General features: G+C 37.4%; 1 protein-coding gene across 1 annotated transcript; it reads left to right on the forward strand.

The window, feature by feature from the left end:
• The first annotated feature begins 11,321 nt into the window (after nt 1-11,321).
• Nucleotides 11,322-53,715, forward strand: CDH19 (cadherin 19). Its single transcript, XM_086472630.1, has 11 exons — nt 11,322-11,519; nt 14,839-15,133; nt 21,985-22,104; nt 22,754-22,918; nt 23,650-23,834; nt 25,031-25,284; nt 28,331-28,467; nt 37,971-38,092; nt 46,264-46,381; nt 48,787-49,038; nt 53,225-53,715. The coding sequence occupies exons 1-11, from the start codon at nt 11,322-11,324 to the stop codon at nt 53,713-53,715; spliced, it is 2,337 nt and encodes a 778-aa protein (XP_086328756.1).
• Nucleotides 53,716-72,089: the final 18,374 nt, after the last annotated feature.

Below are 72,089 nucleotides of genomic sequence, written 5' to 3' on the forward strand. Positions count from 1 at the left end.
CATTCAAAAGAATTTCCTTCTAGTTTCCACAGCCCTGCTCTACAGCAATGTGTGCAGACCAGGAGGCAATTCATCTTGTGAACGTCTCCTGTGGACAGAAAGGTCCCTGGCCCAGCACACTTGGTGCTCCTTTCCAATGCAGGTCTGATTCCTTGTCTAGCTTCTTTCTTTCCTAATCATGGCATGAAAATTAAGTCTGGCATTTCAAATAGCGAGCTCTTCTAGTCTCTCACTTCTTGTCACTTACCACTCACCATGATCCCTACCATATTAAAGTCGTCCCAGCCAGGATTTTCTTTTAGTGTGAATTCTTCTATTTCTGCCTCTCTCCTCCACTTGCCTCTTGGCTTAAGGAGCTTCTTTGAATAAAAGAAAAAGTCAGTGATGAAGATTAAAAATGTTGAGTTTAATTGCGCATTTTAACACTCTAGTAATATGTAAAGTATCGAGAATACCTGCTCAGTTGGAGATATAAAAGCTAAGGCTACAAAGCACATAAGCGCTCTTGAAATAGGTGAAATTACCCTCTGAATGACTCACAGGGACTCTGGCTCAACAATATAATACAGCACAATTTCTTTTTTACAATAGGTTTCTATGATGTAAAATATCAAAAGTAATCTTTACAGAGAGGTTTGATTGAGAGGTAACATTGAACAGAGGAGCAACTGAGGCTCACACAAGTAATAAGGGGATAATGACACACAAAGATGAGAGGTAAAAAACTTGGATAAAGATGCAATAAATTGTTATTGCAGATGAGTTACGGTGGCGGAGGCAGAAGCTGCAGGTGAGTAGGTAGTTCATCAATACCAGGTGCAAACAGAAAAGTAGCTTTTAAATGAAGAATGAGAAAAAAGTGGGGAGAGACCCTCAGTGCCTCAGGTTCTCAGTGAGAAAGGAGAATTCAACGTAGGCTAGAAGGAGGAAGAAACATGTTGCAGTAAGGTAAAAACTGTTAGAAAAGGAAAGAAATGAATGAAACATTTAAAAGAAAAAAAAAAAGGAGAACAGAAAATATGAAGAAATAAAAAAATATTTTGCCAACTTCAAAGAGGATTGAATGTCTGGCTTTCTTCTATCAAGAATATTAGTCCACAAGATAAGTAATCTTCTCAACTAGCAACAACAGTTAGCTGAAATAATATTAGCTGAATTTGGGGGGTTACTTTGAAGTCTTTAGCCATATTGAAGTTTTAATCCAATTTTCCACTAGACTCACTACTTCTTTTTTTCCTTTTCCCCTCTAAAATAATGTAATACACTTGAAGAATGAGCAAAATATAAGAACCTGAGATAAAACTGTGTTAAAAAAGGCAGCATTTTAACAGAAGTATGTGCAGGTGTTCAAAGCACCAAATAACAGTTAGGAACTTTTCAAAGGCGCTTTCCTACATAGAAATAATACATTACAAAACCACCTAACAACACAGTATGACCTGAACAATGACTTTTAGAAAGGGAAGTTTCAACACAAATTTTAGCAGTGTTTTTGAATTTCTGATTTATGGATTTTAAGTCAAAAGGGAATTTATAATTAATAAGAAAGTCCCAAGGTACCTTAATTTCCATTTGAGGTAAGGACTACGTTGAATGATAATGGAAGTATAAACAGTATTACTCCCCTTCATTTTGCAGGAAAAGGTATGTTGCGTATACCAAGTAGCAAGATGATAAGAGAAAGTAGAATATTATTTTATGGATAAGCATGAAAGTAATGGGCAAAATTTTTGCTCTGAGATATCATAGGAAGAAATGGCAAATTGACTACTAAGAGTGTCACGACATAGGTCCCAGATACTATGCAACTTAGATTTTTTAATTATTTTTTTCTAACCTGAAACTGTTCTTCGATGTTATGGTAGAATACAAGAATGTCAGAGGAATCTAAAACAATTCATATCCTTTAAAAATAGCTTTAAAGTCAAGAATTTTTGGAGGATGCAATATCAATAGCTAGAAAAGCTATTCTCTTTTTTGGAATTTTTTTTTTTGTGACTCTCATAAAATGTAATTCTATTAAGAAAAAAAAAAAAAAAGCACAATTTGCAAAACTGATGGGTTTTTTTGGACTATACCTGGAATATTTTATTCCACACCTTGAAACAGAACAGAAAAGAAAAGAAAACATTTTCAAAAGTCTTTGACATGAAAGTAATTATGCAATACCCATTATTTGGCCTGGATGCTCTGTTCCTATAATATCCTGAATACATCAGTGCCTGGAAAGGGCTTACAAAGTTTAATGGAATCAAATAAGAACTGCATTGAATTAATATATCTTTGGTATATGAGACAGATAAAAAAAAAAAAAGTATTAGTCTTTAACACAATTGATAGAATGAGTGAAGAAAGAGGATAAGATATGTTCCTGGTAGTGGAAGAGAACAGTGAAATATGAAAAAAAGAAATGAAGGAGAGACAAGCCCCTGCACATTGAGACCTAAGCAAAACTAAAACTGAGGTTACTCTATTGCAGGAGAGAATGGAAGATTCATCAGCCAAGAAGTAGACTAAAACAATAAAAAGGCAAGAAACAGTATAATATTTTTAGCAGGTTTGTCAATTAAGTCTTTTTCATCTCTATTTCTCACTATTCTGAAAACTACAAATGCTCACAGAATCCCAGAATGGTTTGGGCTGGAAGGGACCTTAAAGACCATCCAGTTCTACCCCCCTGCCATGGGCAGGGACACCTTCCACCAGACCAGGTTGCTCCCAGCCCCATCCAGCCCGGCCTTGAGCACTGCCAGAGAGGAGGCAGCCACAGCTGCTCTGGGCAGCCTGTGCCAGTGTCAGTTACTCTTCAGTTTATTCCCTATCAAAAAGCAGGTAAATTCTACCCTTTCCTGTCTGATATTATTGCAGCCTTTCTGAGGGAGGTACACTCTTTTGGCATTTTTCTAAGTGACTTCCACTGTGGTGGTGCACAGACTGCATGTATGTAAGTATGTATGTATGTACGTACACATACAAGAGACGTTGTCTGTTCATGAATTTAAATTGTAACTTTAAACTGCATATATGAGAGCAAATTTTCTAACTTATCATGAAATCCCTTAATGCTGTTAAGAGTAATTGTTCCCTGCTTTATTGACCTTAATGTGTTTTATTAACAAACAGAGCACAAACTAAGCTAACAAAAATAAAAATTTTTTTTTTCTGTCCTTATTTTTTTGATGTGAAGATGTGGTTTCTTTAACTGCTTTAAAGGGACTGTTTTTATCATTATTTATTTTCTTTACAAGTGAGTCCCGGTAAGTTTCCTCAAATATAAGCATTTGAATCTGATTTCAGTCCAGTTTCCCATTGACATAGACTGGATTATTTCATTTCAGGATGTTTCTGATTTACCTCTTTTATGTGGAAAATTGACTCTAAAGCCAAAACCACCAGTTTAACAATAAGTCAAATAATAGCAAAAAGCATCCACTTAACTGAAATCTTGAAGCTTCTTTTTATCCTTGGGCATTTCATGTTTGGAGGAATCAAGTCTCCTCAAAAACCATTAGAAAGGTGAATTCATTGCAATATTAGTTTTAGTGTATTCCAAAAATAATTATGAATGAAAGCAAAAAAAGAACCTGAATCCTAAATGGAGTTTTGGAGCATTTCATGAAGTACCTTCCTGAAAATCGTTTGGCACATAGATTCAAATGTGAATCACAGAATGTTGTCCTTTACATCGTTATGCTGACAAGTGGTTCTTCAGTAGTGAGTGGTATCCTGCAGAGCCGAAAATGTTCTAGTAGGATTTACCCAGTGAATCAAACATCTTATAATTGGATTTGCTACTTCTCTACAACAAAAAGCAAATGCCAGAAGGCAAGAATTTCTGTTATTTCTATGTACATGTGTTAGTCTTTTTAATCAGCAAAATATTTATGCTAAAAGACATGGCTTTAGTCATATATATGCAAACTGTCTTAAAAATAAATAATAGTTATAGTTAAGGAAAGCTACAATTAAAACTAAACATTCACTTATTTTTAGTTTAGACAGTGCAGTGGCATAACTGAATCTTTTAGCATCGCACATCTGTTTACGAAATTGATTTTTTTGTCAGAATAAAGTTGCTGAAGCTATTGAGTGACTGCAGAAAATGAACATAATTTTTCATAAAGTTAAGTTCTAAGGTAAGCATTTCAATTTTTCTTTAGCTAGGAAGCATCTGGACTGAAGTAGGATGTAGCTGTCTGGCAGAATAATTTGTGAAAAAAAACTAAATATAATAATTAGTTTACCAGTGTTTAGGGAGGAGACACAGATATTCCTAGTTCATTTTTCCTTTCTTTTTCTTCCTTACAAGGAAGTGAAGTAGGAATGTCTGTGTCTCTTTTCTATGAAACAATTCACCAAATAACTTCTATTCTTCAGTTAATGACATGGAAAACCTATGCCTCTAAAAGAAAAGAAGGTTCCACACCAGCCAGGGAGAAATTCTAAAAGTTTATTTACCTCTGAGGAATCTGCTGGAGCTCTGTGCACGTTGTCAGTGTGACATTCTCAGTGACACCTGCTGGTCCCTTTGGGGGATTTCAGTAGACTCAAAAAAAACCTTTAATTTTTCTTTATTAGTTTCTGATGTTCCAGGTTTAATTGTAATATTGTCTCGGTTCCAGCTGAAAAGCAGTAACACAAACACTCACAGGCAAAGTTGACAGTAAGGTTGGATTGCCTTTGGCTCCATCCATACACACTGTTTACCTTAACCAGCACTCCAAAAGGTTGTCTCTGCAGAAAGCAGTCTGGCAGAGAGCTGCCCACTAACAGTTTCTCAGCCCCCACACACTCTATTCTGTTAGTGACAATGGTATGGGTAACTCGTTCTTTGTACCACAAGACTTTTAAGATGGGTTGGGTCATCTTTACCAGACTGTTTCTGAAGGAGCTCAAAGGGATAGAAACGAGAAGCCTTGGGCCTCCTGCTGCCTTGGGCATGACTGAAGTGTTTGAGTCTGCACTTCCAGTTTTGTGTAATACAGTTGATAACAGTGAGCAAAATACTGATTTAATGTTTCCAAAATCATGACAATTTTGTTCACAGAGTCACAGCAGTGGCAACAGCCACCTAAGGGAAGTTAAACATATGAATGCTGAACCAGACCCAAAAATAGTGAGCTGGTCCCAGCTACATATATCTCCAGCAACTGCAGATCAGCAACTTTTCAGTTCTAAAAATATGGGTAGAATAGGGCTGAAAAAGGCAAGAGACTGGCTATCTCATCTTGTATGCTCACATCCATTGGGAAATAGGTATTGTGCATCCAGTTTCATATGACAAAGTTCAAATTAATAGAATAGTACCAACAGTCATTGGCTTTAATTCAGAAAAAAGTCTATTTCTGCATGTTGGTTTCCTCATGTCTTTTGTGATTACAATAACTCTACTAAGGGAATGAGAAAAAACAAAGGTACTATGGCTTGAGATTGTAAGACATAGAATATGTCACTCCATCCTCTATGCTATTTCCTTTGGCTTGTGGGATGAAGAGGGAACAACTTTACAATTTGTTTTCTTCAGTTAATGCAAGAAATCTCATCCTTCATTTTTGACCCCTTTCCCCTCATTTGAAACAAATGTCACACCTTTCCCTACAGTTCCTATAGGTTTTAATGGAGGACATAGGATCTGAAGAAACAAATACCACGATTTGATTCTGCAAAAGATATTTTGAATCTCTAGTATGGACAGACTTCTGGCTACTGCTTGTTGTGCTTTAAGACTCAGGGTTTTGTCATCTGAAATGGCATTTGGGCTTTTTCTACAGTGCCGCAGATATTTTAGTAAAATACTCGGGTCAGATAATACGTGTTAATGTAATGCTTGGAAAGATAATCAATAAACCATTATAAAACAATAAGAACGACAGGAATTCTAGTCAGTCAACCCCACACTGATTAAAATCCACAGACTTAAAGGCACTAATCAGCTAACAATTTTTTTCTCTAAAGCTATTTTGTCCACGTATAACTGACAGATAATTATGCTGGCAATTCTGTATAATAGTTTGAAGGCCTTCCCTAATGGTACAATAGCATATTTACAAAATGAAGAAAATACTGTACCAATTAGAATGAAGTGAAATTTATATTACATTCATAACAGCTAAGTAATTGCTCTCCATTTAAGTGAAGTGCTGGGTGACTAGTGGAGACACATGCAGCTGTACTGTGTTAATATGCATCACCAGTCAATATAATTTGGTTAAATGTCACATCAAGACGTGTGTTAAAGAAGACACTTCTCAAGGTTAAGTAGTAGCTTTTAAAACAGCTAGTCGTGCAACAGAGTAACAAGACTGCTGTTGATATAGCTCTAATTAATTGACTGAAGACATTATTGCATTTTAGATGTTAGTTCTGATAGCCACAGTATAATTAAATTCAGCATACTTGTTTAATGTAGCAGTCCAAATTTATTAAAAGTGATGAAAGACCAGAAAGTCAAAACCAGCTAAATTAAAATATTTAGATTCAATGTAAATAATAACTAAAACTAAAATAATATTAAACACTAAACCAATCATAAAGAAATCAGGCAGATAAACATAAGCTGAGGGGCACTGTAGAAAAGGTGACCTAAGTTACAGCAGGACTGGGATCAAATTTGCCCATTCACAAAAATCTGTTCATCAATCAATCACACAACATGGCACATGACAACTGTGATATTCAGTAAAAAAAGAAGGTCAAATAGCAAAATAAATTCTTGCAAATTTTAGTCCTTTCTTCTCAATGTTGCCTTTTATCAACTCAGTTAAACATTACAGTCACAACGGTGACTTCTCTTGTGCCAGTCTGCAATGGTAGCTACCAATGGAACCAGAACGCAAATCCAGTATAGTTGGAGCTAAATATGTCATATTTATTCCTTAGGTGTTTAGTATGTCTTTTTCTAGTGTCTCCAAATAAATTCTTAAAGTACATAGAGCATGGAAAACTTACATAAAAAATATCTTGGCACTGATTGTAAAAGATCAAATCACAGCTAAAAATCCATTAAAATGGTAATGAAGAGTTTCTAAAGCACCAAACCTGTAAAAAATATTATCTGTCTCTATGTGAAATTCAGCAACAGTAAGAAGTAGCAAGAACAAGATTAAGTCCACTACTTTGCACAGTCTGGAATATTTTATCATTGTTCTATGCAGATTTAAAAAAAAAAAAAGCCACAAAATACGCATTAATTAAACTAGTTGAGATACATATGATTAATTCTTTGGAAATTCTAGAAGTAACATAGCCTAGGTCTCTACCATACTGTGTGAAACCTAAAATGGTCAATGAAAAGAGTCCATATATAGTCTATTCTGGAAGGAAAATAGAGCAGCAGCATTGTAATGCACTAGGATTATCAGTAATCGGCCATTTAAAATGCAACTAGGACAAATAGCCAACAGAAACAGCACAAACAAATAAATGTATAGTTGAAACTATGAAGGTTTCTACCCGTTCAAGCTTTTTTTAACACAGTAATCTGTCCGGGTCAGTTACAAACAATCTTTCTTCTTTATCTTATTAAGTGAACATTAAAGATAGCAATATACAAGGGAGATAATTTTCAATATAATCATAATAACACCGATGCACAAAACAGAACTTGCAACTGAAACATCATGTTAGGCCTCTGCTTTAGATAAGAAATTTGTTTCAGAAGCTGCATATTAATGAATCAGATTGGCTTACATGAATTTTTCCACTTTGTTGTTGTTTGCTTCATGTTATTAAAACAAGCAAAGACCACGCCAAATTCCACAAAAGGGATGCTTTTCAGTCTGGTATTTTTGGTTCTACTCAGTACTTTCAAGGACAGAGAGGTTTGTTTTTCTCAGAAGTCACTGTTTCAAAATCCTACTGCAAAGTAGAATCAAGTACATACACGAGATGGTTTTAATGGTCTCTACCACACCCCTTGTTATCATGTTCCAATGTTTTGTTACCTCCCAATTAAAAGGCTTTACTTATATCAAATTGTGGGGGCTTTGTTACAAAATTAAGCTGTTTTTTCCTTATTCTTCAGCTAACAGAACTGGAACAGAATTTATCCTCACTTTTAATGTAATCTTTTGTTTGGGAATTTGTTAATGCTTTAGAAGGTTGCTGTTTTGTCTGCCGTTAGTCTTTTATTTTTTCCACTAACAAATATATAACTTCTCTATATCCCAGAGGCTGCATTTTTTAAACCTCTTATTCTTCCTATTGTTATTCTTGCAATGCTAGGCAGTAACATGTATTATTTTGTAATGTAATGACATGGTCATAATTTAAAATTAATTACTATTATTAAAACAAAGGGAATTCAGAACAAAGCAAGACTACCAGCACACCTAAAACTAACATCCAGTTTCAAATGGTGACAGGATGTCACTTGGTGATGGTTCTAGAACAAATCTAACAAACGACTATGCAACTTTGTGCCAAGAAGGTAAATCTGTTCCTAGTCTACAGGAAATTCATGATTTTCATTGGGTATGAAAGGAAGATACTGCTTTAAAAGCCACAGTCTGCTTATTACAACTGTGGCTGATATTCTCATTACTCCATTCTAAGTATCAGTCTTCATTATTGCAATCCAATGCAAGTGAGAGAGAGTGGAGATGTACTTCCTGAAGAGCAGGACAGGAGCTGAACAATGGGCCCCATTTCTCTCATTCCCTTGGGAAATTATTAGTGATAGCTCATTTGCTCATCTCTGAAAATATATTTGCCTTTTTTTTACACTGAGAGATTATTCTATTAAAATTTTATCTATTTGTGCATATTACTATAGCACCTAAAAGCTCTGTGCTTTTACTAATCCTCCCTTTTGCTGCATATTATAACACAGAGTACAAGGTCATTTCGTTCACAAAGACTTTACAAATTGAGTGTAAAACAAGAGACAACTGATGGATAGGGCAAGACAGAAGAGTACAAGGGAGTAACGTGACAATATTAGTCACTGTGATAGGCAGCAGTCTCAGCACAGAATCACCTTCAACACCATTAACAGATTTTTTTCCTTTAAGTAGGCAACACTGAAATTTAGATTTTTTTAAGGAAAGACTAGAAATAGAGGAGGAAATAAGAAATATTTTAGAAGAGATACTTCTGAGAGTGAGTTACATCTGTGGAACAAAAAGAAGGTGATTGTTTCACAAGGGAACAATTTGACTTATGAAGAATGGCAACATGTGCTGGCCAGAGGCTGGACACGGTGTCTCAATGCCAAATGAGTAGGAAGATGTTGAAAGCAAATACACTTTGAAAGGTCCTGAAAGTAAAGGCAAATCGAGTGTGTCTTCTATAGCAGAGAAGAGAAAACCAGAAATACATATAACACTCAATTCCATTACACAGATTTATGGGTTTTTTACAGTAATTTGCCTATCATCTCTATTTTCAAGTTACAGTCTTTTTATATACATGACAATGTGCAACCTGTCAAAATCTAAAAATGTCTGAAATACTTTGTTGAACAAGGTGGGCAGTGTCAGAACAAGTGGCCAAAACACCAGCTAATGGGTAGCCAAAAGCATTTGCTATGGCCCAGACTGAACCCCTGTCTCCTCATTTAAATAGAGATTAAAATAAATTTCTTTATGATTCCTCAGAAAGGTCTCTTTAACTATTCAGATTTCATTGTTTGAGTTGTCTGTTCTTTAGTGTGTACTGCAATACAATTAATTTTCATTTTCACAGTTTCTGTGCAAATTACTGCTTGGTGTTAAAAGCATCCATTGTACAGAGAGACTCTCCAAGGCCTTTAGCCCTTTTAAACCTCACTCAAGCTTTATTTGAGAGGCAAGTTGAGCTTTGTTGGCCTTGTCTTCCATGTCACAAATATTATTCTTGCAACGTTAGAAAAATAAGCAATTTTCCACAGAAAATTGAAACAATAGTAACCACATCATGTCTTCCATTCAAGTCTCGTCTTGCACTGTTACAGCTTTACAGTTGAAAATCAGAAAAAGTTAAGAAGTCAGAACGTACATTTTAACACCTACAATTCTATAAGCCTTACTATTAGAAGTCCTTTATTATTTTATCAGTAAGTACATACACAGATAACATTGTAACAGAAAAATATTCAACACCATGTGAAATTGCTGAAAGGAAAGAAATAGTTGTCTATATGACCTGTCTGTCATTTTAAACTATTATTATGGCATTTCCCTTTGCATAAGGATGGTTATTTATAACATGATTATTTAAACAATTTTGTCTTAAAAATACATGAATTCATATTTTATCCTGGACAAGTAAAATGCTCGTGGATTTTTCAGGTCTAAAGTAAATACAGGCAAATATTTTTTCCAGTGTGTTGTACAAACTGGCTGGCATGTGATTCATAAACCAGATTGCTTCTGCATAAGAAATGTTATTCTTCAAGGTTAAAGCCTTGAAAAGAATGGCTAATGCCATTGCCAAGTAAGGTTTTAAGACTTGAAATATGTGTGGTAAGAATTTTAAAAATTTTCCTTTTTGCTTCATAGAAGCTGGCCATTCTTAACTGTGCATTGTATCTGATTTAAAACTCAGCTTCGTTTACTGTACCAAAAATCACTGAAAAGCCAATAGTAGCATATAGTTTGTGCAAAGCCTTCATTTTCTGAAAGCATACTTTGTGCTAATGAAACCACCTGCAGAAACCTACAGCTTTCAAGATACATTTGCCTTTTGTCTATTTAATTGAAAACAAGAATGTCAGAGGTGGTAAAATCAGATAAGACAATTTCTATTGACCAGAAAGGAGAAGGTTGTTGAATTTTGCTGCTTCTTCATGGTACCCTACCACCTTCTGCATTCTTGCAGGCTTTTTGCTGAGTTGGGAAAGAGGGAAAGAAAAAATTTTAAAAAGTATCTGCACTGCTCTGTTTCAGCTGTCAGTCATCAGGGCCACTAAGGCCAGACATTCACCCTTCAGGCAGTTCTGTGACTGCAGCTCAACTCAGCCTTGTCTAAGCAGAAACATACAATTATTCCAATTAAATTATTCCTAGGCTACACAATACTATTAACCAGCTTAATTTGGAAGATGAATTAATTGAAGGATGATTTTCCTTTTTTGCATAGGAAGTCCCTGTGTAGGATATTCATAAAGGAACGTTGAACACTTGACTTTCATGCCAAAAGTCTCTAAGAGAATCTGTAATCAGAAACAGACTTTGTTTCAGCTCTTTCCTTTTAGGGAGAGGAGGTGGTTTTAACACTGCAAATCAGCTCTCATATTAGCACAGAATCAGTATGTATAATTGGGAGAGACGAAAGTGATGACAAAGTTTTTTCTTTTTCTTTCCTCTTCCACAGATGAAAATTGATTGAAAGAAGGGTTCAGCATGAATTTCTCCACATTGCTATCTCTCTTGCTGATGCTGGTTCAACTTTGGCCTTGCTCTCCGAGCACACAGAACTGCAGCGGTCAAAACACAGAGCCGTCCTTCACAGCAGTTCGAAGAGTGAAGCGTGGCTGGGTATGGGAGCCACTTTTTGCAACTGAGGAACAGAATTCAGTGGTGCCTGTGTATGTTGGACAGGTATGATAAGTAACACTGAAGGACAGTACAAGGCTATATTTAATGTGCTGATTAGCAGCTTACTACCTTGACTTGGAAGACCAAGCATCTCCAGTGACCTGGAAGTATCAAGAAAGGTAGAAAGAGGAGCTCAGGGAGCTGTAATTAAGCAGCACAACTTCTCCCCTTTCCTGTGACCTGACTTAGTGTCAGAAAACTCGAAGAACTGTGGGTCATGACAGTACCAAGGACCTTCCTTCAACTAGGTCTGCTGTCAAGGAAACTCCACAATCACTCTGTTACTAAAATGGGCTCCATACGGAGTAGAGGAAGGTGTCAAGCTGAAAAATCCATGTTTATCTTCTGAATGAAAGTTAAGGACTCATTTATCAACATCTGGAAATTTACTTGTGCTATTTTTGGCACTACATCACAGCATCCATGCTGAGCGCAGTGTAGTTTACAAGCAGTATTTAGCATGATTTTCTATTACACTAAGTAGCAGCTGATTTACCCCTCATTAATTTTTAATGAAGCAGATTAATGATAAATCCTTTTACCACTGAGAAACTAGAGGAATCTGCATGGTTCATTAGATTAACGTAGGTTTAGCACAATGAGCAATTATTTTTCACCCTCCTTTAAAAATGTGCTTTAAGATAATTATCTTAATGAGGCTTTATCTGTCCCTTTGTTCTCTCTCTGCTTATTATTATTATTATTATTATTTATTATTATTATTTATTTTTGTATGGTAGAAGTAATTGTAATCTTGAGATCTAGTTTTCTTTTCTTTAAGGCACTTTCTAGATGAATGAGCCAAAATAAGTTTAACTGCTAATTAACTAGCACTAAAATTTAATTAGGCCCAAAGGGTGAAGTGCTCAAAATTCATTAATTACTTTTTCACAGCCCCTTTGAAATAACTACTATGGAAGTGTGATGTCTCACTTCTGAAAGAATAACTGTAGACATACTCATTTTTTTAATTATTATTACTTTTCCCATAGCTGGAAAACAGTTTCCTGTAAAGAAATTTCATAAATGTCAGGTATTTTCATACAGATTTAGAAAAATTTCATAATCTTGCATTTCTATTTCTCACAACTATAGGGAACTTTTATTGAAGAATACGGTTAATTTATTGCAGACTAATCATTATCTAATCAGACACGTTTACTTGTGTGTTTTTATTGAGCAGAATATGCTCTGCTTTCAGTAAATGAAGAGATAGTCTATGATCGACACACAAATTTTTAGTAAATAAGGCCTTGAAGGAAACTGCATCAATGAAAATGCAAAGGTAGACAGTCTCTGTTTTTAAATTACTATTCCATATAAGCTTCTTTTCGCAGTTAGATTCAGAGCTCAATCTTCAAATTTCGTTTAACATAGACTCATGAATCCTTTTCTATTGTTACATTTAAGAAAAAGAAATGTGTCCATCAGCATGGCAATGGCAGATGCATGAGGGCAAGTACATAAGTTCTTGTTCCCAGTTCTAATTTACGGTGGAAAGACTGTTTATTCTTTTGTGTCTAGCTTAATAAAACAGATAAACTGATAATCTTCAGTATGCTTTCTCAGTAAATGTCATCAACAAGAGACCTCTCTTTTAACACAGTCAAGGTCATGAAAAACTTTTGGGGATAAATGATTCTGAGTGAAGTGGTTCAACACAGATTGTGACTAAAGAGACAGTCCAAGGCATGCTTCCAGTCTCTAAGGGTTTGATGTACTCAGTGATCACATATGAACCCCATCTTAGGTTAAAGATCTAGATATTCATCACCTTCCCCATGCCGTGGTGGTCATGACAAGGAAACCAAGATTTATGGATCAAAAAGAATCTGTGGTGACCCTTAGCAGGTTGCCAAATTTGGGTGGTGTTAAAATGAGTTCGACCAGACCACTCATAAAGGGTTGAACCCGCCCCATGTTTACTTATGCTGAAAACATTTGACTTCAAGTTGTTAATATTTTAAATGGTTCTAAAGTCCTTAGCCTTGAAAATTCTCTCTCTTATGCTGGCAAGGGGAATTAACTCTGTATAATTTAGAGCTTAAATACTCTGACAGATCTTGGAGCAGGAACACAAAACTGTTCCTCATATCTCAGAGCAGTGTTCCAGCCATGCTCTGAATACACAAGCCATTTGATGCATTCAGAGAATCATGTGTTATGAAAATCTTTAAAAGGCATGGGATTGTTCCAAAGGAAACTTAAAATTATTTTTGCAACTTCAGAAGCTATTACAAAATATGTTGAGTAGATCTGATAGGGAAACATGCCCTTTACAGCCCATAGTTCCTTTTTTCCCACTCCGTGGCCTCATACCTTAAAATGAGCTGTGGGGCTAATAAGCGTGAATCAAAACAGTGAGATCATTGAAATCAACAGGTAGACATATTATTTGTGTTTTAAAACTGCTGCTTTGCAGAAGAAGCAGGCTGAATAAAAATCTTTCTTTTTTTTTTTTTTTTACATTGGATTTTTCAATGATCATCCAGGCTCTTAGAGATTTTGACGCCTTTCGTTCTAACCCCAAAATAAAGAAAAAATAGAAAATTAATGATACAATAGGAATCGCTGTTCCCATAAAATTCAGCTGTAGATGCTTGACATGTTAAGAAATTAAGTTATTGCTATTAAAAAAAATACTGTTACATATTGTTAACATTAACAGAACTGTTTTGTTGGCATGAACAAATGCAGCTGGACTGCAACGGGCTCCAGGGCTCAGCTTCATCAGAGGTATCATCATCATAAAGTTCATCTTGGCAAGACAACAGAGGATGCAGATCATCCTGGAAGGAAATGGAAAATGTCTATCAATTTATTTCAGAATAAATAATACAGGCTTATACCACAGAATGGCTTTTCATCTCTTTAATATTTCAACACAAATAGAACACCAGTCTCTCATACTCATACTTAGTACTGCTGAGTACAAAAAATATATAAAAATTAAAAAGTACACTTGTCATTCATAATAATAAAATATTTAGTTAATATTTAATGACCCTTGCATCATTTTCAGCAGAAGTTTACGGGACCTGATAAAGCGATGTACTTACATTCATTCCCTTCACTTCAAAGTGGCTGAAGCATCTTTTTTTCAGGTTTACCATACATTTATATGGCTGTTATAGCAATACTTTAAAATTGAGCCATGACTGGCTGAAAATGTGACAGTACTCTCTTTTAAATATTAGTATCAAAGAAGGCTTACTAGTGACAGGGTTCACTGTAGAACAAAAATAAACAAAAACTAAAATGAATATACTAGAACTTTATTCCTCCCAAAATGTGGCTTAATTTGTCTGTTTCATTCTTGCAGCTGAAATCAGATTTAGACAAGCAGGATGGCAACCTAAAGTACGTTTTGACTGGGGAGGGAGCTGGAGGAATTTTTACCATTGATGAAAATAACGGCAAAATTTACGTGACACAAAAGCTGGATCGAGAAAAGAAACCCTTCTACACTCTAAGAGCACAAGCAATTAACAGGAGCACTCAGCTTCCTGTTGAACCTGAATCAGAATTTATTATCAAGGTTCGAGATGTCAATGATCACGAACCACAGTTCTTGGACGGACCTTATGTGGCCACTGTTCCAGAGATGTCACCTGAAGGTATGACATGCTGTGAACCAAACTCTTTATTTCCTGATCTTTTTGCTAGATAGCTATGTTGATATAAAGTCTTAATAACATATTTTATAGACTGCCTTTCAGTGAGAAGGAAGCAAACTACTTTACAAGCTTGGAAATTGAAAAGTTATATTCTTAAACTGAAGGCTGTGCATACCTCTGCTTAATGTCCTTGCCTTTAAATATTTAGGTACCTACACGTATCCAAATCCTTTTACAGAATCTGGATACATGTTTGGATTGACTATAGAGTTATCTTTCCCATCAGTGGTTCAGCCTTGGAATTGGTACTTGTTTAAAAATATAACATTACCGTTCGAAATAGGCAGAGTACTACAGCCAGTTGTTGCTGCAAAGGAGATCTGGGGCTGACAGATGTCACTGCTATTTCAATCAGTATAGCACCCTAGTCTCCTGAAAATTGTTCAGTGTATGATTATTGTTACAACCTGTCAGCATCTCAGGCTTCTACCCATCTGAAAGAAAAGTAGCTTGCATGTAAACTTTAAAGTCCTCTGACCTCAGCTGACTCTTTTAAGGACATCAGCATAAGCTTGGTTGAACTGAAAAGTACTCAACAGCATCCTTTAGTCTACTCTGATTCTGCTTAATAATTAAACAATATGTGTTTATACCCTCTGTAGTATAAATCATATTGTACTGTAACTAGAAAAGAATCACATTCACATCACAGGCACTCAGATTTCCCTCCCACAGACAGAGATACTTTCCTTCCTACAAGCAATGGGTTCAGAACAAGAATGGTATGAAGCTGATGTGGGACTGATGTGATGACCAACCTTACACCATGTATGATGCCTCTGTACTTATGCTGCCAAACCTCTTGCCTATCAGTCGTCTTCTCTTTGTTTGGATTAGATGGTGAGGACTGCCTTTTGATTTCCTAAGCACATGAATTGGAGTTTTCCTGTCAAGAGGAACAACTTAATTTCTGCACGTCATCTTTCCCACCTCCACACCATCAAACAGACCTATACTAGGATCTGTCATGTATCTGGAAACCTAATGCAACAAATGCATACAAAGTCAACATCTGAAAAATATAGATATATATACACACATATGCATACATACACATACGCAAACATAACGTGTATACACATACATTTAAATCCTTAAAAACCACCAAAGTATAAGTACAACTGACATAAATAAGCATATTATAGATACAAGCATGTCTCCAAACAACTATCTTCAAAATCAAAGGAAAACTGGGTTGTTTAAATCTTACAGAAAGAATCCCAGTAACCTTTTAAGTATCTCTTTCGGTTATTTCTATTGCAAATAATATTGAAAAGGGATTCAAATATTATGCTACTTAAAACTATGAATTAATGATGTCATTAATGTAATAGCATCAGTGATCATAAAAGGTAATAAAAACTGTGTTTCATTCACCATTACCTGTTCAACTTTTAGGGCAGATTCAGTGAATCTTTCACAGCGAGCTGTAAACTTTATCTTCTTCTGCCAGCCTGGATAACAATTGCAAGAAAAGGATATTCATGCCTGGGGTTTAATCAAAATTGGAGTTAATATCCTAATCTCTGCCACGAAGCAGTAGCTCACCATCACTACCAGTAATAGCTACAAAAGACATTCATTCAGTCAATTTATTTCCTAGCCACTCTGCTTAATCCCACCTTCTATCAGCGAAATCACTTTGGGGTGTATGGTTGTTTCTTCACAGCCACTTTCTTCCCTGCAGACAGACTTAGTTTCCTCAAAATTTTCTAACATAATCAGATTCTTCTTCAGAGGGCACTTCTCACCTTTGCTTCTTGTTCATTCACCGAAGTTTGGAGATGAGAAGACAAAGGTGCCTTGTCAAGGACCTTTGCATATTTTGGGTCTGCTCACAGTAATAATGGGCACAGTTCAATGTCTAGAATTATCTGGATATTTTTGTCTGGGGTTAGGTTTAGGACTTTGACAATGCCCTTTGTAATTTTTTTTTTTCCTGTGGCAAAGAGTTGTATATGAGGCACCTATCTCTTATAAAAATGGATTTTAAATAGCTGATAATTCAGTATGGCTTGATTTATACTCACACAGACCTGTAACCATTCACAGAAAAGTATATCAAGAATTGACTTATGGTTTCCTTCTATTTTATCTTCCTTTCTTAATGATGGTTATATGAAAAAAAAAAAAATCAAGTAGGGTGGTACTTACAGCCAAAACCAACAGTAGTAATCTTTTCCTATATACCTGTGTTTCTCACCATCAACAAGCAGTTGACAGATGAGAAATTTCAATCTATATTGACTTGAATTGGCTATAAACTGATACCCTAAAAATGAAAGGCTCAGCAGTCTTTATCCAATCTCCTGTGTCATGTATTATATATTTAAATTCCTAAAATACCATATCACTTTAGCATAAGATTAATTAAACTGCAAAAAAACCCCTTAATTTATTTTGTAGTATTCCTGTAAGATTATTTAAAAAAAAAATCCCAGTAAAATATAGAAATATATGAAATAATAATTAAAAATATTAAAAACCAGAAGTAACACCACCTCCCATTTGTCAGAATGGGTGAAAAATAAAACAAGGTTCCTGTGTGACTCCTCTCTCAGACACAGACTACCTGAAATACTAAGTTCACAGATTTGCAATCATCCAGCATACGGTATGTGAATCTAAGTCAGTCTTACGGATCTTCTACATGTCACCTCTCTAGCATCAATACCACAGCTGTTTCAGAGATCATTCTTTCTCCTACTTCTTCCATGTAGACACTAGTACATTACTGCCATACTAATGTGTATGTCTGGCATGTAAGTGGAGTTGTATATAACAGTATATACCAGAACTGTGGTCAGTTCCAGTAGAACAGCTGAGCAATACCATGAGGACTTCTCTGGGCTCACTTACCCTGCTTCTCAAAGGGTAGGGACTGCGCTTCTGAGTTGAAACCTCTGTCAGTGTGCATCCTAAAGCATTAATCCTTACAAGGAACTTTCTAACCTCCCAGTAGATAGAAACAGTAGCCAACTAAAATTTGCAGCATTAATACCGTAAAAGTTCATTATATCCGTGTTTTCCTCCCAGAAAAACAGAAGATCCTCTTGCATAGTAAGGGACGTAGACCAGAATTAGTTTAAAGGATACAGTGCTTTTGCTCTGTTTCAGATCACTCTAGCAGTAGTTCAGCTCACAGATGCTACACCTGGGATCTCCTGGTAGTCGCGTTACAGAAAACAGGCTCAGAAAGCGTGGTCCATATGTGGGAAAGCAGTTCAATCTAAACATTTAGTCTGGAAATAAGAGAGCAAGGAGAGAATAATTCACAGCTGTCCACTTGCCTCAGAGAATCACAGAAAAACAGAAATTAGGCACAGATAATTTTGCCTAAAGCTAGGTACCAATATCCTATAGATACTAATGTGCCAACAAATTAGAATACATTTTACTTTTTTCTTAACTCTCTTTTATCTTCAGTACTAAATTTTATTAGGATATTATATGCAAGTGTCACAGTAAACGAAAAGTGTGTCAGCAAATGGACTCTCTTCTGAGAACACAGGACTGTGGTTTTCCCTCAGGCATTTGGTACAATTTTACAATAAGTGTCTTCCATATAGCTGTTAAACTTGTACAAATGCAGTGTATCTGATGGAATGGTTAAGAGTCAGATGCAATGGTGTATCAGCACTTAATGTTTTTATAGATTTCAAGCTCTAGTTAGAAAAATGAATAGCTATTTGCCATAATGAGGGCCCTATAGTTTACCTAATCGGCTGCAATATATAAGTGGCACTACAATATATGTATGTATGTATGTGTACTATTATGTATGCCTAAGGAAGTTGTGGATGCTCCATCCCTGGTAGTGTTCAAGGCAGGCTGGATGGAGCCTTGAGAAACCTGGTCTAGTGGGAGGTGTACCTGCCATGGCAGGAAGGAGGAACTGGATGGTCTTTGAGGTCACTTCCAACCCAAACCATTCTATGGTAATGATTCTATGATGATTTTTTTGCCCAAGAAGGGTAAAACCAAGGCTGCAGGAATACAAAGAAAAATCTTATACAGCAATCAGCAAGATGCAGTTTGCCTTAAATAAAGTTAATAAAAAGCAAAAAATGTGTAAGCATTTTTACCAGCCAACTTCAGACATTACTGTGTACATAAAACACATATTTGGGGCTAAACTTTATGTCAACATCACACAGACTTCCATATGCAAAAATGCATTTTTGGAAGCCCACAGATATATTCAGTTAATTTGTCTTTGCCATTATATCTACTTTCACATAAATGTTATGAAACTCTGTCATGGTTGGATTATCAATAGTATCATGTCATGGCTGAGCTGTCAAGAGGCGGGATTTGGTTGGGTTTTTTTGGGTTTGGGGATATTTTGGGGGAGGGATTATGTGTTAATTGAATGTTTTTAAAGATATTGTTTGTATTTGATCAATCATACTTCTCCCAACCATGCACAGAGTTACAAAAAAGTGATTTTTTTGAGTTTTGAGTATGTAATATTAACATTGTAATTTCTGTTACTCAGAATTAAATGTCTAGGTAAACATGTTTCTATTCAGCAAATGGTCTGTTTTGTTTGTTTCACGTTGAATGTCTAAAGAAATACAGGCTTCATGGCACTGAAAAATTAAAAACTGAGAAAGTATTCTAAACCCAGGATAACATTTTTCTTCTGCTTATTACATAGTTCATATTTAACGTAGAGGTTCGTATAGTGATCATGAAATCTTTGTGCTAAAAAAGTGTGAGAAATCATAGTCCTCTCTTCATGGTCTCCTGCCACCCCAGTTTAAAAATAGTCTTCCTCCTGAAAGTGCAGGAGATCTGTTATTGCTTCCCTCCAGGTTGACTCCCTCTTTACCAGATGCCCTTGCCTGCTCTCCTTTCTGTTACATCCACCAGCTGTATCTCACTGAGCCCAGCTGGGCAAATTCCATGTTTCTGCCTTCTGCTATGCTCTGGAAGAGTCAACAGTCAAGCAGAAATGTAGGCTGGGGCTTAGAGGAGCAGCAAATGTTATTTTAGATTCAACGTTCTTTCTAAATAGTTAGAAACTGTGTAGAAAATAAATCTACCTTTAAATGAGTGAGATGCACAAAAGCTGTAATGATAACTTTTCAATCCTATATATGTTGGATTTTATTTCTGATTTAAGTACTGTGCTGTAAACAAGTCCATTTCTAAATATAGTTGTGGGCACTGCAGTTTATTTAGTAGAAAATGGCACTTATAACAGACTGTACCTATTGGATTTTTGATAGTTCTTGATCCCTTCCTAACTAGAACTCCACTTTTTTTTTTGAAGCAATTGCATTCTAGTCATGCTAAATTGTCTCAGAGGTTGAATTTCCTGTGTTAGAACAGTTTCCATAGACTGCAGCTGATATGAAGCTAATGGTTGTGTAGCTGAAGATTGCCTTTACCCTTCAGTCTCATTAAAGAAAACTATTATTTCTGACACATATGTGTGCCCCGGTTAAATATTGATCTGTCATTTTATCTTTAACACTTCTCCAGAGCAGTAGGGAGCAGTGTATATATGTATACATCTATACACACACCCCTAAATGTCAGAAGTGTGGTATTGTATTTTGGTTTTTTTGAGGGACAAGTAACTCCAAAAGTTGGTGGCAATTAATAATATTTTAGTGTACCTCTACTCTAGAGGAGATAACATGAGTTACGGAAACACTTGAAGTTCTGCTGAATAAATTGAGAGAAAATACAAAGAATATTTTTTTAAATAATCAAAATATTTCATTCAGCTAATCCTTATACAAGAAAGCCTTCTTAATTTCTATTTAAAAATAAAACAACTGAACTGCTAGAAAACCCAGAAATTAATATATTTGTTTTATTGGGAATAAGTATCAACTTTGAATTTGTCATAAAAAAAGGTGTTTCTGGTCTAAGTCCTTACATTCCATCGTTGTTTCTTCTTTTCTCTTCCAGCATAACTATAGAGCTATATTGGTAAGCAGGTGTAATCATGTGAACGTATCCCAGAAAGTTTTAGAAAGTAGCTCAGTTTCTGCTGATCCTCACAAGAAGGGATATTTGTATTCTTATGCAGAACCTAGGTGAGGAAAAAAGACAAAAACAATGATTGCCTTACAAAATGATGCTACTGTGATTTTTTTTTTTTTAAAGGACAATCTCTTCACTGATGGTGCCATGAGATTGCTGTCCATCTTGTATCTAGGATATAACCAGCTTCCAGACAGAGATGAAAACAAGCTCTGCAGATTGATTCTGGTGTGCTTCTGCACTGGGAAAACTGCCGTCTCTCTTGCACTGGGACAGGCTCATTAAAGACTCAAGGATAAAAAATGTTATCAGAGCCTTGTTATACTTCTTGGCTGCTTTGCTTGCTAACAATTAATTTCTTTATCACCAGTGGGCATACTGGTGATAAACTGGCTGTGTTTACTTGTTCCCATGGGAAATATCCATTAAAAACTTTGAAGAATATACAAGGGGAGGATAAAGAACTTGCTGTACTCCATTCAGATATCAGAAATTAGGGGAAAAGGCATAAGATATATAGTACTTTAAGCAACATAAACGTAGTGCTGAAAAGTCATTCACTATTTATTTTTATTTTAATTGAAAATTTGAACGCAACAAGAATAGTTGCTGAGGAAATATTTTCCCTTTTTGATGATGAATTTTAGAAGGTGCCACTTGCTCCTTTGAATTTTCACTGTTTGCTAATATAACGATATGTTAAAAGGTTTTTAAAGAGTTTATGGTTTGTAATTATGAGATAATTTATACAAGAAGAAAATAACCATAATCTATTTTATTTTTTCTGAGAGGTACTTCTGTTACACAGGTAACAGCTACAGATGGTGATGATCCTTCTTATGGGAATAGTGCCCGTCTGCTTTACAGTCTTATTCAGGGACAGCCTTATTTCTCTGTGGAGCCGAAGACAGGTACTACAAATGATCCTGTAACTTGAAAGTATTCATAAACTAACATAAAATGGATGCACACAAAAATGTCTTTCTTCATTTCAACATAAAGATTGACTGATACCACCCTATACTTGTATATCTTTGCATAGTTCCTAGAACCAAAAAATACCGATTCTGCCTTTCCCATAGGAAGATGAAATTCTTTCTCTCTAGAGAATCAACAAATTATATAGCAAATTGTTTTGCTAAAGAAAATAGTTGGATTCTGAGTACCCTATCCAACAAACAGACCTAAGTACACTTCCGGCTTAACAGCTCTGACTTGCTATGTGACATTCTTAGCTCTATGTTGGAGAAACCAGAGATATGTGAATCAGATATGCTGCAGATAGCCAAAATTCTGATTTCTGGAGAAGAAAGGTGTTTATATACAGTAGAGGAGGGGTCTGCTCCCCAGAACTCTAAGTATGCAGAGTGGATGTGTCGTACAGTGTAGGTATTGCCACGAGTACCAATTCCCAGTATTAGGACAGTTGTGCTGTGCACAGTCTAAAGTGTAAATTCATTAACTGTGTCCAATGATGCATTTTATACCCGTATTATATGGTCAGATGCTGGGAAAAAGTGGGACTATTATATGTTATTATATTATACTTTTCACTTTTAGGGGTCATCAGAATGGCTTCCCAGATGGACAGAGAAACAAAAGATCAGTATTTGGTCATTATCCAAGCCAAAGATATGGTTGGGCAAGCAGGGGCATTTTCAGCAACAGCCACTGTTACCATTAACCTCTCTGACATCAACGACAATCCACCAAAATTTCAACAGGGTAAGTATAGGTTACTTACTGTAGTTGAAGTACTGAGGACATTTAGACCTCCTTTAGCTCTGTTAAGTTCACTGGTAGGTCTTTTCAGAACAGGTCTGTGCTTTGACTTCAGCATACAGATTTAAATAAAAATAAAATTTGAAAAAATCTCCCACAAAATCTCAAAAACTAAAAGGAAAAGAAAACCTATCATTACAAAAGACCTCAAGCTTGCTGTTTTTATCACTAGGCTTTGGAGATCACTGACTCACTAAACTGTTTTCCATATAGTTTTCTCTACATAAGCCTAAAATATGGGCAATGGGATATTTAGTGCCATTTGCACTCACCTTCTTTCTTTTTCTCCTCTCATCATTCTTTGCTGACACATAGTGTAAACTTTTTGGCAAATGACGTGACCTTCTCTGTTGAGGGAGTTTCCAGCAGACATGGGAGCTGCTAGCTGGGCTGTCGGCAGGAACGAGTGAAATGCAGTTGGGAAGTGCTGCCCTCCACTGTTTTTTTCATCCTGTTGGTTCTCCTTAGCTCTTTATTTACTGCCAGGTGGGGCTGAGAGAGGATGCAGGAGTGGAAAGCTTGTCATCTCCTAACCCAAGAACTATACATTGCTCAATTAGATCCATTGTTCTAATAAAAGCTGGGGGCTTTCCCCGACTTTCTGAGAGCCTCATAGCTACAGCAGCTATTAATCATGGCAGGTCACTAAATTGTGCCAGTATTTGTTTCTTTAGGACTCTACTATATGAGCGTGTCTGAAGAAGCTCCTGTGGGCACTACTATAGGCAAAGTCTTCGCAGAAGACAGTGACATAGGGGAGAATGCAGCCATGAACTATTTCATTGAAGGAGATAGCTCAAATGTTTTTGACATCATTACTCACAATGAGACTCAAGAAGGAATTATCTTATTAAAAAAGGTAAGATCTCAGAAACCTTTTAAAAAATCTCTAAATACTGGAATAAACCTCCTCAAGCAAGCTGGATGTTTAGAAAAAGCCTATTGCTTTGTACTCTACTATTTTTTCTTTCTTCAGGCTTTGTGATTTGATTGGGATATTAGGGAGATAAAAAGAAACATGCTTTTCTTTCTCTTTACTTTTTTTGACTCATTCCTATTACTGATGAATACAATGGTGGCAAAGTGTCTTAATGTTATTCCTAGCTGTGCAACACAGCGTATCCTATTGTAAGAAAGAATTGTATCTCTTCTGTGCGTCAGCTGCAAAACCTTTGTCAATAGATTGTACACAATATTTCCTCACTTCCAACACCTCATCTTAAACTTCACTGGAGACAAAATGTATTACAGCATTAGATAGACAGTGGAGTTTTTGTTGTGACATAGCTTTGAAAAGACACTAAATACACTAAAAAAGATACCAGTTTATGAATTAAAATATTTCAGAGGTTTTGATACTGTGTGATTGATTTTAGAACCACACAGGAAGATTTTTGGGTCACCTGGGTCATCATCTGAAATGACAGTAGATTTTGATAGTCTAGTGAAATCCAGGACCCTGAAGAATTGAATGATGTTGAGGTTTTTTTTCCTATTTGGATTTATTACAATTCAGGCAGGTGTTCATACAGTATTTCTCTCTTTAATTACAGAAGATAAGCACTATTAAAATAGTAATGTAACTATATGTTTATGGAACACTCATTGTTGCCTTCTGGAATTTATTTCTTTTAAAGACTAAATCTTAACATACTCATCTTAACCCCTACAGATTAACTGATGCATATTGTTTATGTAAGAGTAAAGAATAGTGTTCACTAAGGTTACACCTATGTTGGAAATCCAAGTACTAGAAGAATAAGTTTTTAGGACTGACATTCTACGGGAGGACTTCTTTTACAGCATTGTTTAATTGTAACATTAAAGCCAGACTACATGTGAAAGCAAACAATGGCATAGCACAGTTTAAGTTTAAAGTGTTTTTAACATAAAAAAAAAAAAAAAAAAAAAGAAATCTTAGAAGTAACTACCTTTGGCATATTCCCAAAAGAAGGGTAGCACTATTTTGTCTTTAATTGCACACTACTTACAGAACTGTATTTAATTCAAATGAGAAGAAAGAAATATTCCACATCTCACTTTCTTTCTTAACAGAGAGTGGATTACGAGAGCAAGAGGAGATACAGTATTCAAGCAAAAGTTGTAAACAGGTACATTGATGACCGTTTTCTGAAAGAAGGACCATTTGAAGACAAAACCATTGTCAAAATCAATGTGGAAGATGCTGATGAACCTCCAGTTTTCACCTTGGAGAACTATATGATGGAGATTACTGAAGGGGCTACAAGTGGCTCGCTGGTGGGAACTGTAACTGCTAGAGATCCAGATGATGATGACTGCCCAGTCAGGTACCTAACTTAAAGTGTGAGCAGGCTTCAAATTTAAATGTAGCTGGGATTTCCAAAGGCTATTTCTATACCTTACCTTAGGTCATGATTACAGTTAATCATGCTTTCATCATGATAGCCTAGATTATTCTAGGTGTCTTGATTTAACCCAGGTAGGCAGCTCAGCCCTACACAGCCTCTCGCTCACTCCCTCACCCATTGGGATGGGGGAGAAAATTGGAAGGGTAAAAGTGAGAAAACTCATGTGTTGAGATAAAAACAGTTTAACAATAATAATAAAAAAGAAGAAACAAAGAAATCAACAAAGGGAAAAAAAAGCATAACAAAACCCCAAGAAAAGCAAGTGATGTAAAAAAATCGGAAAACAACTGCTCAATACCAGCCAGCTGATACCCAGCCAGTCTCCGAGCAACGGCAGCACTTCCCAGGTTTTTATGCTAGGCATGACGTCATACGGTCTGGGATATCCCTTTCGTCGGTTGGGGTCAGCTGTCCCGGCTGTGTCCCCTCCCAGCTCCTTGCGCACCCCCAGCCCACTCGCTGGTGGGGTGGGGTGAGGAGCAGAACAGGCCTTGGCTCTGTGTCAGCGCTGCTCAGCAGTGACTAAACCATCCCTGAGTGACCAACGCTGTTCTCAGCACAAATCCAAAACAGGGCCCCACACCAGCTACTGTGAAGAAAATTAACTCTGTCCCGTCCAAAACCTGTACAGTAGGTTAAATCCTGACCCCAAGTGCAAAATCTAAATAAATGAGCTTTTTGTATCTTTGCAATCCCTTTTCCCTTTGAGATGCGGTAATATTTTAGACAGTGGCATGGAAGAGGCTGTGAATGGCAGCAGAGCTGGAGTAGCACAGCCGAATCTGTAAGTGCCTGGAGGTGTTCCAGTCTGTTCCCAATAGCTTCCGGAGATACAGAGAGATGGAGACATTGCTGGGAGGGAAACAGAGAGCAGCTCCACTGGCACCCGCCAGCTCAGCATGACCAAAAATTTACCAATTCCCTATATATATGCACAATTGCCCCACACAGATATTGTATAAAAAGAGTCCCCCAGGCTTTTAATTTTGCATAACAATTTTACTCTCTCTTAAGGGAGAAAACAGGTAATTAATCTTTAAAATGGGTTTATAATTAAAATACCTTCTTGAGTTACTTGACATCACTGTGTACTGTGCGATTTAGACAAGCTAGGATACAGGGACAAATGGATGAGACACAAAATAGATTATGGGGTATAGATTCTTAATAGCAGAAATATATATATATGTATATATATGAATGTATATATACTGCTACCTCCAATTACAGTTTCAGATGTTTAGTCAATGCAAGGCCATTTGTTATGATCATACATGCATTTACTGTTACTTAGTAAGCCAGTCATAGGTTAAACTAAATAAGAAAAAAAACACAAAACATATAAGGTTATTTCTAAAAAAAAAAAAAGGCCTTGTTTTTTGGTTTATTTAGATGACTGCAACATCCCATGTGAAACATTTTAACATAGTGCATATCTACAGCCTCTTAGTTTGAAATATTTTGGTGGAACTTTCTGCAAAGTGAGTATGTCTGCATAGTCCCAAAACAGTGACACATACATTGCATCACTGACTATGTAACTTCTAATGTAAAGATATGTTTATTGGGCTCAGTGCCATGCATATGAATCTGATTTTGAAGCCAGTGCTTTCATAAATGACAGCAGTTGCTTATAATATAGAAAACCAGCTGTGTTACCTTGTGGACCCCACTTTTCAAACAAACAAAGTAAAAAAAAGACAGTCAACAAAACCTCACTACATCAATAATAACAAATAACTAAAAATATTCAACATAGATTTTCTGAAAATTACCTATCAAGAATCAGATTGCCAAAAAAATCTCCAAAAACCCAAACCAAACAAAACACCAATGTTAGAAAAACTTAAACAAGCTTTGGATGCAGAGAATGAGGAATACTCACATGAAAAAAAAAAAAAAAAAAGAAATTGAGTGGTAAATCTCTAAAATAGAGGTTTATAAATGTTAAATCTTTGGCTTAAATGATAAGAACATGCACTGACTGTGTTGTGCTGGTTTCTTGATTTATCCTCTTACTCATTTTCAAAACAAAAAGTAACTATACTGCTGGCACATAATCTGAGCTGGACTCCTAAGGGCCAACAGGAGATAGAAAGACTTTGACAAGCACAATCAAAGGTGCAGTAAAAGAGGGAATAGTTGCATGTGGGAATTCCAAACTGGAGAGGTAAGAACCTTTCAACTCTTCAAACAGGTTTTATTTCCATGAAATAAACTCTACTAGGAACCATGACATGTGGTCTTTTTTTTATATGTCATGAAAAATACCAGTAAATATCTTTTCCTTTTGAACCAATATCTTTGGTGCCTTTTTCAGTCCATCTCTGGCCTGTGGCCAGTGGATAGGCTTTAACAATCTGAATGGTATGTGCGTATGTACGTGTGCATGTGCACGTCCGCATACAGACGTAGCATCCAGAGCCTTTTCAGTGAAGACTTGGGAACACTGGACTCATTTGCAATCATCTCCTGCGTTAGGATTTTGTCCCCTGTCTAGGTGTCATCTCATTACAGATAGTTGTCTGTCTTTCTGTATGATGCCCATTCCCTTGGCATCAGAGCGTGTCAGCGATGATAAAATAGATTTGCCATTATACCTCCACTTAGCTGTTAGTGTTATTCATTTCACAAGTGGCACTTTTGCTGTTTCTTTTCAACGAAGTCATTCACCTGCTGTGAGCCTGACTTAGAAGTAAGAATGAGTAATGTATTTCAGATTCAGTTCACATTAATACAGATCTGAGACATATTTAGTTTTATAAAAAGAAGAGCTTTGATCTTGGCAGCAGTGAATTTTAAATGTTTATAAGTGTACATTTTTCATGATTTCTGAGCTGTTGAAGCACACATTTATATGAATATATGCACAGCTCTGTTTTCTCAACTGACAATAGCTTTCTATGTCCTTGCCTCTGATGGAACATTTCAATATTATGGAATCTTTTTCCTTTTTTTGGTGCAGGTACACTATTGTCCAGGGCATGCATTTAAAGAGATTGTTCAGCATCAATGAGCACAATGGAACAATCATTGCAACTAAACCTCTGGACCGAGAGATAGCTTCTTGGCACAACATAACTGTTACAGCCACAGAAATAAGTGAGTAAGAAATTTAAGGAATGCTAGGTTTTATATACTGTGAACTGTAATTATCTGCTGAATATGCCTTCTTTTAAGTGGAGAATACATACTTCTTTCTCATTATATTACTGTTGCTTGCTACATTAAGGAGCATTATTAAAATGATTAGTTAAATAGAAGCAGAATGTATTTGAGCTCCAAGGTCCTATGCTCTTTCATAAAAGATGACCTTACAAAAAAAGAAAGGAAATTGTAATAAGATCGAGACTGTAACACTTTCAAGTTATGCTGAAGCATACGAATCGCTCCTGCGGTGCAAGATCTCATGTTAGATTAGACCCTGGTTAATTTCACAGCAGATTTTTGACTAGTGTGAAATTAGCCAGGGTCTAATTTAACACCAGTCAGAAACCTGTGGCTCATTAATTGTGAATGTAAGGCCTAAATCAGCTAGACTTCTCTTCAGTGACAATTAAATCTGTGAAGCATCCTTTATATAGATTTCACCTGTCAGTTTGGTTTGAAAGTCAAATGCAAATTGCCTCTGTTTGTGCTTTTTGTGATTGAGTTGCCCTAACCCTAGGACAACGTTCTAGAAAATTAACAGCTACTGATTTATAAGGGAGTTGAACAAGATTATTGGGATATGATTTTAAAACTAATCACATGCTTCCTCAGGAAGCAAAAAAAAACGTGTGAAACTAGAGTCCAATCAATAAATCAGACAGGTTTTGCTAAATACTATTAGCATGTTTTTTCAATCCTGAATTTCAGTTGAATGCTATTTATTGCTAAGACTACTTTAGGCACGTATTCATAAATTGAACTGTTCTCAAAAGGGAGCATTTCCCATATATATGCAGAATATTACTGCTAGAAGTTTAATATAGGATAGTCAGTACCCGTTTTCATTGAAGTCTTTATTTTCTGTTTGGGAATAGATAGTATTTTGTTCCTTTTCAGCTTCTCTGTGAGTTTTTAAGCATGAATGTATTTTACTTCTCATGTTGTTGGGCAGCTGGCAGGTGTTGGCAAAATTGATCTCTGGCATATTTTTGTCATGTCTTGAATAGTGCTATGGAAACACAGCAGGATGACTTTGGTCTGGACTTTTCTGTTTAGTTAAACAATAAAATAGAAAAGAACCAAATGTTACAAATGAATAAGTGTCTCCTGCAGCAAAAGAAAGAGTCTTTCAAGGTAATGAAAGTTATTGTGGAGAAACCCAGCCCTCATTATCTTCATATTCTTATTCCTTATTTCTTTAATGATGACAAGGTCACTGTCTATAACGCTGTATTCAAAAGCATTGAAGTTAGGTCACCTTGGTCTGGGCATACCTGAAATGATTTATATTATGAACTACTAGCATTTTATTCCTTGAAATATAGCCATAACATACACTGTGTGTATGAGACATTTGGTGGATGACATTGTGTCTCCACTGAAGCCGAATCAAAATGCCAGCCACGTAAGATATTCATTGCAGCTGAGCCAGATACTGAAACTGCATTACAACATCAACCTCCCTAGGGACCTATTGAGGTCCTGGCATTCATAAAGGACACAAGCCTTTTGCCTCCATTGCAATGACAGGGATCAGAGATTAGTAAGAGGAGCTTGCCTCTGTTATTGCAGACTTGTGGTGTGGATTATCCTACCCTCATGACATTGAAACAGCTGTTTTAAAGGTACCCAGAAGTAGCTCTTATACATTGGGCCCTAAACGCAAGCAGTAGAAATCTGCAATCTGTTGAGTCTTATTACACTTTATGCCTAAGCTGGTTTTAGCTCAAGAAAAATCAAGTTTCCTTTGATCAGTTTTTAGTTGTTTGTAATCAGCTTCCACCTAGTACGAGGCTGAAGCATAAACAAGTGTTTTAACCATGCATGACAGCAAGAAATCCTATTTAACGCTGATTTATTGAGTCAGATGAAGATTGATTGACAATTAATTAATTCAGAAAAGGAATATCTGCTTCATCTTTCTCTCATTGAACTATAGCTGACCAACAAAAATTCCCAATGATAACAACAACTTGAGCTTACATTAATCCTCATTTCTCGATATGCCCATTGGAAAAGTGCACTACCAGTCATAAGCAAACTTATCTGCGAAAAACAACAATCATTTTCCCACTGGATCTTGCAAGTATTCTTTCATAGTGGGTTCCAGACCTACTACATGATTACAGAACCTCTGTAAAGGTTTCAGTCATGGATCATATAATTAATTCAGTATTTAATTGTCACCCCACTTTGGTCACATAAGCTTTTCTTGACAGATTTCTAATTTAGACAAGTCCTTTTAAAAAAAAAAAAAGAAAAAAAAAAAAAGAAAAAATCACATCCATTTCCTTCACAAAGTAAAGAAATTTGCTTTAGCTTAAATTCTAATTATAACAGCAACTATTATTATTATTACTGTTGTTATTATTATTATTACAATTTTCCTTTTAGTGGCTGATGACAATGCCAAGCTTTCTTTAATCCCTTGCAAGTACTGAGTTCTACTTTGCCTCTAGAGATGGTCACTGCTTTTCTTTTCACATAGCTCCAAAATAAGCAAGTTACTAATTTTGATCCCTAGTAATAAAACATCAACTTCATTCTTCATACTGATCCAGCCTATTGCACTTCATATCCTGTTCTCTCAGACTTTATTTTTCAAGTTCTAATCTCTCTCATGGATATTATGACAAAGACATTTTCTGCTCATTGAAAGATCTTTGGCCTAATGTAGGATATGAGTACAATAACTGTATTCAAATTCTGAGAACTATTTTCCCCTTTGAGACATAAAAGACAAAATAAGTGTTGCCTAACATCTTCCCCAATTGCAACCAAAGGAGTCACTCTGTTTCACCCAAAATCTTCATTAAATATTTACCAGACACTAATTTCAAGAGTGGTTTTGTAATGTGTTGCTCCCTCCCAAAACAAAGCATCTGTGATTTCAGAAAAATTAAAAGCTTCCATATAGTGATCTTCCAACAGCAACATGAGAAATGCTATTCCTTGACAAGGAACGCTGAGGAAAAAAAAAAACACCACAAACCAACCACAACACAACCACTCAAACACAGTAAGGAAATAGAAACAAAACTAATACCAAAAATAAATTAAAAAAAAAAAAAAAAAAGAAGGGTTATTTAGTGAAAGAAACCAGATGTGAATGACAGCTGTAGGCTGAGAGGTGCTATCTAAATGTTTCTGCAAACGAAGGGCAGGCTTTAAAGCCAACATAGTATCTACAAATCTTATGAACAAGCAAGTTAGGAATCAGCCAAGGTAGCTGGATCCTTCCCGCGCCACTTTGTATATGACTGAAGCCACCAAAGGTATTCCCTGCCTCCTAATAAGTGTTACAAATTTTCCTTTCAATGGCAATTCAGGCAAATCTCTGCCCTATGCATCTAATTCTGACTTAAGTAAAAGAGGTTAAGTAAGTCCTACACTCGGTATTATTTCTAAAAAGGATGTGTGCTACATTTTATGTTTATTTTAAAAATAAGCCAAGCACTGTTTCATTGCCTTTTGTATTATTATGGGTATGGGATTCAACAAGAGAAATGTCATCCCACAAAGAAGGATTTTTGAGATGACTCTGACAGATCATAAGCTTTGGTGAATTAGCACAGCTCTAATGATTTCACAGAAGGAATGGCAATGTGAAACTGCTGAGTATCTACCCCTTTATCTCTGTGGTAGTTGGTTTTGCTGCCATTTCCTTTGGCAAAAGACTCAAAGCTATCAGCGCAGATTCTGTAAGATCCAAGAAAACAAATGTTTGCTTCAAGCAACTAGTGAATTATACATTAAAAAAAGCAATATAAGAACATATACATGTAAGAACGGTACAGTTTGAAGGGAGACAAAAAGGAGAACATTTTGTTTTTTTCTTAAAGGTCTGTTTCACTAATTTAAGAAAATGCCTTAAGGACTTCTGAACAGGTCAGAAGCAGTGACACTGTCACCCATCATGAGGCATATTTTAACTATAATGAATATTCTTGTGAGTGACATCTGATAGATATTAAGGTTGATAGACATTTAGTATTCCTGGAACGTCTTAAGATTATTTTATTCACTCGAAAAATGTCTTCATTATAGTCCTTACACAACAACATGTCCAAGTTGACGTGAATGTTACTGTTGCAGTGAAACTTCTTGCCTACTAGAGTAATAAATTATATTAAGGGGAAAGCAGACGTTTCTCAGAGCTATGCCATGTGAGGATTTGATGTGCTGATAGGCAAAGGCCTTCTCAGAGGTATTCAGTATAGAATCATAGAATTATTTAGGTTGGAAAAGACCCTTAAGATCATCAAGTCCAACCATAAACTTAGCACTGCCAAGTCCACCACTAAACCATGTCCCTAAGTGCCACATCTACACGTCTTTTAAATACCTCCAGAGGTGGTGACTCATCCCCTTCCCTGGACAGCCTCTTCCAGTGCTTGACAACGCTTTTGGTGAAGAAATTTTTCCTAATGTCCAATCCAAACGTTCCCTGGGGCAACCTGAGGGCATTTACTCTCATCACTTCTTACTTGGGAGAAGAGACTGACCCCCACCTTGCTAAAACCTCCTTTCAGGCAGTTGCAGAGAGCAATAAGATCTCCCCTCCGGGTCCTCTTCTCCAGACTAAACAACTCCAGTTCCCTCAGCCACTTCTCATCAGACCTGTTCTCAGACCCTTCACCAGCTTCGCTGCCCTTCTCTGGACACGCTCCAGCACCTCAGTGTCTGTCTTGCAGTGAGGGGCCCAAAACTGCACACAGCACTCGAGGTGCAGCCTCACCAGTGCTGAGTACAGGGGCACGATCACCTCCCTGCTCCTGCTGGCCACATCATTGCTGATACAGGCCAGGATGCTGTTGGCCTTCTTGCCCACCTGGGCACACTGCCGGCTTATGTTCAGCCGGCTGTCAACCACCACCCCCAGGTCCTTTTCTGTGGGCCATGTTTCCAGCCACTCATCCCCAGCCTGTAGCGCTGCATGGGGCTGTTGTGACCCAAGGGCAGGACCCGGCACTTGGCCTTGTTGAACCTCATAACATTGACCTCAGCCCATCGATCCAGCCTGTCCAGGTCCCTCTGCAGATCCTTCTTGCCCTTGAGCAGATCAACACTCTCACCCAATTTAGTGTCATCTGCAAACTTGCTGAGGAAGCACTCAATCCCCTTGTCCAGATCATTCATAAAGTTATTAAACAGAACTGGCCCCAACACTGAGCCCTGGGGAACACCACTTGTGACCAGCCGCCAGCTGGACTGAACTCCATTCACCAACACTCTTTGGGCCCCGCCATCCAGCCAGGTCTTTACCCAGTGAAGAATACACCCGACCAAGCCATGAGCAGCCAGTTTCTCCAGGAGAATGTTGTACCTGCAGATCTTCCTTCCCTTGGTTTCAGGTGACATTTTTATAAACATTTTTAATACATAAACAAATAGTTTTTTCTGCCTAGTCTACACACAGCTTTTGTTCCCTGAAACTCATATGGTTAGGCCTGGCTCTTCCTTGTTTGAGATAGTTATTACAATATAACCTTGTGTAAGTACAGTAAATGCAGGCAAAATAGTGCCTTATATTAACAGAGTTTATTTTCGTTTTCAGACAGGAATAAGCCATACTGACATACCTTTTATATCTAAAGCTGCGGTAATAAAGTGGCTTTAGATATATACAGTAATAAAGTATACTTGTACAACAGAAGCAGTCTAGCTTCTGTAGGTACAAAATGCCTAAGAATTAAATCTGTTGTGCAAATAATACTTGGAACAAAACTATAAGCTCAGTCTATGATGTCTGTCAACAGTAATGCCTTAGATATGCCTGGGCAAAATCAGACTTTGCAAATACATGTTTGGAGACCAGCAGATATAACAGTTCTGTTGTTCCAAATTTAAAATCTCAGCTTTCTGCCTTGGCTAGGGTTGAGTATGAGCATACACTGCAATTACTTCATGTCTAGCAGTGGCAGAAATATTTTTAAAACATGAATTTTGGTGAAATTTTCTCCCAATGCTTAAAAATTTCAAAACACTGAAGAATCATGGAATCACAGAATAGTTTGGGTTGGAAGGGACCTTAAAGACCATCTGGTTCCAACACCCCCGCCATGGGCAGGGACACCTTCCACTAGACCAAGTTGCTCCAAGCCCCATCCAACCTGGCCTTGAACACTGCCAGGGAGGGGGCAGCCACAGCTGCTCTGGGCAGCCTGTGCCAGTGCCTCACCACCCTCACAGTAAAGAATTTCTTCCCAATATCTAACATAAATCTCCCCTCTTTCAGTTTGAAACTCTTACCCCTCGTCCTATCACTACCTCCCTGATCAAGAGTCCCTCCCCACCTTTCCTGTAGCCCCCTTTCAGCACTGAAGTCCACTCTAAGGTCTCCCTGCAGCCTTCTCTTCTCCAGGCTGAACAACCCCAACTCTCTCAGCCTGTCCTCACGTGGGCGCTGCTCCAGCCCCCTGAGCATCTTCGTGGCCTTCTCTGGACTTGCTCCAACAGGTCCATGTCCTTCTTACACTGGGGACACCAGAGCTGGATGCAGTACTGCAGGTGGGGTCTCACCAGAGCAGAGTAGAGGAGGACAATCCCCTCCCTCAACCCCGTGGCCAGAAGAAGAGAAAGAGTAACAGAATTGCTTAAAGGATTGTGCCCAACTGCTGTGGTAAGCATGCTGTTAAGTGATGTGAGAAAGCACAGCCACCTCCTCCAGCTGCTGCAGCCCAGAATCCTCCTGTCCAGCCACTGGAGCCCAGCCTGGTGCCCAGGGACCTGAGGCCTCTGCCCAGGCTCAAGGGTGCGGCTGATGCTTTCCTTTTTGCAGGCTCAACCTGTAGCAAAGTTGAGCTCGTTTCGCAGATACATACACACACACACACAGAGGACCCTGACATGGCTGGTCATGCAGACTGCCACAGACAAGGCTCTGCCTTCAGCAGCACCTACTTACAGGACTTGCATAAACTACAAGGACAGCCAGCCAAGTCCCCTCCTCTTCGGTTGGGGAGGCAGAAGGTGACCAGTGCGGACACACACATACACACACACATGACACTCTCCAAGTTCACAAGGACATGCACACACTCACAGATCCCTCCTGTACCAGCACAGCCCCTCTGTCCCACTGGCACTCCTGCCCAGATCCGAGGTCTTCTTATCTGCTTCATGGATCCCCAGCTCACAACCTGGTCCAGCTCACTGGCAAACCTGCAGCACTCCCATACTCGTTCCTCATGCACCTCACATTCACAAATCCCATCTCCTGCATGTACCACCCTGACTCCAGTAGCTGGCACCAGTTTTCACTCACAGATATGCAGGTCTCACCAGTAGCTGGTACTTAGTCCCTGAGGCACACATAGGCACGCAATGATACAGAGTTAGATTAAGCAGAGACATAGGTAAGAAAAGATTTATTAAGAAAATATAAGATTATAGGACAGGCTGGTAATCAGGCACAGGGCTCAGCCAGACAAGCATACTGACCGGCCCCATTTTACATGCCACCGGCCTTTTTTATCCCCCTTTCTTTCTGACCCCTCTTTCTTCCTTCCTGCACCTCTCCCATGGGTCTCTACGGCTCCATCGATTCCCACATCCTTCTGGGTCTGGGGTGCCTCTGGTTTACAGTCTTATCAGTTGCAAAATCCAGGTTAGTCTACCTGGAATTGTTGCCATGTAGTTTCTGGATAGACCATCAATTATTGTGAGTTTTGTTTCTTGTCATTGTCTCCATGTTTGCTTTATCAGGTCTGTGTCTTGGTATATTTTGTTTCTGTTTTCCCTTTTTTCTCCCTCCGTTTCTCAATGGAAAAGGTCCCTGACCCGATAACCTCACAGGAATAAACTTTCTCATGCTTTCATGTGTCCCCATCGGTTAGTGTGTCTGACCAGGTTTGGTTCTCACCACCCCCTCCCTTACTATTTGTCCTTCAGGTTTGTGTCCCTGTGTATTCATAGAATCATAGAATCACAGTATGTTTTGTCTTGGAAGGGACCTCAAGAACCATCCAGTTCCCAACCCCCTGCCATGGGCAGGGACACCTCCCACTAGACCAGGTTGCTCAAGGCTCCATCCAACCTGGCCTTGAGCACTGCCAGGGAGGGGGCAGCCACAGCTTCCTTAGGCAACCTGTGCCAGTGTCTTGCCACCTTCAGGGTGAAGAACTTCTTCCTTGTATCTAGTCTAAACCTGTCCTCTCCCACCCTCCAATCTTGACCCCTTGTCCTGTCACTGCAGGCCCTTGTAAAAAGTCCCTCCCCAGACTTCTTGTAGGCCTCCTTCAGGGACTGGAAGGCTGCTAGAAGGTCTCCCCAGAGTCTTCACTTTTCCAAGTGAACAAGCCCAACTCTCTCGGCCTGTCCTCACATTAAAGGTGTTCCAACCCCCTGACAACCTTGGTAGCCCTCCTCTGGACTCTCTCCAGCAGCTTCACGTCTGTCTTGTGCTGGGAGCTCCAGAGCTGGATGCAGCCCTGCAGGGCGGGGGGCTGACCAGAGCAGAGCAGAGCAGAGCAGAGGGGCAGAATCCGCTCCCTCGACCTGCTGGCCACACTGCTCTGGATGCAGCCCAGTATGACATTGGCTTTCTGGGCTGCTAGTGCACGTTGCTGGATCATGTTCAGTTTTTCACCCACCAGCACCCCAAACCCTTCTCCCCAGGGCTGCTCTCCATCCACTCATCGCCCAGCCTGTGTCTGTGCCTGGAATTGCCACGACCCAGATGCAGGACCTTGCACTTGGCCTTGCTGAACTTCATGAGGTTTGCACAGACCCACCTCTCCAGCCTATCCAGGCCCCTCTGGATGTCCTCCCTTCCCTCTAGCGTGTTGACCGCACCACACAGCTTGGTGTTGTTGGTAAACTTGCTGAGAGTGCGCTCAATGCCACTGTCCATGTCACTGACAAAGATATTAAATAACACTGGCTCCATTAACGATCCCTGAGGAACAATATTCTTGTTTACAGCTTCCTCCTTTTCTTACTAACTCTTGTTGCATTGAATAAGGTCCTTGACCAGATGCCCTTGAAGGAGCAGACACTCTGCTTCCACAAGTAGTACAGTAAATTGTTCTGTGTGAATAAAACCTCATTCAATTTCTCCAGATCAGATTTTATATTTTTATATTTAGATCAGTTTCTGACTTGGTAAATGAAAGAGTGAACAAATCCAAAATATTTCATGAAATATCCTTATATATTTCAAGATATACTACTATAATTTAGCTTGATGGATTGGTGAAAAAACAAAAAAAAAACCAAAACCCCACCTGTTTTTATACCTTTTGTAGACAGAACCCAAACAAATAAAGGAAATGCCTTTTATATATATATAAGTTATATTTGAAGAGATTAGAAAGATTTAGCATAAAATGTGTCTGTAGGTCCCAGTGAGTATTTTCTTCTCTGCAGAATCTAAGTAAAATTTTGTAATGCCTACATTAGTTTAAAATGCATAGTAATTATACCTTTTGATTTCTGTCTTTTTTAACCATTAGGAAATCCTGAAAAAATTGCAGAAGCAAATGTGTATATCCAAGTTCTCGATGTTAATGATCATGCACCAGAATTCCCTAAATATTATGAAACATTTGTTTGTGAAAATGCAGTTTCTGGCCAGGTGAGTGTGAAGGAGTTAGCCATCAGCTTTCTCATCACAATGAAGATTTGATCTGACATGTTACTATTTCCTGTAATGTTGATTATTTCAGTACAGGCTGTATTTTGTCTGTTTCCTAAATTAGTTCTGTTGATATATGTATAGTTTGAAATTTAGATTTCAGAAGACTGATGTGTATTTTTCCCCGTTTAAAACAAAATCAATACATCTGCTTGTTTGTCTACCAAAATGGGTAATAGAGAAATACAGACAGAAACTTATGAAAAAAACCCCAGGATAAAACACAGATTTTATTCATGTTCATGTCAGAAGTTAAAACTAGGCCTGGTATTTGCAACAGCAGCATAACATAGTTGAGAAGAACGAGACTTAGACCAGACTCAAATCAGATTCATATGTTCTTTAGTCAGAAATCATTTATTGTCAACTGAATTCAAACCCTGTCTAGTTCAGCGGAAATCTGAAGATCTTTAAGTCACAACCCTTGCAACACCTTCCCTAGCTGGCAGCTTATGGGCTTGTTGTGTTAAGCAACCTTCCCTGGAGAGATTTTTACATTTCCTACTTGCTCCCCAGGCAAATGGCATCACTTCCGCCAGCTGCCCTAACCCACCAGGCACATTGCTGACCCCCCATTTTCCTCCACCACTTTTCTCTACAGCTTTATTTTTTTTTTTAAGTGATCCAGTTCTACAGCCTAAGCCCTAAGCTGTGGAATAAGCGTGCTGTCAGGGTCCACACATGAGTCTAAAAGAAAACTGTGAAAAGAAAAACAAGATACTCAAAGTTAAAAAAAAAAAAAAAAAAAAAAAAAAAAAAAAAAAAAAAAGGGTACAAAATGATCAACGAAAAAGCAACAACAAAAAGAAAAATCTATATTTTTTTTCACAACTTTAAAGCGTTCTTTGGACACACAAAAGAGACCTTTGGGATATTTGTGATGGTTCCTTTCAAACGTTTTGCTGTGTTTTGATTTCTGAATTGTAGAGCCTTTCTTTTTTATACCAGCTTGATTTACTTTGACCTTGATTAGTCTGCAGTTAAATAAAACTTTCCTTGTAGCAAAAGTAGTTTTATAGTAGTGTCTTTATAGGGTTTTTTGCATCCATTTTTATATTTCCGTATCAGCAGTTGGTTTGTTTGTTCTGCATCTGGTAATTTTCCACTCTTCAAAGGCTACGTCTGGTTCAGAGGTACTTGGAGCAAGCCATTTCCTTTGGTCTTCAGGTAACTCATTGACAGATGAAAGTACAGGCATTGCAGCAAATGGCACTTCATGTTCCTTGTGTTCAAGACACCATGAATTATATATGGAAGCTTATAAAATGAATATTTGTAATCCATGTTTTGGACTTGCCTACAATATAAAAACCCAGGTGATTTATTTCCCAAGGTTTTTATTATTCCATGGTGGCTTGCTGATAAATAACATCTGTATGCTAGCCCATTAATGGCTACTTTTCAATAACAAATTAAATGTGTGTATATATATATATATATATTTAAAGAATTTTAAAAATCACTGGAAAAAATGGCATTGTAAAGCATAGTAGTAGTAACAATAATAATAAACTCTTTGACCATAGGACACAGAATTATCCCTGTATAAGATTGTAATACCTGAATGAGGAATGAGTAGGATATTTTTCTCATTTTACAGACAGGCAAAATGTTACTCTAGATTTTTTTATTATTGCTATAGGTTTTTGAGAGTCACAGGAATCTTTAGTTTAGCCTTTGGAGATCATGACAGTAATGTTAAGTAATGTTACTGTTAACAAATGATCTTAGGAAGAACAACAGGAAATTGCTATTAAAGTGCATAATTATCACAAAATTTATGATATTTTATTCAATGTTTATGTTTAAACCAGAATTGATAGCTGATATATCTTCTTCAGTGCTATTATTCTCTTTCTTTCACTTTTTACTCACAGAAAAAATGGTTCTTTATTTTCACCAGCAAGAAGTTAAAAGGTTCAAAAATTATTTTATAGATGCTCTGATTGTCCACCAAATAACACAATTTACATTTCAGAAGAATCAGTTTAAGCAGTTGAAGGGCTTAATCAGGGCATTACCTACCTTTTTATCTTAGCCATGTTTCTGCAATCAATTCCAAACAGCTCAGGAATCTGCTTACATGTTATGAGTTGAGATCAAAGCTTGTATATATAGATATCCTATTGCATTCGAGTTTCTAAAATAGCTGTCTCTATCCATCTAGCTGGAAATGATACCCTGAGAGATACTCTCAGAGATGTTCTGAACCTCTGGAATTCACTTGCTTCCCTGATCTCAGCTGAGTTGTGTCTTCCTTCACGGGACACTCCGAAATACATTTGCATCCCCCAGCTTACAGTGTTTGGGTGAAAGGCAGGAAAAGCACTGCCAAGGGGAAGACACTGTCAAAAATGAAGTTTCTCATTTCGATTACTGTTTCTTGGTGTCTGCCTGGTTTACTATAAAAGCAACAGAGAGTTGTGTGCCAAATTTTTTTCTGCACAGCCTTGGAGTATACTAGGCTGTGAAACACATCATGAATAAAACTAATTGTTGTCTTATTTATCCAAACCTAGATGCAGTTAGCAGTAGCTTCAATCTAGAGAAGAATGCCTGTTTTGAAGTTTTCGATTTTCTGAAAGTTTATAAGAAATTCTTTCTCCACTTTTATTCTAGGAGTGTTGACCTTCATGTCCCTGTATGGTGGTTTTGTGAGAGCTACAGACATGTTTAGCTTAGCCTGTCTGAAAAAACATTCAAACAGAAGGATTACATTTTGGTCTGTGGGACTATAATTTGAAATTTGACAATAAAAGTGGAAGTAAAGAAGATAGATAGGTTTTTTTGGCATCATTCCAAAACCATTCATTGTGTTTATTAGACATTTGGAATGGATTTTTCACTATCCATTTCATGTTACAGTTCTGTTCTCTTCTATAATCCAAGTCAGCTATGTACTAACAACAAGTAAAGTTTTCTTTTGCACATTGAAAACATTGTTTCACTGCAACACCAGTATTAGTTACATTATTTTCAAAATAACTCAAAAGTTTCTATGTAAAATAGACTTCTATCCTGCTACAGCTATAGCTAGTATCAGATCAAATAGAACAATATTAATAATAATAATAATACATCCAAACCCAGGATTCCCTTTTGATTTGATCTGTTGACTTTATAACTGTATGCAGACATGGTAAATGGTGACCACAATGTGGTATTAATCCTTTATAGATACCCAGTATATGTGTGTACAGTAACTACAAAATGTTAAATTCTAAAGATAATATTCTATAAAAATTATCAGGATACAAATGGACCAAATCTGTCCCAAAGATAACACTAGAGACATCCCTGCAAGAATGGATTTGACCCAGAAAGCTTAATTCCCAAGGCATTAATAAATTAGCTGAGCCTGAAACTGAAGCTTGAAAGTTGAAAGTATATCAAATATCTTACATCATATGTAAGCAAACTGACCATCTAGCATGCATCTATTTTCATGCACGGTAATTTCAGTCCTTTTTGTGGATATTGATCTGCCTTCTTATCATGCAGAAAGCAGATTTCGGCCGCAGACAAACCGCATTGGAAACACCTACATTCTGAACTAATGCTGTGTTCTCTAATACATATTTATTCTCACTATTCTGAGTTCTGGTAATTTGGGGATCATATATGAAGTGACTTTGATGTTGCAGCTTGCTTAGTAATTTTTGTTAGATCCAAAGAAGTGGCTATGTATGCAGAGCACTTAGAGATAAGAAAAAAAAAAAAAATTTACTCAGTACTTAGTATATAATAAAATAATCATCAGTTTCAATGAAAGTGAAGAGTACTCATTTGATATTACTTCTCTACATAATGAAATGTTGACAGAAGAAAAGAGGCAAAATCTTCAATCAAATTCTAGAGATATACAATTAATGTTAACAATGAGCAGTTTGATAAAACAGGTCCTTTCTAACAAATCATGACGTAAAATAATTTTTGATAGCAGAGAAGCAAATTAATGGGTTAGTAAGCCAATGTTTATTATTTCATCTTACTATGTTCTCTTCATCATTTACAAAAAGCATCTGAGCCATAGTGATAAGAAAATAAAAACTTAAAAAGAAAAAAGCAGTGAGTGTTTCCCTTAGAGTACAAAAACATGGTGAAGCTGTGAAAGCACCATATATTCTAGCAGGCCCTTACTCTAAGCTACACCTGCAGATGCACGGAGTGTAAAGTGATATTTTGAAACACTGTGCTCAGTGGTCCATGGAAAATTCCATTTCTGTTTTATATGGACTGTGATTCAACAACATTATCTCATAGCAGAATGGAACAGGTAGGAAGAGTTTATCAGCATATACAAACAAACATAAAAAGGCACCTAAGTGTCATGACATGAGCTTTAGAATCATTATTCCTTTGCTGAGATACACACCATTTTATTTATAGCTAAGCAGAATCATCTTACAGTAGACCCAGAGAAATCAGATCAATATTGTGCCAATTTGCTTTTCAAAAAAGAAATAGAAGCAGTCAAAAGGAGAACCTTCATCTTGAGGTAGAAGTTCTACCTAGAAAACGCAGGTATTGATCATAGTAATGAACTTTTTAATCTTTCACCTGCACTAAACTTCGGTGGTCATCAAACATTATTAAGCAACGAGAAAAATCCTACCACTTTGAAGAAAACCAATTCTGTACTCCCAAAACAGCTGGGTGATCAGATCTCTTGCATCAGATTAAACAAAGCAGAGCTCCTATTTAAGGATGAAAAAGAAAGTATTGAATGCGAAGCAAAAGAAACTAAAGCAGAAAGAGAAAGGTGGCAAACTGTTGCTACTTCCTCCCATCTGTCTACTGGTAAGATTATAGTCGGGTATGGGAGCATGCACAAAGGACTCTGAATTATACACTCAGAGTACTCCAGCATAAAAATTAATGGTACTGATGGTTGTTCAGATGGACAGTCTATGCCTTAACCTGAACTTGGTAGAGAGAAAGCCCTTAGAAGCAGAGGACTGTTACAGAGAAGCTTTCTGCCTTCTTCTGCACATCTCCATAATTCCAATGCAGTGAGACTACTGCAGGTTGAGGAAATAAATTTTCAACTAATTTTCAAGACTACCAAGCAGTCAACTACTCCATAGTCCATAACCTGCTATTTGCAAGACAAACAACATTCAGCTAAACATGCAGCCCAAAATGGTTTATAGAAATTCCCTTCTATACAAAATAGTTAATCAATGAGAGATCAATGAGAGCTGTTACTGATGACTTAAGACTCCCCCACTGATGATATTTATTAGATGAAAGTGCCCACTAATCAGATGGATAGGGAAGTTGAATATAGCAGGACACATGTTTTTGTGACCGTTGATGAAAGGAACCCCTGCTGTTCCCACCAGCGATCTCGGTCTGTTTGGAAAGAAAGAGTAAATGAGGCCCACCCACCATGAACTTCAATCAGTTTAAAAAAAAAAAAAAATCAAGAAAATTAGTCTCAAAGAAATACACATTTTCAAATGAACTGCTGGATTATTAAAGTTTCTAGATTAATGAGACTTGATATAAGAAATTTTACAGCAATTAAATTTCAACCTAGTCAATACAGTAACTGTTATAACCTTGAAGAAGCAACACATCATTCACTCTATTTTCTTTGTTTGCACACTGAAATGTAGGGGGCTTTTAAAACCTCACTCAAAAAACAAGTGCAGACTTTCAGTCTGTGATGCTGGTTTCCCTGGTCAAAGGCTAGAGTCTTCTAGGTTAGATACACAATACCCTAAGAAACCAGAAAAAAAAAAAAAAGAAAAGAAAAAAAAAAAGAAAGAAACTGTTTCCTTCTCTGTGTGCTTTTTCCTTTAGAGTCAGCAAAATCAGAGCTCTGAATATTTTATAGACTCATCTGGGTTTTGCTGGATCTTAGTGGAAGTGATAAAGTTAGAAATAAACAATAAGGGCTTGCCCTGTCCTTATATTCCAAATACTCTCCTGCTTCTGGGGTGAATCCTCAAAGGCATGTGAATATACCTAGAATAACCATAGGAGTTTTAAGTTTGTGTAAAAGAGCACAGTACAGATCAAAACAAGAGAAGGTGGGGTTTTTTTCAGCTAGACATATACTCCTCAGAGTTATGTTGATAGGATCAGATATAGATAAAATTTATATGGGCAAATCATACATTCTGTATGAAAAGCAATGGAAGTTATAATGAAATAGCAAAGCAGTATCTAATTTACAACTGAAATTATTTTATTAATTTCGAACACGAAACATTTGTACAAATACACTTTCCAAAGACAATGCTAATATCTGGTTAAAAAACTATTAACCAGAATAAAACTGGAAGTATAAAAATCACATCTATAATTAATGTGAGGTTTTTATCTAGTTAGGTAGGTAATTCTCCTCTGCCAAGTAACTAAAGTAAAAAACAATAATAATTAAAAAAGAGGTGTAGCTAAGATGTCTTTATAGATTACTATATTACTCCACATATTCAGTCTAGCTTGATAGACCCTGAATTGTACAGAGGGACATACACCCATACAAAGTTTTTTTGCAAAGGCCAGCAGAGTCTTTTTCCATTTTTTCAGGTATATAGCAGGATATTATCACAAAAATGAGCCATTGTTCATGTTTCAGACTGTATATATAGTTTTGTTCTCTATTGCTGCTCATATTGAGCATATTTTCCCTTAAAAAATGAAGCCTGAGATTTATTATCAGGTAATATTAGAGGTCAGTTATTGCTCTTCACTGATTTCTTGACCTGCATGTCCATACCTGTATTTGCATCACCTTAGCTATTGTGTTTGCTCTGAGGAAAAGGAAGAAAATTTCCTCAAGAAGCTTCATCATTTGTACACTGTCACCACTGAACAATCACTCCTCTCATTAGTGGCAATAAAAAATTCTCGAGGGTCCTCATTTTTCCATAGAGTGAAAATTTATATTTGAAATAAGTTTCAGATATCAAAAGGGCAGAGTGCTAAGAATACAAAGCTTCTGGGTTATGAGCCACATTTTGCACTCTGCTGTGATGATTTCATCAAACTTAGCTTGCTTGAAAAGAAAAAGAATATGTGCTGAAGTCTTAGATCTTTGACTGAAAAATGGTTTAATCAGGAAAGAGTTTTCAAAGGCACAGATGGAAAGCTATAGTCACTTCCATTGGCTTACAATCTTGCTTTTAAAGCACTGCTTGTAGCATTCAGATGCTTTCTGGTTTGGGGAAAGTTGAAGCTTCAAGTGTCTTGGGTACAAATATCTACAAGGCATGAGACGACTGATATAATAGAAACCAAGTTCAAATCGGACACTTTTCCGAAAGTTGGTGGGCTTGCATCAGTTTGCTTTCCACCTGGTTGGCAAGAATACTCACTTACAATATATGCTGATGCCCAGGTCATTAAATATTTACTGATAAAGGTAACAAATATAAGCTCTTTTTAAACAGAAATATTGTTATTTTTTTTTTAACTGTAATGTGGTTGTTCATTTACAGGGAAGAAAGAATGATATCTTTTGAATAACTGCTATTTCGTATTTTATCTTGCAATGATTATCTGGTTTGACATATTTGTAAATGAAGGTTATTCTGCTTTCTTGAGAAAAAGCAGTCAAGAAGTTGCATAATCAATCTGTTATAATATCCAGAATCAGCAATTCAGCACACGGATTTGTCATCATATCTCACTTACAGGAGCTACAATATATCAATTGAATGATGTCAATGTGTCTGTGGCCAGAAGGAAATGGGTTTCTTATAAAGGGGTGTGTTCAATTGCAGAATGATATACTTTTCACCTGGAAAAAAAAAAAAAGGACAAAACACTATATATATGATTACTTTTTTTCATTTATGGAAAATTCATTTTCCCATTGTCTTTTGATCCAGAAAATCTTTTACATTTTCTCAAAATTTTAATGCCTGCCCCTCTCAGACAGGTGAAAAATCAAAGCAGTATTTGCAGAATATCACTCTTGATGAGATAGTTTGAGTATGGGAGGTGTATATTTGTGATCGTATAACACGCACTCAATACATATTCACAGATCACATCTCTAGCATCGACAGTTAACTTGCTTGATATGTCCTTTTATTGTTTTAGAGGATAACTAAATACATTTGTTCTTAAACAATACTGTTTATTTCTGTTTCCAGCTAATTCAAAGCATCAGTGCAGTGGATCAAGATGACTCAGCAGAAGGTCACCGTTTTTACTTCTCATTGGCTCAGGAGGCCACAAACAACTCACATTTTACTGTCAAAGATAATCAAGGTGGTGTCATTCATGCAGCTCTTTAAGACCTTCCTAATAAAAGATGCATGCTTCTAGTGGTCCTCACATCACCGATTTTTAAAATTTTTCACTTAAATAGATAGAAATTGTTGTTATAAGAAATGAACATGTCATGAGGTGCATTTCAAAATAATACTACACAGTTTATTTTCCTTTTTCATCCAAGTGACATAAACAGCAAAAGACAAGTTTCATTTCAAGGAAAGAAAAAATGCTAAGATGAAAAGTACACTGGTATTCCTTAAAATTCATTTTCTTATTGTAGGATACAGTGGGAAATATCAACTTTCTTCTTAAAATTATCTGTCTAAGAAACAGGATTGCCAGAAAGAGAAGATTGTTGTTAATACAAGTCTGTTATTTCACCCCTTAAGCAAGACCAAAATTATAAACATTGATAAATATGAATCTGATCTTATTTCCTAATATATTTTAAACTACATATGCTGATTAATGATGACATCATAAAATGTCTTCTACGTGTATTTTATTGTTGTTCAGAACTGATATTGATTGGGACTCTTACAAAGAGTGATATAGAAGGATATCAAGCAAAATCAGTCTAAGGTGAAAAATATAAGTGCAATATCTGATGGAATTGCAAGGAGGATGACTGCTGAGACTACAAAGAAGAGCTTCTTCAGACTCAAATAAAGTACACATTGCTTCTATTGACTTTGCTAATTATTTGAATGTTCTGCCTAGGTGAATAAATCAATGGAAATCAGTTTTGGAACGTTCAGACAATGTTAAACAGAGAACTACTCTCAATATCTCCAAAGTTACAGTTAATGCATTAATATGTGTTTCAATTCCCAGCTTCATTAACCTCTCAGTGCCAGGAAGAGATAACTTGTTACATTAAGGTCAAGCTGTGTACAAGTGCGAGACTTTCCCACCTTTGCTTACTCTGCACAAAGTCCAAGCAGAGCCATGAACAAGGCAATACCTCCAGTTCCTTTTGGTGGCTATTGATGGGGGAAAAAACGAACCCACCTTTTATAACATGGTAGGGTCAGCCCTTAATCTCTCTTTTCTGCTGCATTTCATAGAAATGTTTGTGTGAATTGGGATAGTCCTAGGCAAAAGGTATCTACAGGTCTGGAGCATTTAATCTCAGAGTTATCTTCCAAATTATAACAGAAACCTAGAACTTAAATGTGGAGGAGTTAACTTCAGTAGACTGTTTGGGTAGATATCTGGAGAAGAGAAGGCTGAGGGGAGACCTTATTGCTCTGTACAACTACCTGAGAGGAGGCTGTAGAAAGGCAGGACCAGTCTCTTCTCCCAAGTAACAAGCAATGGGACAAGAGGAAATGGCCCCAAGTTGCACCAGGGGAGGTTTAAATTGGACATGAGGAAAAATTTCTTTACTGAAAGAGTGGTCAAACATTGGAACAGGCTGCTCACGGCAGTGGTGGAGTCACCATCCCTGGAGGCGTTCAAAAACTTGTTGGTGCAGTGCTTCAGGACATGGTTTAGTGAGCATGGTGGTGGTGGGTTGATGGTTGGACTTGATCTTACAGGTCTCTTTCAACCTAATGATTCTATGACCATAGAAATAATGGTGGAAACACTTTATTTTTTCCTACATACAGGTATGCGCACATACAGTAATTCACCCTGCCACGATAAAAAATTCTGACATGTAAACATTATACACAGATTAGGACATGGCCAATATTTTTTGCAGCAAGCAAAGTTTCAGATTTGAATTAGTTGATATGCAGCAGGAGCTGAACTTAAGCTGCTCACTGGGTTTTGTACAGAACTGATTTCAAAACAGTAATAGTTAAATACAAAGCAAGGCATGAGCCTCTCACCTTTTCCCTAATTTAGATAGTAGGAGTTCAGCCAGCTCCAATTTTCAAGCCACGGAAAGAAACAAAAGACTGTTTTTGTGGACTTTTTTCTTGCTTTCTCTTCTTTCCCTTGACACCTGCTTTCTCTGTGTGCTGCCAAGCACACTTTTGAAGCCTTTTTATTGGTCATCTCTCTATATTTCATCTGCAAACTGCTGGATTGGTAGCAGCTGGTTACATGGAACTGTTTTAAGAACCAATTAGTCTGAGCAGGTGTCAGGTACTGAAAATGGTGGGATATTTTTTAGCTCTGAACACTAAAAACAGAGCTTCTAGGCCAAATTTTATTATTGCCCCTGAAATATATTTGTCAAAAATAAATGCGATTATTGATGATTGAGACAAAAACCCCACCACATGTCAGTGCCTGGTTTTACATTTTTAACTCCGTTAATATGAGAACCATAGAATCGTAGAAGCTTTGCACACTACAACTGTTTTTAAATAGGCCAGATTCCACTGAAGTTTTATTGTTGTTAAAAAGTGATAAACGCATATTATGCATAATAATTTATCTTCTAGATAACACAGCTGGAATTTTCACAGCAAGAAGTGGCTTCAGGAGGCAAGAACAGTTTTCTTTCTACTTGCCAATCTTAATTCTGGATAACGGAACCCCATCACTGACGAGCACAAATACTCTCACTATCACCGTCTGCGACTGTGACATCGAAGTTAACACCTTCTACTGTCGATACGGAGCTTTCATGTATGCCATGGGTCTCAGCACAGAAGCTTTAGTTGCTGTTTTAGCTTGCATACTAATACTCATAGGTAAGTATGAGTAACAGAAACGACTCTGTTTCCTTTTATAGTAGGCTTGATTAAGTGACACATATGTTTCCTTGACTTCCCTTTGAAGTAAAGTGCTATTGAGAAAAAATGCAATAAGGCAAAATTTTCATTTCTTTTCTGTTTTCTTAATTATAATTTCACCCCCTCACCCCAGCTTTCAGTAAAATTTGAATTTGAACGCAATATCCTGAAAGTTGGCTTTAGTTCAGTCATAGTCCTACTCGTCTGTATTGGTCCGAAGTCTGTATTGAGCCTGGGTAAAGCTGAAGACAGCATTACACAAGGAAATTGCTAGTGTAAGGATATATTAGAAGGAGTAATACCCTACTTATTCTGCCTTAGGTATGACAAATGTAAAGCTAAGATCAATACAAAACAATAAAAGAAAGAGAGGAATTGATACTCTTAGAAAGCAACTTCAGAAACAAACGGGAAGTTTCTCTGCCAGTTAACAAGGTTGCATCTCCAGCCAGCCTTTTCTCCAAATGTGGGCATCTCCTTTTTCTTCTTACGGGACACCAATTAACATCCATTACCTTCAGGGGACTGTGGATGTGAAAAGTGGGTTTGAGAGTGTTTTAAATGCACAGGAGTTGTGCTCATTCCTCTGCAAAGGGTCACGCATAGCTGGCATACGGCACTCAAACCCAGAACAACCACCCAAGCCTGGCGGTTCCTGCTGCACATGAGGCTATAGTTGCTGCAGGACACTGGAGTGACAGCACTCAGGGAAGCATCTTCTTCACCTGGTGAAGCATTCAGCTGTCGCTGCTAAAATGCATTTCCTTTTTTTCTGCAAAATGATATTTCTGCAGTGTCCAACTAATTATTTGGTGACACTGACCCATTATAACAGCAGACACACGGTGCTATTCATTCCCCAAAAGCTAAATATCCATCCTGAAACCCTGTACCTGGCTGAGTTAGTGAGGTTAAGGTATGGTAGCTTCTGAGGCCAGGAAAGAAAGAGAAGTGATAGACCTGTTTGGTCATTGGTGGTGGTCACGGGCCTCAAGACCAAATTCAAGCTGATGTCAACAAAGCAACAGGGAAAGACTTCCAAATCCCTGATGCCCCTGTACTAATATGGCATATCCATATTAAGCCATACAGCAGTGTATTTCATAAAGCATCATACCTAGAAATGCCATAAAACAACTGCTGAATTATGTTACAAAATCATTTGTCCACTAATGAAACTACAAACAACTCCAAAGTAAGAAAAGGAAGATAGAATTAGGATTTCACCAAGCAGTGTGACACCATATCACCATTATAAACTGTGCAAACCAAACATAAATTGTTTTTCAACAAAATTCTAAAAAAAAATAAAGAAAAATATAATCAGAATCAAAACAAGAAAACTGCAGCATAATATCTAGCTACACAAATATAATGTCCTGAAAGAAAGAAGCAATAATAACAGGAATTACATTGCCTTAAGAAACAAAAACTTTCACTGAAAATTATTCTCCCTATGTATTTGTTAATGAGAGCAAATACAATAGTAATATTTTTAAATTGCTATATCACTGAAAGAAATAAAAAACAATTTTAAGTAAATAGTTGGGGTTTTTTTTGGCCGTGTGAAGGATATCTAGGTAAAGAACATTCTTTTTTTCTACCCTCATTATACAATATGACCTCTACCAGTCCATAAATAACAGCATACAACACTAAACGTAGCATCATTAACTACAAGAAAGCTGAGGCTTGAAAATGAACGCTTGCAGCTGTACTATAATGCTGTGTTTTGATCTGCAATAGCAGCAACAGAAGACAAGAAAGTCCAATACAGTCCAATAAAGCAAATGGAATTATTTTGATTTTACACCAGTGAAAAAATAAATTTAACAATTTAAAAATCACCCATAGCCTGCATTCTGTCCACAAGAGTATGGCTTATTTTCCTTAGCATAAGGAGCACATGCGGGCTCTAATTCTTTCCTGTTGTACCTTTGACCTTCTGACTGAATCTCTTGGTGAGAACTCATTGAAATTTCACCTCAAATTTAGTCTGACGGTTAAATGAGTTCCCCAGAAGCAGCAAGTATACCTGTAAATTATGAGTCAGCATCTTCATATGGCTTTGGGCTCTCAAAATTATGTGACATGCAGGAAACTGCAGAAACAGCATGGTCTGTAAAAAAAAAAAAAAAAGTATGTTTTTATTTATCCCTATGAACACATTGAATAGATAGGGCAAGGATGAAAACAATGGAAGGGTACTTCATAATTATTATGTCTAGATGGGAGTATTCCTGGCCAGACACTAGCCATTTCTTGACACCATAGCAAAGTCCAGGGATGCACTACTTCCCCTACTTCCATCTCCTGGTTTTCAATAGACAAAACAGGAACAAATGATTGGATTTCTGGTTTCTAGACTTGCCTGCACTCCCAGAGTCACCTTATTTAAACCTGAACTCTCCCTGTCACAGGCAATCTTCAGTCACAGCACTGGAAAGCAGCGCCCCAATTGAAGCCCTTGCCTTAGATGTGGCAGTCAGTGTGAGCTTACAGGAAGGCCAGTGTGCATTTTCAGTCTTCTTTGGTTGTTATGGGTTATCTGAACCTGGTCACTCTGTGTTATGGACTGAGGATCAGGCAAACTGTATCACTGCATTATCATCCAGGCCGTCAGTGGAAATACTGATCAACGTCCTCTCTCCAGATGGAATAAACCCTTGGTGTCTGCTGGGCCTATGCATATCACAAAAGTCAAAGCAGGGATATAGATAAATATATTAATCAATCAGAAAGAAAAATAAACTAATCTGCCCCTCTCTTTACAGACACACATTTTAAATGCATTAAATCTTCGAATGTATTTTTGTGATTATTTAAAATGAAATAATAAAAGGTTCTATACATAATAAGTTTGCCGCTTACATCTGAAACCCAAAGTTTCATTTTCTTCCATTTTCCTGTATCATCATGTGTATCATTAGAAGACTTCACCATGCAAAGGGTTTGGAGAGTAGAAACTATATGGGTTTTGTAAATATTATAATAACACTGTAGAAATTCTTGTTTCCAATGCTTCCAAGTTTGGTCTTGGTATCTCCCAATCAAATGAAATAGTATATATTAAATATGTAGAAATAGCAAGCTACATCAGGTCCCTCATATCCCTAAGTGGAGTAAAATCCTGTCATTGTTGGTAGTTGTATCATGCTATGTCCTGAGTATATTACAGTCCACAAACTACCTATTAAATACAACTGCAGTAAGATTTAGCTAAAAACTTAAATTAGTCTCATTATCTCTGTGAAAGTCATAGACTGTTTCAAAGGAATCATTCAGCTAAAAATGAAATAAGGTAGGATTAAAGAGTAATGCTTTAAAATAAAATTTGAAAAAGCTTTCATATATGAGAGAAACAAGCTGCTCTGATTCATGGGCCTTGTAAGTAAGTACTGCTACAAATCACACAAAATTTAGTGGTAGTCCTCAAATTTCCAAACCAGCATAACAGAAATAATTGAACCACACCCTGCATAGTCTGTGGAACTGGATGATTCAACCAACTGAGGAGAATACTTTGCTCATTGCCTCCTTTTTCATCTGATCTTGATCCGAGAGAGAGTGAGAGATCAAGAATTTAAATTCTGAACGTGAAATTAATATATTATGTGATAAACCAAAGCAGTTTTGAAAAGCATAGCCTCTGTTTCCATCAGTTTCAAATGCATATCTACCAAAAGAACTGCTCCATTTCATTCACCTATTTTATAAGTCCCTTTGTAGCCATTTTCCCACCACATACCACGTCAAAACCATAAAATCCATAAAAATTACAGCTCTATAAAATCTGTTAAGATAGCTTCACTTTGCAACAGCATTGATATTAACATTTTTTTAAGTTTTTCCAACCACATTCAGAATCTCTGGTTCTGTTGTTTTTTTTTTTTCTCCTCTCCTCTCCTCTCCTCTCCTCTCCTCTCCTCTCCTCTCCTCTCCTCTCCTCTCCTCTCCTCTCCTCTCCTCTCCTCTCCTCTCCTCTCCTCTCCTCTCCTCTCCTCTCCTCTCCTCTCCTCTCCTCTCCTCTCCTCTCCTCTCCTCTCCTCTCCTCTCCTCTCCTCTCCTCTCCTCTCCTCTCCTCTCCTCTCCTCTCCTCTCCTCTCCTCTCCTCTCCTCTCCTCTCCTCTTCTCTTCTTGTCAGTGTTCTTTTTGGCAATTGTAGCGATAAGGCAGCAGAGGAAGAAGTCTCCCTTTTCAGAGAAAATGGAAGAATTCAGGGAGAACATTGTCAGGTACGATGATGAAGGAGGTGGCGAGGAGGACACAGAAGCCTTTGACATTTCAGCACTGAGGACCCGCACTGTGATGCGAACTCACAAACCTCGGAAGAAGGTCACTGCGGAGATCCACAGCCTCTACAGACAGTCTCTGCAGGTTGGCCCCGACAGCGCAATCTTCAGGCAATTCATTTCAGAAAAGCTTGAGGAAGCGAATACAGATCCTAGCGCTCCTCCGTATGACTCACTTCAGACCTACGCGTTTGAGGGGACTGGCTCTGTGGCAGGATCCCTCAGCTCTTTGGGTTCAAACACGTCAGACGCGGATCAGAGTTATGATTACCTTACAGACTGGGGGCCACCCTTTAAACAGCTTGCAGCCATGTACGCTTCCCACAGAAGTGTGGGGGATTAGTTACTCTTTGGTTTGCTGTTTTATTTTCCTCACTCTCAGCAACCAAAAGTAACTGTGGATTTTTAAAAAGACCATCCCACATTTAGGCATGAAAAATAAAACCCCAAGTTTGCTTTTTTTCTGGAAAGTCTTGGGTGTAGAGATCTTTTGAAAAATCATACCAGGCGTGTCATTATGCAAGGGGATGGAGACTCCCATTTGAAATTCTCATGGCTGTTTAGGTGCCCAAATGCAAACTGTGCTGCTTTGGAAATCCAGGCCCCTTCTGGATACTGAAAACCTGGGTCCTGCAAGTACAAAAGGAGTAGAAGCCATCAATGGATATTGTAAATATTCTGTTGTCCATAAGCTTTAAACAGTTTCCAAAGTTAAAACAGACTTTTACCGTTGCAGTTGAATATATTCATTAACCAAAGTTAAACATCATATTTGTATAATGCTCCATTATATAAATAGAGTTGTGTGACAAAGTAGACCCTAGATATTCTAATACAATTGTCAGAAGTGCTCACTCAATCATCTATTTATCGTTCTTAGGATGATAAAACTAAAATAAATGTCTTTTCCTATCAGTGTAAAAATAAAAACCTATTACAACATCAGCAAGTATTTGCTGCCATTTTAGTTTTAATGGAGCTATTGGAAAACAAATAAACCAATACTGAATTTAGCAAATAAGATAGCAAAAGAGAAATCAGTACAAGTTAGAATCAATATTCAACATAACTACTGCAATCGACCTCATTATATATTACTGTACTTAGAACAAACTGCTATCTAAATACAGGCATTTTTCCTTTTATTAAGAGCTTAAAGTATGACTGATTTACCAGCACAGATTTATTTTTTTATTATGGAATATAAAATTATCTGCAGTTGTCAGTTTTATTATAACAAAATTAAGAATCTTTAAAATGCTAAGCTGATGGTTATAAAACTTTATGTATAACATTAGATAATAAGATAATAAAATGTTTTAATGTTAATCCACTTCTGAAAATGATCCTGAATCATTCTGCGAGACTCAAGTCAGACTTCAGAATTAATTTCCCACTGTATTTTTCCCAAACATTCCATAAGGAATATAAAGATGTCTCAGAATATTTCTTTACTCTTACTTACACCACTATCCAGCAACCATTTTGGATCTGAGACATTAAATATGTTCAAAATGGTCTTTTTGGAAAAATCAGCCTTCCTGGTTTTAGTCACCTCTCTTCTATCATGTACTTATTTTACAGAAATTACATAATGTAATCAACCGATATGTTTCCACAGCTAAAAGATAGCATCAGGCTAAAGAAAATTATGCAACATGTTTGGGTTTGTTTTTTTCTCCCTTTTTTATTTTAAATAAGATTTTAGGTAAGAACTACTGAATTACAGAGAGCCAGGCAAAGCTTGTGCAAGGGAAAAAAGTAAGCAAACAAACAAAAACCCCAGCAAACACTAAAGGCATCTAATACACAAGCTCTGAAACGTTTGCTACAATTGCTGTTCACTGAAGAAAACCAAGGCATGTAGGCTTGTGGAAAGGTGCCAGTGCAGAGGTTAAATTCCTGTCAGCTAAAAATAAAACATGTGGAGGAGTTTGAAAATCATGAGAGATTTCCAGTGTGAGGTCTGGTAAGGGCAGAAACATTATTCGTGGTATTCATAGCTGGAAAAATACGAGGGGGGGGGTCATCTGCCCAGGTGCAGATGAAGCAGCATCTGCTTCATAAGGAAAAGCTGATTCTTGCCAGTCTCATGCCGGGATGCCAGTATGAATGAGCAGCTAGAAAACAGCTTTAAAAGATGCACAAGTAAAAACACTGTATTAATGACTCTCACATTTGGGCTCAATGGCTCTCAAACAGATGCGACAAAATAGCTTGTATTTGAGATAATATCATACATACAAGTAATTTACTCCATGGAGAGGAATACAGAGTGAACAACTATATATGGACTGGTTGTTGGAGATGGTGAAAAGTACATTTTAAAGATTACGTCTATAGATTTATATGGGTTATACCCTAAACAAATCCTTATTCCACAGATGGTCTCAATGGCATTAACAGAATTCCTCATGCTCTCAGGTTGTATTTAGTACAAAAAGGATAACAGTGTCTGATCCTTTCTCAATCCAGAGATTTTATCCATTTATGTGGGGAAATAGCCTTGAACACTCAGACATATTTGCACTTACAATTTCCTCTTTTTACCATAAGGAACTTCAACAATAACTATTTTTTGTAACCACTGCATACCACTGTCATGTAATTTTTTTAACCAATGTATGCCATTGTCAGTAACTTCTATATGAAAGGGAATAATGGCCTACAATGGGTCTTAAATAATCTTTAGCTAAAAAGCCATAAGACAGTGTTTGCATAGCAGAGAAAGGGAGTGTTTTGCTCCAAAGTAAGAAGTTATTCCTAGCTGTTGCTGAGCCACATCTTATTAGGTTCCTGGTATGCAATCTAAGTCAAACCTGTCAATTTATTTCCACATGTGAGAAAAGAATCACTGAACTAACCTAGTCACTTCACACACCTTTTAATATACTGTACTTAATTTAGCTGAACAATGTCTGCAAAAAGATTTTGTACATTTGTCTGCTTATTTGAAGGGAGTAAACATTCTGAGGAAGCCAAAATTAAACATATAAGAGATATCATATAACAATTAATCACATGAAATTAATGAAGGATAAGTTATAAGCCAGAGTTCCTGATTATGAGATCTATTGAACTACGAAATGGTTTTCCCAAGAGAATCCTCCATTATTTTTATCTTTTAAAATTCGTTAGTAGCTAGAATTAGCTATGCTATTGGCTGAAGCAAAGAGTGCAAGTGTGGTACCAGATGGTAAATACATATTCAGCTGTTCATGACCTGCCTGAGGGAATGTAAGGAAGACTTACTGACTGGTCAAAGGAAGTATGATCATACACACTGCTTTTCTGTCTGACTGCTTTGAAGAGATGTTCCTGTATACTTCTTTTTCTGAAACACGGTAATGAGTTAAGAACTGGTGAAATCCCTGACAAAAGACTGGCTTCCTGTTTCAGTCCTCTTTCATAGGGATTCAGAGTGTGGTGTTATTGGTTCCATTATTTAAAAGCCAAGGAAACGAAGATTATGCATATATTAATAAATGTTTAACATTCAGATGTTTGAAGTTAGACAACAAAAGAACAAAATCACTTGATAGCACATTACAGCTTCAGACTCATTGTTGTGACTGGAAAAAGGTATTTTGTTTATCGATTCACCCAAAATAAAATGTTTTCATTTGATTTTCATTTTCTACACCACAATGTAGGTTTTTTATTATCATAACACTGAGAAGAAACCCTGCTTGCCACTGAGGATAATCTTAGTCTTTAATTCACATAATTTTCCTACTGCATTTTCTCACAGATACTGTCATTACACTCCTAGCTTTACTTTCAAAATTTGCATTGGAGATGTGGTTGTTTTAACACTCCTTCTTAAGTGTATGGGGTAACCCTGTCAGATGAGAGTAAAATATTTTTTGAAAAGTCAGTGTGCATTTTATGTTTCAAAGTCAGATCTATTATATGCTTTCTGAGGAGCAGAAGTTGAAAGAGATTACATAATTTTACATTCTATCAAAGAATACATTTTACTCTTGATCCAGAATATGAACAAATATAATAGAAGTTATACGAAAAAAATCAGCAGCTATTAGTAAAGTCTAAGATTTCTCTACCAGAAAATAGGTAAACCTATATTTTATAAAGAAAAATAGAGTAGATTAATGTTTACAGAAAAAGTTGGCAAGTTCTACAACAGTAATTTGGGTGGTCTCATATTTATTCAGAAAAAAAAAAATTCTTCATATATGGGTCCATATCAGCCTTTTGTCTCATACACAGAGTCCAAGGAACAGTAAAATTTGACTACAGTGTACAGAAGGACAAACCATACACACAGAGAGACTGCTTAGATCAGTATTAAACACTTTATCCACAGCAACTATATAACAGCAATAGTCAGAAATATGCATAAGACTCAAAAGGATATCTGCCAGCAAAGACAGATATATGGCACCAAGAGCAAATATCAATAATTACAATTAGAAACCATCACTACTTCACAAAACTCGTCAGCAGCAGAAAGCAGAACAGGATATCAATGGCTCCAAACTTTTTAATTGTTGTTCAGGTAATGCTTTAATAATACTAAAGTTTATAATTTAAACAATACTCCACATGTGGATGTTCAAACAGGATTGGTTGGTAGAGAAATTATAACATCTGCATACATATGTGTGACCAAAAGGATACAACCGAAGTTATTGGATTAAAGCTTTAAAGGATGCAAACCTACCTGCAGATATATGATGCATCCCTTCTGACATTGTTATGAGTAAATTAATCTCTGTCATCACAAACTCCTCTGAAAGGGCATCTTGGACAACTGTTTTAGCAGATTAGGAGCTGGAACGAGTTTTTTTTATATACTGATTCTGTATATTGGATTTTAAAATGTCAAAAATATTCCCCATTATTAATAGTGAGGATACCTGAGGTATAAGCAAGAACTGGATGGCCTTGAAGACTGGACAATAGAAAAAGGATAAACTGTAACAGCAAAAATAAAGATCATCCTCTCTGGAAACAGTTCTTTTAAAAAAATCTGCTATTTTATTGGGCATTTACCCAGTTGAGTAATTAAACAGGACAAGGATATTCTAGCTGCTAAAATAACTGAACTGCCAACAAGATTTATCCCAGAAAAGCCAAAAAAAATGAACAAAAGTTTTACTAGATAATACAATAGAAAAAAGAGAATGTTGACTATGAAATTAGGTTGAGATTAGATTACTTAACTGTTTAATTACATGTCAGCTTACTCTCTTTTGTCAGATGCTGACCAGCCACAAAAGGCAGACATTCATTTAAGCTGTAATCCAAAGGTAGTTCCATTATTAATCATTATTTAAAATTTTCATAGGACAAAATCTTATTACTAATTTATTATTTATTCCATACATACAAACTCTTTGGCAAGGCCAGACAAGGTGTTCAACAGATGTAAAAGAAGCTATCCTTAAACATCCTCTTTTTATAATTTCAACAGTCTAATTCAAGAGCACACATTTCATTATATACTTAGTAAACCTCATTTCATTGATTGCAAATGTCAATTTACTTACATCACTTATGATTTCCAAATATCATTACAATGACTTTACAAATATTTTATGAGAATTCCTAAAGATTACAGTGACTTTAGTAATTCTTTATCCAGGTTCTTCTTGTCAAAGCAGCTTGCTCTCACAAAAATCTTACCCTGCTTTTGCTATCACTGAATATAAAAACATCCTAGTTAGCTTCTAAAAGCTTTTGCATCCATTGCAGTTCATCTCACCCAACTTTAGCCACCTAAAAATCGGTTCAACTTCCTCCCCATCCTGTGTAACCACTCCCTCAGACATCCCAGAAGTTCAGGGCAGGCTGGACACTCTTCAGAACTGCAAAATGAGAGAGGCATCCTTCCCTCTGTGACCAACTTAGACACAGTAACCTTCCACAGCGAAGAACTCCTGCTAATACACCTCCTTCATGTCACTGAGGACTCTAACCCACTGATGAATCGCACCCAAAGCTTCATCTGTTTTACTCAACCAGACAGGGGTATAAGGATTCTATGTTGTCTTCTTACCTTCACGTACATTTGGGCTTCTTTTTAAAGAACTAATAAATATTTTTCTTTGACAATAGTTCCTGTAAATCTTGAACGATTGTTGTTGATTTATAGTATTCTACTACAAGCTAAAGGTTTCCAAGTCAGCTCCTTGTGGAGATAGCTCTTTTGCAATCACAGATTTCAGAAAATGCAGAGAAAGAGACATGAAATCAGAGAGGTCAAACGATTCATGTAGCTGGTCAGCTTCTGAGCTGGAAATAAGTTGTAGATCCTGAAATATTCAGTCCACTGCCCAGCTCCAGGAACTACAGTTGATTTTTTGCAGCTCTGTTTTTTCTTTCTTGGTGAATAATAAAGTCATTTAAAACAAAATTACTATGTTCACCTGAATCGGCCTGTTCCGGTTTTGTAGGTCACTCTGAACAACTTTTTGCATCTGACCGTTGTCAAACCAGGTGAAAGTAATGCAACCGCTAGTTTCTTTATTTATGATGCTTCTTCCCAATGTAAACTAGACCATAACTGCATGAGTGGAAAATAAAGTTAAGGGTACCGCTCAGAGAAACACTTTGTCTTGTCCTCTCCCTGATATATAACTTGCTTAGATCCACCTTTGCCCTGTTACATCTTAAAAGAAACAGAAAGGCTTAGCAAGTGTAGGACTCTTGCAATATTCCTTTTTTTTTTTTTTAGGAACTTTGGAAATTACAGTCTACGACTACAATTCACAGTTATTTGTGGAGAAGTAAAAGGAAATGAGATAAAAGAGAGTGGAAATGTTTAAGGAAATCTCCATTGACTCATCACCAATTAGTTGCAGCCAAGTTGCAGAGTAGGTTGCTTGAACATCCATTACTTTGTTAAACGCATTATCTTGTTATAGAGAAACAATTATGTTCAAAGACAAGAACTTGCTGTTGGTTTTATTAAAGTTATTATTATTCGAGTTGTTAAAACTCATGGTTTAAATTATATACATTAAAGTGCTATATAGTCAAACTTTTTCCTTTCTACTCCTTTTTTTTTTTTTTTCTGGTTTTATGCTCATACACCTAAGGCTTCAATCTGGAGCAAGAGGAATGGTACCACAAGTCATTAGTATCACTAGTCCTTTGCCAGGACAAATGCAACACTGATGCTGGTCACGTCTTACTCCTTGCTCCAGCATGTGCTTGGGGACATTTTTACATGTTTGCTAACATTCTTTACACCTTAATCTTTCTTCACTAGTCTACAAGTCTGATTGTACTTTATATGGTTTGTTTTACATATGCTGAATACTTCTTTACTCTCAAACTCATTTTAGTCAGCTCCCAGTATTGCATCCCTTTGGTGATCAGAAGTTAAGCACTGGTAAGCTGTTAGTGCCCCGTAGCATCCTGTGCCAACGGCAGCATCCTGGGCAGATACTTTCAAGGCCTCTTCTCGTTCTGTATTTTAATCTACACTGCATTTTATTCTAAGCTTACAGGTTTGTTCCACAGCAAATAACTCTTTCAAATGATTACATACAAAGATACATAAATCTGTATATATTGTTATACCACACAATTACACGAAGCTAAGCAAAGCTAAAACAAATTAGATAATAGTCACCTGATCATTAAGTAACTTCTTTTATAGTTAAACAAGCCAAGTCTGGTTGGACTTGATGATCTTCTTTACGAACCTAAATGATTCTTTGAAACATAGCTCCAGTCAGGCTGAGTCCAGAGGATAGCTGACAGGTCCTGAGGCCTATGTTTCCCAGACTCTAAGCCTTTTACAAACAGTGGCCTCTCCATACTTACTACCTATAAGACTATAATCCCTAGAAGGTTTTCAGATGAATTCACAAACAGAAAATATGAATTAACTGTATCCTATGATTTCAAGTATTTCTGGAAGAGTAATCACCTCTGAAATGATAGGATAACCCCGAGTTTTCTGTTGGTCTGAGCTACGAGAGGAAAGGTAAGCAACATTAGAATTAATAGAATTTGTAATCATTTGCCAGAAATGTGTTTTCATTCTTGCTGTTTCTTCAGGATATATTTGCAATACGAAATTCCTGACTGTTCACCACATATTTTGGTTCGCAGATTCTTGCCCCCAGCTGAAAATTTCCTCAGCCTTCTGCTTCTGTGTGCTAGATTGTTCAGATTCACTAAAAAAACACCCAACCAACAAAACACAAGCAGTCTGCAATGTTTATTGCAACAGGATTGTAGTATTTATTTTCCGTTGTTATTGGAGAGTGGCAGAGACAATAAGGACCTGATAATTAGAGAGCAAATCTTCTTAAAAAAAAAAAATCACTAAGTGACTGCTTCTGCTATAAACTCAGAAAATTTTGGAACGGCAGAAATCTAAAGAACAATCTACTTGACTGATACTTTGTTCTTTGCCTTTTTTTTCTTTTTTTGCTGTCCAGGAAAAGAACTTTGTAATGCAAGTCATTGTGGGGACAATAAAAACGCACCCAACAGCTGTTGTAGCAGACCACTGGAGCCTCACTTCGTTCCTTGGCGATGAAACAGATCTTTGCAGGCTCTGAATAATGTTCACATCACAGATTAGGCCTGAGTACCAGTGTAAAAGGAAAGGAATAATACTTCTGGACACTGATTATTGCATCCAGTTTGTATCAACTTTCTAATTTTCCTTTGCAATATCTAGGACAAAAATGAATTATTCCTGACATTTTTTGTAGAATTCACACTTTTTTGATTTACTCCAAAGATCATACAGAACAGTTTTAGCTTTCCAGGTTTCTCCTCCTTATTGATTTAAAGGCTTGTAGGATTCTGACAGGTGTGCATGTTTTGCCCTGAGCATTTTCTTGATGATCCTTTTTGTGTGCTCCTTCATTTAAAAAAAAAAGAAAAAAAAAAAAAAAAAGGCAGAAGGAAATCAAAACCTCAGCAAGCAGGTAGAAATGCAACTGTGGAATGCAGTCTGAAACACAATCAGAAATGGATCTTACCAGGAGTTCTACAACTTCAGCTGTAATAAAAGAAAAATTTGGACCTTTATTTTCCCTTTGCAACACACAAAATACACTTATAGACACCTAACAACACTCCTGCTATTGCAGACACCTGGGACATCAGAGATGTTTTCCATCTTGTTCTCTTAGTGTGCCATGCTATAGATACTCTAATGTGGATCTTAAGTTCATGACAGTGTGCTGGGAAGCATTTTGTAACCCTTACTAGGGAGGTGATAATGGGAAAGATGATGGTTACATACAGATGGTCTGATCTCATATTCCTGTTGGGTTTTATTGTTACTATTTTTATTTTAAATAATTTGACATTTGAAACTGTCGTGGAGGCACCCACAGAACAAGCAGAGCAGCCACTCACAACACCCCTACAGACCCAAGTAAACCACAAGTGTGGATGCCAGGCAGAGGTGCTCACAAAACAGACACTACTCCAAAAATGGGGATTTATTCCAACTAAAGTTAGATCGCACTCGGATAGAGGAAAAATAAGGTTTGTGTGTCAGTTGGGAATATATTACTACACAGCTGCCTTAAAAATTTGTAAGTTATTCAAAGAGGTCTGTAAGAAAAACAATCCAAAATGTGTACTTCTTCACCCACGAAAGGGGGAAAATCTCACTGAGGGGTATAGGACCCAGAAGCTGTAATCACTCGCCTTAAAGGACAAAGGCTCACTCAAGGATATATCCAGAAGAAATCACTGGCCCAAGATGGGGGTGAGGGCACTCAACCCTGGGGAGTTTCCTCAGGCAGCGTACTGACCCAAGGGAGAGTCTCCGACTGCAAACCCGCTGCTCCGAGGAGGACCAGCTCCAATCGGCTCTCCGGCGGGACCCCATTTATACCCAAGTGGAGTCTGGCCTGTGGTCATTTTTAATTAAGTTGGAGCCAACAGGAGAAGACAGTGTAACAAAGTTTCTAAAGGCTGGAAAGCCCCCATCTCCAGGTCTTTGGTCTCCTGAAAGACCTGGTTGTTATCGGTTCTTCAGGGAGCCCTAGTCCTTTCCAGGTCCAGGCAGGGGTGGATGCACCTGCCACAGAAATCTGACAGTTTAAAAATGTTTAAGAACAGATATTCCTTGTCTACTGGAATTGTTTAAGGAAAAAAATAAAATCTTTGTGTCAGTTTGCACAGAAAAAAAAAATATAGAAGACAGAAGTCCCATTGGTTCTTATAGCAGACTCAACCACCCCAGCATTTTCTTGGGGAACCACACAGTAAGGTATAAGCGTCCAGGAGTTTCTGCCATGACAGGTGACAGCTGTTTGATTTACCAATTGGATGGGCCAGTTACAGGGCTAATTCCATGGGCCAGCTGGGAGATATTCTACCTAAAGTAGAAAAAAAGATCAGTGTGGTTAGACACGTGGACTACAATACGGGCAAGAAACTAGCTAGACCACTGGGCTTAACGGGTTGTGACCTACACTTCACCAGTGTCGTCTAGTTATGTTCCTTAGGGGTTGTTACTGAGCTTAATACTGCTTGTCATCTTCAGCAGTGCCCTGGTGCACCTTCAGCAAGTTCATGGACAGCACCAAACTTTCAATATGCTGAAAGGTAGGAATGCCCTCAAAAGGTACCTGATGAAGCTAAAGGCACAGGCTGCAATATGCTGAAATGATAGAGAAATGTTACTCTGTGACATTTCATAGGTGTCCTGCTCTGACAAGGGTCGCTTATTTGTATGAATGATAGAATAAATTTGTATTTACATAAAAAAAATAAAAAACAACCACCACCAAAACAAAAGGTGTCCAAATACCCCAGTAAACTGGCAGATGTAGCAGCTGTTTGAGCATGGAGTTTCACATGCTTATACGATACTCATTGTCTTCTCTTTTGCTTAGCTAACTCAGAAGGGAAAGCAATGTGTTAGCTAATTAACTTTAGGGATAATTTTCACCAAATATAATAGTTACATCCAGAAATATTCTAGCTGGGAGAAGGGAAAGGTACACAGTAAATAGCATAACCATCTGCTTATCTAGAAAGCTGTTAGTACACAGATGAGCTCAAAGTAGAGGCTTTCTGTTTGCTTTTTTGATGATTTAAGAGGTGCAAACAACTTTTTGCCAACACTGTAAATATGCACACGTAGGTAGAGAAAGCATACAAACTCTGTTTTCTTAGGTAAATAATATCATCCTAAAACCAACAATTCTTGCTTATTTCTTTGTTTGATCACAGTTAGAAGCAATAAAACATATACAAATTGCCTGACTTCCTGGGAATTTAATATTCCCTGCCATTTTTTAGAAGTTGGCATACCCTAAAAAAAGATAGGTTGGATCCAGGTATACCTGAAGGACTTCATATTTTCCTACCTCCTTACTACTATCTCTCATAGTAGCTGCTGAAAGGAACCTCTTCAGCCTATACTTTAGAGAAGAATATGAAAGAAGAAAGAAAACAAAAGTTATGCAATTCAAACCCAAAATTAGAAATTAAGTCACAAATCATCTTTGATAATGAAAAGTAAAAACAAAGGAATAAAGTAATCTTTTATGGATCTTGAAAAGCCATTAAAAGTTAAGCTTCAGAGATTAATCTCAGATACAATTTTCTATCTCTGTGATTGTTTTAAAACGATACTATACCTCTGATCCATCCTCTGAGCTTCAGAAGTACACGTCCTAACAGTGTCATAATAGGAAAACATAACTTTCTCATAGAACAACTGTTTTCTTCAATGCTATCTACACTTCAAGTTTGTAAGTTAATCTTTAAGCACATTCCAGGCAACAGTCCAGCTCAATCTAACATTATAGCTTTCAAAAAACTCCCTTCTTCTGGTCTCAGATGCCTTTTTTTACTGTGTGTGCTTCCTCATCAAAAAAGCTAATTATCCAATTTACAACACATGTTCTCAATCCCTACCACCTGAAACTGATATGCCAAAGCCCCAGTGGATACTTAAACCTATCCTATGCAAAACAAGTAGAAAATAAAAAAATGCCTCCTGCTTTTCTTAGAAGGTATTTTTCTTTTTTTCTGAGACAGGATTCTCAGCTCTGAGCAATCAATCATCCATATGGTGAGAAAATACATTAGAAAAGTCCTTAAAATAATGTCATTGTGGGGATCTTTATGATGATTTTTTTTGAAGTATGGACCTATTTACTGGTGGTAATGTTTCATGGCGGTTTGCTTAGACTAATGGATAGGGAAAAAAATCACTAAACAGTTTACTGCTGGAAATTCTGAGTGTTTGTAGAAGCACAAGGGCTTATTAAGATTATACTCATATGTTCTAACACTGAGCAGTTTTATAGGCTGTTATACTACTGAAACAATTCTGAAAATGTTTGTCCAACACTTTTACATTAAAGTTATCCCACATTGCTGGACTAGCCTAAAAACTTTGTTAAGAACCTAATCAGTTGTCTATTAAGTTTCTGCACCTTATTGCAAAACATCAGAGTAAAGCAGCAGGACTAAGCCCTTGGTTTTTGAACCAATACATCTTCATTGTTGCAGTATGCTATTTACAGCATTGAAAGCTCTCATCAACTGAACTTATTTTGCAGCTGTTGAAACAATCCTGATGAACTATAGCTGGGTCTGCTGGCCTAATTTATTTATTTATTATTCTGCTGATTGCAGACAATAGGTTTTCACCTATTTGAGTAGTGAATCTTTATTGCTTTACAAGAGTCCTGAAGAGCCAGTGCTTACTGAGAATTACTGCACAAGTAGCTTCTACTAAGCAGATGATTATATACATCCTTTCATGCTCCTATATTAACTTAAATGCTGATTATCGTGGTTCTTTTTCATTTTCTTTCTTTCTTTTCCTTTTCTGTTTTTTTTTTTTTTTTTAGAACTTAAGATGGTTCATATGGGTTCAAGTCTTAGCATGTAAAGCATAGATGTGCTACTGTAGGGTCTATTTTATATACCGCAGAGCTTATTGGTGGGAAAATCCTGATATCCAGGATTAGCTTCACACTGTGATTAACTTTTCAGTGGCAGTAGGATGGGATTTTTAATTCTAGGTTTTACTAAGTTTATGCCAGTTATCAGTTGAACACTTTGGTTAGAAATACACCATTTTCATATGAAATGTCTTTATTCTACATCCTCTTCTTTTTTGCAGTTTCTCATAACCAATCTGCAAATAGTTTTTACTTTCTTAAAGGATTCATTTCAAAATAGACTTACAAAAAGCTTTCAAACTTTAATATTTCAGTTATTTTCCTTTCCAAGTGATTTTTCTGTAGAATCACACATAACTGTTGTTGCAGCATCCACTGTCAAACAAATCAGGCTTGCTTGTGGCTTACCTGTGTGGGTTCAGCTGGGGGAGGAGAGGAGAAAAATGGTAGATAACAAGAACATAAAAACTACTGAAGGTCTTGTCACAGTTTTGGGGAATGATTGGATTAAAGCCCGCTATTGACTTTGGGACATCAGAGAAATAAGATCATGCTCAGAAAACGTCCACCTATACACTTCTGAGGGTTGGCTTCTGAATCCCGAGCTGCCCAGCCATCACCCAAAAGCATCCTAGGGCACTGAGTCTGTAAAAGGTGTGTGTACAATCAAACAGATAGGCGTGGAGTATCATGTGCATAGTCCCACCACCCTCTGCATTGCCTGGATGCCAGCCACTTGTAGATATAGAAACCATATTACTGTTCAAGCACAGAAATGCAGCCTTATTTGGAAGAAAGCATGCTAACTTGGTCTAAACCCAGCTCCAGTATGCAGCTCCAGAAGAACAACTGGCTTCTATGTTGCTGCCTTGACATATCTACACCTGCCTGCCTGCACCTCTCTGCAGAGAGCTGCTCTATTAGCTTAGTGCTGACTTACTCTGTGAGGATTATTGTACTATCAGAGGTCAAATTCAAAAGAGCAGCTTCTCAGGGGAACAGGCATTAGTATTTTGTGAGTTAACTGTTCTAACAGCATCCAATAACACTGTAAATTGCAGAAGTGGACCTTCCATTACAAATCACTTGTTTCTTCAAGTGGTGCTCTGTTTTCTAATTAATTGGTCATATAAGACTTACAGAAACTCAGGGCCAGAAATTGCTGAAAATTAGGGGAGAGTGGTTGAGCACTTCAAACCAGCCATGAAAGAACAAAGGTTAAATTCTGCCTTTGAGCAGTACTCATGTCAGGCAGACTACAGCCTGAAAACATTCACTTTATGAAATAAACTTCAGCTATTTTTACTCTGCACAGAGCATGGAAAGCCAGATAATTTACTGCAGTAAAGCAGATGCTTATTTTGTTTTGTCATTATTATTGTTATAAATAAAAAGAATGAAGAATAAGCAATCCCAGCCGATGGAGAAACGTTATTGCTATAAATGAAGAGCTGTGAAATACTGCACAAATTGAGAAATCAAACAAAAAGAGAGCATTACTTAAAAAGATCTCTAAGAAAAAGAATAAAGGAAGGATTTTTATAATAAAAAAAGAAGAAAGAATAAAAGGGGTTATGAACCGAGCTGTCTTTGTTTCTCCACCGCGGTGGGTCTCCTGCTGCTCAGGGGCTGCAGTTGTTCCTGCAGGAGAGTCAGAGGCCAGAGAAAGGAAACTGTAAATGAAATAACCAGGTTCCCCTGAAAGAAGGCAGAGATTAGGACTGGCAAGAAGCACCCATCTCATCCTCCTCATTAGTAATGAGGTCAGAGTTTACACAAAACACCTTGCTCTGAGCAGCACCATCCCTAGGGAATGCAGATGCATGTTCCTACAGCATTAGAGAACACACGGCGGTCACTTGTGACCAGACTCACCCTATAAAACAATAGACTTCATAAAGGGGGATACTTGTTTGTGGGAAGGGCAAGGGAGGAGAAACCCACTTTCTGCATGATGGAAATAAGTTTCTACATCTGTGTTCTCTATGAAAAACCTTTGTTATGTTTTCTAGCACTACAGGAACCTATTTTGGAGTCTTTCTCAAATGCAAAGAGTGAGATTTGTTCTTTTTGCATACAATGTTTTTGCCCACTAAGAAAGGCTGGAGAACAAAAGCAGAGATTATTTAGCCTAGTGACCTCAGGTTGCTTGAAGACTGTGTGGTTTTCTGAAAACACACCATGCTTTGCCTGGCTGTCAGTAAATTAGGCTTGATGATTGATCTAAAAAAAATAAACCTAGTGCTCAAAAAGTTAAATTTATAGCCAGAAGGAACATGATTCCAGACTGAACTGCCCTAAAACATGACGAGCTTTGCCCATACTGTCTCTGTAAGGGGAATGAAAAATTCCCAAATATTCCAAAATACCACATAAGGCAATTCTGATAGTGTCTCCCATGCAGTTGGCATCTTTTCCGCTTAACCTGTTTCACAAAATTGTATATGAAGGGTCCATTAAGTCCATCAGGTTATTTGGCTGATATCCCAGGGCAGATAGTTGGCACCAAGTAGGAATGACAAATTCTGGTTGTTCAGTATGTGACAGGATTTTTATCACCAGCTATCACAGCTGATGGCACTTGCTCATTCAGTTTCATTGAAATGACTCTTCTTTTTATTCATGTTCTTCTTAGTTGAGGTTTCTGGGGTGAGATGTTTCACAGCTATTATATCAGCTTCATATATAGATCTATCTAATATGTACCTGTCCTCCTAACGAAAATTTGAGACAATGACATGACATTCATTTAAATTTGTCAGGTATGATGGGATTATAACATGAGCCCAGAGAAGACCAAGGCAGTCTTAGTCTGCTTTAATGGGTGTTTTAGTGTGTTTCTCTTCCACCCATTCTAAGCTTTCAAGCGTTGGCTTCAATAATAACTTCCTCCTTGATTGCTGTCTTGTCACTTCAATTGGCATTGCTTTTAAAAGATTTTAATATTTTTGTTCTGTTATATATTAGCATCCATCTGTAGGAAGTAGCTGTCAAAGCAGTATTTTCATTTTCTTTTAAAATAGAGATCAAATACTTAGATTTTTAAAATAAGATTATTTTAAAGACGAACCATGAAAGCTCAAATATTTCAAAATTTTAAACTAAATCACTGAATATATTTTGTATTTCTGTTGGGTTTTTAAAAATGTCTTGTTTAAAAAAACAGGGAAAAGATCACTAGAAATTAAAAACTTTTCCAGGAAAATATTTGTTTAAAATACAAAAAGCATTTTTTCCTTTCTAGTTACGTGTGAAGTTCAGTAATAGTTTCTCTGACTTTGAGACTTTGCAACATATGTTTTTACATTTCATTCATAATTTTTCACTCTTCTACTATTTCTTTGAATGATTTTATTTTTTTCAGAAGAATGATTACTATGTACAGCACTCCTTATAAGATTCATATTGTCTAGTCAGAGATCTTCACTGCCATATCTAGTGTTGGTAGGGTAGAAAGCTTCTAGGTTTCCCCCTAGCTCTCCACGAGCCACTTTTAAGGATCTGCACAAAATGCTGAAAACTCTCTCATTCTGTTTCACAAAACAGATATTTGAAACGCATCATCCTACAGGGCTATACTTCCACAGAATCACAGAACAGCTGCAGTCATAAGGGACCTCTGGAGACCATCTGGTCCAACCTCCCTGCTCAAGGAGAGACACCCAGAGCCAGTGGCCCAGGACTGTGTCCAGATGGCTTCTGAATATCTCCAAGGTGGGACACTCCACAAATTCACTGGGCAACCTGTGCCAATGCTCAGTCACCCTCACAGTAAAAAAAAGTGTTTCCTGGTATTCAAAAGGAACCCCCTGAGTTTCCACATGTGCCCATTCCCTCTGGCCCTGTCACTGGGTGACTGAAAAGAGTCAGGCTCCATCTTCTTTAAACCCTCCCTTCAGGTATTTGTGCACATTCACACCATCCTCCCTCTGAGCCTTCTCTTCTCCAGACTAACCAGTCCCAGGTCTCTCGGCCTTTGCTCATAGGAGAGACGCTCTAGGCCCTTCATCATCTTAGTGGTGCTTTGCTGGACTCTTTCCACGTCTCCTTTGTACTGGGGAGCCCAGAACTGGACACAGACTCCAGGCGTGGCCTCACCAACACTGAGTTAGAGGGGAAGGATCAGCCCCCTCCACCTGCTGGCAGTACTTTGCCTATTGTAGCCCAGGATACCATTAACTTTTTTGCCACCAGGGCACATTGCTGCCTCATCTTCCACTTGGTGCGCACCAGGACCTTTTCTGCAAAGTTGCCTTCCAGCTGCTCAGCCCCCAGAATATACCGGTGCTGCCAGCACCATTCCCTGGCTTATACTGAGGAGGTTGTTCCTTCCCAGGTGCAGGACTTTCTACTTCGCTGAGCTGAACCTCATGAGATTCCTGCCAGGCTGTTTTCTGCAGCCTGGTGAGGTCCCTCTGCATGGCAGCACAACCTTCTGGCATATCGGCCACTCCTCCCAGCTTTGTGTCACCCTCAGCCTTGCAGAGGATACACTCTGCCCCATCCTCCAGGTCATTAATGAAGATGCTGAAGAGGACTGGACCCAGTGTTGACCCCCAGGGTACACACCTAGTTACCGGCCTCCAACTAGACTTTGTGCCACTGATTTCCATCTCCTGGGCCCAGACACTTGCTCAGACAGTTTTCAGTCCGTCTCACTCTCTGATCAATCAGCCATGCCTGATGAGCTTCTCTATGAGAATCTTATGGGAGACAGAGTCAAAAGCTTTCCTGAAGTCTAGGTATGTAATATCCACTGCTCTCCCCACCCCTACCCAGTCAGCCATTGCATCATACAAGGCTCTCTGGCTGGTCAAGCATGGCTTTGCCTTGGTGAATTGCTGCTGACTACTCTCAGTCACCTTCTTGTCCTTCACGTGCCTGGAAACCGTTTCCAGGATTTTACTTTTGTTCATGCTCTGCGTTCTACTGTATTTAAATGCCAGTCTCACAGTAAAATCCCATACAAATCAACTTTCAAACCTCTGGAGGAGTACTAGTGACTTTGAGACAATTTGACTGATTTTCCTACCTGTAAAACAGGCTGAATAATGTTTTACTGCTTCATGTGGAACAGAATATCTTTCTTTTAAATTGTGTCCTGAATTAAAAATATTCTGTAAAATCCTTTATTTTTTTTCTTTTTTTCTGACACATCTAGGCAAGTGGAACAGCTTTATCAGTCTTACTTCAATTAATGTATTGTACAATTTGACCCAAGAATATGTTAAAATAGTCCATAGTATAAAAAATTTGGTACATTTAGAATACACTTTTCTGTAGCTGCTAGATTGTGGAAGTGTCATATTCCAAGCTTAACAGAATTCTGGAAAATTATCTGGGATTTCAATGAAAGAAAATAATTACCTCTAACTTGGCATTCATTGAAATGTCTTTCCAGTCATTTATAAAGGCGTTGATTTCATAGACTAGCTTCCAAATTCATGTTGGCAATAAATTGTTAGCACTTAATTCTAAAGATGAGGACCAAGTAGTGGTATCACTAATCTACAGAGAAGCTGGCCAATTTCCAGTAATTTGTTTACAAATTTCAGATAATTAATTTGATGGAAGGCTTGTCAGTGTTCACATTTCATATCAAATACTGGTTTCTATTAAAATTGTCTATTTTGGAGTGCTTTGTTTTTTGTCTATCCACAATCACAGATAATGAGGGCAGAGAGAGGGTTTTCAGGAGCTGGGTGGGTGGTGGCTGTTTTTTGTTGGTTTTATTCTCTTCTGGCTTCCAATAAATAACATCTGACACTTGTAAGCAGTAGTAGCTATTACTCTAAAGATATATACATTTGCACCTCTAAAATTATCACGCAGTGGCTGATAC

The sequence above is a fragment of the Leptosomus discolor genome, chromosome 13 (genome assembly GCF_034619465.1).
Source record: "Leptosomus discolor isolate bLepDis1 chromosome 13, bLepDis1.hap2, whole genome shotgun sequence".
Classification (NCBI taxonomy): Eukaryota; Metazoa; Chordata; class Aves; order Leptosomiformes; family Leptosomidae; genus Leptosomus; species Leptosomus discolor.

Coding starts and splice junctions, on each gene's coding strand:
- CDH19 (XM_086472630.1), top strand. CDS start 11,322: ATGAATTTCTCCACATTGCTATCTCTCTTGCTGATGCTGGTTCAACTT. Junction 38,093..46,263: donor AAAATGCAGTTTCTGGCCAG/GTGAGTGTGAAG, acceptor TTCTGTTTCCAG/CTAATTCAAAGCATCAGTGC. Junction 49,039..53,224: donor TTGCATACTAATACTCATAG/GTAAGTATGAGT, acceptor TCTTCTTGTCAG/TGTTCTTTTTGGCAATTGTA.